Genomic DNA, 64964 nt, shown 5'->3' with positions numbered 1-64964 from the left:
CTGGGAGATGAGTGGCTGGAAAGCTGCCTGGCCGAGAAGGACCTGGGAGTATTGGTTGATAGTCGGCTGAATATGAGCCAGCAGTGTGCTCAGGTGGCCAAGAAGGCCAACAGCATCCTGGCCTGTATAAGAAGCAGTGTGGCCAGCAGGTCTAGGGAGGTGATTGTCCCCCTGTACTCGGCTCTGGTGAGGCCACACCTCGAGTACTGTGTTCAGTTTTGGGCCCCTCGCTACAGGAAGGACATGGACGTGCTCGAGCGAGTCCAGAGAAGGGCGACCAAGCTGGTGAGGGGTCTGGAGAACAAGTCTTACGAGGAGCGGCTGAGGGAGCTGGGCTTGTTCAGCCTGGAAAAGAGGAGGCTCAGGGGCGACCTTATCGCTCTCTACAGTTACCTTAAAGGAAGCTGTAGTGAGGTGGGGGTTGGTCTGTTCTCCCACGTGCCTGGTGACAGGACGAGGGGGAATGGGCGAAAGTTGCGACAGGGGAGTTTTAGGTTGGATGTTAGGAAGTACTTCTTTACCGAAAGGGTTATTAAGCATTGGAACGGGCTGCCCAGGGAGGTGGTGGAGTCGCCATCCCTGGAGGTCTTTAAAAGACGTTTAGATGTAGAGCTTAGTGATATGGTTTAGTGGAGTACTTAGTGTTAGGTCGGAGGTTGGACTCGATGATCTTGAGGTCTCTTCCAACCTAGAAATCTGTGTCTGTGTCTGTGTCTGTGTCAGACCCTAACTGATGGACACAGTGAGGTGCGATCTTGATTCCCGCCACGAAATCTTGCAGGACTCAACAGAAACTACACGGCTAAAAAGCCTGACTGAAAACATTAACTCTACCCCTCAAGTTTGTACACACAATACAGAGAAATGGAGGCAAAGCGACTCATGCATGAAAAAATTCTCAGCAGGAGCACAAGATCAAAACTTTGTGTTCCAATGCCTTCAGCTTTTTCCACATCTCAGCCCCAACCCTGTAAACAGCTGGACAATGTCAAAATTTAGTGACAACTCATTTGACAGTATCTTTATTATACAATGTCTTATTACATACAGCACTCAAAGGACAGCTTGCAGGGAGGAATGGCAACATTTACAGCCTGGGAGGTCCTGTCAGCCTCCAGCCCTCCTGTTTACCTATCTTCATTAAAGCAGCGGCAGCTCCAAAACCCAAACACGCAATGGTACCCGTCATGTAACTGCGAGCTGGAAAAAAAAAAAAGAAAAAAAGAAAAAACAACCGATTAAACCAAAAAAGATCTATCAGGACACAAGTACTACGCAGTAGATCTTGACATATCTGCAATTTTTCATCAGCAGTTCGTGGTCCCTTGACCATGAGTATGGTCAATAGAAATCAGAAAAATGTATTTTTTCAATTAAGTTTTCTCATGCTTTTTGCCTACAGTTTCAACTATAAATATCTATAATCCACTGCCCCGTCTCCTTACACAAGGAATCTTAAATTGCTTATTTCAATGACTAAAACAACAATTGTTACTTCAAATTCTCATCAGTTTAGCAACCAGGAAAAGTAAACAGAAATACTACTTCACCAGAATAGCAACTTAAGAAAAAAAAAAAATCACTCAGATCTTTAATACTGAGTCTGCAAATGCCTGCAGAACACAGTACTGCGTAAAAATCTGCAGGAATTAATCTAGCCTGACAACATCATGTCAGCAAGAGCCGAAAGATAAAGCTCATCCCTCAGACTGCATGATGAATTCACAAAGCGGATGATAGACTGCATTTTCAACGTAAAATAAATTACATTTGCTGTTAAGAAAACAGATTTCCACAACTATGTTTTTCATATCCTGCAATTTCAAGTTACAACTTGTAGTTATAATCGTCAGAGCTGGGTCAGCTCTGTTTTCAAGCTGTAAATCATCTTGCTATCATCTCCGGTCTCCTTCTGTATTTGTAGTATTTGTTTTAGGAGACCTATGCCATGAAGCATCACTGGAACTGGCATAAAAGGGAATACACATACAGAGATGAGTCTTTACCAAATAAGCCTGACATCAAGATTATTTAACTATTTTCCATAACACAAAGGTTTCTGAAAACAGAGAGGGCTCATTTCATTGCAGGCATTACCTCTTGCACCTAAGACAACTCCTGTTGCACAGCCTCCTATGAAATAGTTCAATGGATCCTCTGGCTTCTCTCGGATTTGGGCACTGAGGCAGGTAGTCAAGCCAAACACAGCTCCTAGCGTAGCTGTAAACAAAAGGCAAAGAAACTAAATAAACCCCCTTGAGGAACTGAGAATAAAATACAAAGCATATTTTGGAGAAGCATGGTGCCATTCAGCAGTTCCTCTGGGAGGAAAGAGGATAATGAAGCATTAACATCTGCTTATGATTACCTGGGGCCATCATAACCCAGACACATGATTAGACTCAAGCACTGTGCAAGTCCCATGGGATTCCTTCTGGTACCTCCTCTGGTTCAGAAGCAGCGCAGCCACCCCTGTGCGGCGCAGATCCTGCACGAGGAGGTCCAGCTCGGTCGTGGCTGGAAGGGGCTGTGTGCCACAAGGCCGGCACGTCCGCATGGCTACAGACAAAGGCCACCACGTCCAGCTTGCTTACTAGCTTGGAATTCATAAGAACTCTCGCAGACGAGGCAATGGGGCAGCCCCCAGGCAGTCAGAGGGTAAGAGAAGTGAGGAGCAGGTTTCTCTGGAGCACTTTCCCTCAGGATGCAGGAGACAGCAGAGCAGTGTTTGTGCTCTTTGCTGAAACTTAGCTCCTGAGCGCCTCCATACCCAGCCTCACAGGGAATAAGGCAGAGAAACGCAGGTGGCTCTGCTCTCTTTAAAGGTTGGTTTGCCCTTGCACTTTACACCCCCTTTTGCCTGCCTGGGGCTTGTAATGATTTTTAGAAAATAGAAAAATTGACTGAATTTGTAAGTTACTGATTTTTTAAAAATTGATTTTGATATTGTAAATTGATTCCATAAACTGAATTAAGACAATGCAACGTAGCATTTTCTTGTCTACCGAATTACATATCCCGTTCCATCTGTGTAACTGAAAACTTTGGCAAATAGCTGTGTCAAACAAACATATAAAAAGCTTCTTTGGTTTATAATATAGGTTCTTGATCAGAAACGTAAGACTGGCTACCAGGCACTGTCTCCAGATTCTAATTCATCCTTCTGGGAACAACACACTGACTCAAAAATGCCCAAGATGAAGTTTCCAGCCTGTATGGTAACTAACAAACTGGAAGCTCATGTTATAAAGCTCATCACTTTTTCTGCAGAAAATGCAATTACGCTGATCCTAAAGTCAACTTAAAAGAGCACTAAAGAAACAAAACCATAGACCAAGCACTGTACTTCAGTTCCCCCCACTTTCATTGCTTTGGACCAAGGACTCTGCAGGCAAAACACAGGGCTCCAGCCCATCAGGCTTGGCCTCCTTAGCAGTGGACATGATAAAATTCTTCCTCAGGTGTGCAAAGTAGCAAGAGGATTCTGTGCTAGTTTAGGATTACGAGATTTATCCAAGTAATAACTAGTGACATTATCTGGTCCATTACAATAACCTGTTATGGCTCAGGTCATTACGTGAGATTGTAGGTCCTGTTTTAGAGCTGAACAACTCAAAACTGCAGATGTGGATCACTTCTGAATCAGTTTCTAGTTCAGAACACCAGTGCTGGTGAAGAGATAGAGGTGGCACAGGCCATTAAATTACACTGAAAAACAAGGTGAGCTTAGTGAAAAGAAACTGCATTTGCCAAGGGTTTGGGGGGAGGGGGGGGGGGCCCTTGTGGATATGTACCTGCATCTGGAACAGACCCTCAGTTCCCTGCTTACTTCTTCAGCATCCACTCCCTCTTGCAGACCACAGACAATTCAAGACAACTAAATGGTTTCTTCTTGGCTATACGGCATGATTGGAAAAAAACCACTGATTTTCCTTTTAGCTTTTCAGAAACAGAAAGTCATTTATTAAGGGTAGCGCCTAACTTATATGAAGTAGAGAAGTAAAATCATTTTGCTTTTAAGTTTGCTTAAAAATAACTTTTGCTTCCCTTATACTTTTGTCTTAGAACTGAATACACACACACACATATATATAAATATATTAAGTATTAAAAACATGTATCTTTTACTCTAGATTGTAAGAAATGCATATTTTAAGCTTTAAATAAATAATATTGTTCTTATCCAGTTTTTGGGGCATTCACCACAGGATGCACCTTCAGCCTGAGCTGCGGTGGCAGTTCTTGCATATCAAGCATTTAACCAGGACTTTCTTCTGCCATCCCCCATGCAATTAGTGGCATTCCATTATCCAGCAGAAAAAGTTACCCACACGCAAGTAACACTTGCACGTATAAATAAGTAGCAAGTTGGAATAAAGCAAACGGAAGACACCAGCTGCAGCGCTTTGCACTTACGTGCTTTGAGTCACTTTAGCATTTTGGCTCTCGGCTTCTGTCCTTAAACTACTCTACGCCTTTGAGGTAGGTGAGCGGTGGAAGCACAGAGCCAAAGGGCCCCAGGGGACCGAGCACGACAGGAGCCGCATCCCCTCGGCACCGCTACCGCTGCCTCGGGGGGACGCGGCGCTGCTGGAGGGCACAGCCCCTTACCCATCGTGACGCTGTCGGCGGCTGCCATCTGCAAGGCGGCGAGGGCAGAGCTGGGCCGGAGCAGGATGATGCGGTACGCCGACCCGACCAGGCCTGCAAGACGGAACGGGCCGGTGAGCCGCGGGACGAGGCCTGCCGAGAGCCCCCTGCAGCGGCGCGGTAGGACCGGAGCCCGGCGCTGCCAACCCTCGAGCACCGGGACCCGCCCCGCAGCCGGCGGCAGCTCCCCGGCGGCGTACCGAGGCCGCGACCGGTCCGGGGCCGCCCTGCCCCGCTCCGCCGCCCACCCCCGCCGGAGCTCTCCCCCCTCCCCGGCCTCACAGACGCGGCCGCCCCGCTCCTCACCGGCGGCGGCGCCGACGCGGGTGGTGAGCCAGGTGCGGCGCGGGCACTCCTCGCCCTCGGGGCCGTCCCAGTAGCCCGCCATGGCGCCGCAAGGGCACAGCCGCGCTCTCGCGAGATGGCGGGGCGGGGGCCTCGCCTCGCTCCGCCCCGGGTCGGCGACTGAGGGCGGCCGCGGGGACCTGGAGGAGCCGGGGGTGGTAGAAGCGGCCCCGGCGGAGCCCCGAAGGGGGTTTCTCGGTGGCTGTGAGGGGATTCACGGCTGGGGAAGGGAGGGGGGAACTCCAGTGCTTGAAGTACTTGCAGTACTTGAAGGGAGCGTATAAAGAGGAGGGGGAACGCCTGTGTACATGTGTTGGTAGTGATAGGACAAGGGGGAATGGTTTTAAACCAAGACAGGGGAGATTTAGGTTGGAAATTAGGAGAAAGTTTTTCACTCAGAGGGTGGTGAGGCACTGGAACGGGTTGCCCAGGGAGGTTGTGGATGCCCCATCCCTGGAGGCATTAAAGGCCAGGCTGAACGCAGCTCTGGGCAGCCCCCTCTAGTGGGTGGCAACCCTGCCCAGAGTAAGGGGTTGGAACTGGATGATCCTTAAGGTCCTTTTTAACCCAGGCCATTCTATGATTCTACGAGGAGAAGCATTCGTCCCCGAAATCCCCTCACGAGGTTGGATTCTGTCGTGGTTTTAAGCCACGGGGCACGGGGTGAGGCAGGTGGGTGCTGTGCAGCTCGCAGGCCCCTCATGAAGAAACTGCAGGATTGGTCCTTCTGCTGCTTTTCAGGGTTCTAATTAAAATCACGCTCCTTCTGACTCCCCAGCGGTGGTTGGATGGTGCTGCTGCACCAAGCTCTGCCTCTGTCTGCTTTGTGACCCTCAGGATTTACCAAATTCCTGACATTTTTCTAAGTTCATCTTTAGGTAAAGCAGAATCCCAAAAATCTGGCTGATGGTCACTGTACCTGCAGTTTGATGGAGCTGGTGACGTGTTGCCCATCACAAATACCTTTCATATGGGATGCGCTGTGTTAATTCCTCTGTTACAAATGAGCAACGAGAATAGATAAAATGCTTCCAGTAGAAAATTAATTTTGAGAAACTGTTTTGAACAAATGTATGTTTATACAACTAGTTTTGAGGTGCGTGCTCTGCACCACTAACCTGCTAAAACTCTTAACGTCCTGAGAAGCGATTGCTTTTTGCTCACAGCAGCAGAGGCATGTGGGAGAAACACCTTCTGTTGGCATTTGGTTACCTGATGGAGTGCTTTCTGAGATGATTGCAGAGTTTGAAGAAACAGCTGGGAAGTTCCCTAATTCACCTTTTTTTCTGTTGTTGGTCAGCTGTGGGCCAACACACAGGTTCTCTTTCTAAGGCTTTTTCTGTGTAGCTGGCACAAGGAGTTTCACTGTCCCAACCTGACCTGAAGTGGAGACGCAGCTAGGTTCGGGACAGACCTGTCTGTAGGTACAAGTACTGGTCTGACTCCTTCTTCATCCCACTCCCCAGAACTGATTTCCACAGGTCCAGCCTGGATGTATGTTTAGGCCAGTGGTACCTTTGATGCAGAACTAGCTAATTTTCATCCAATGCAGGGTGCTCTAGCAGAAAGCAGATGTTACCCTGAGCTTGTGATCTTGTCTGTGAAACCTCCAAGACCTGTTGAATTCATTGCATGGCCTCTGTATGCCCAAATGTTTTCTAAAGCGAATGGCTTCCTGAATGTGCTCCTGTTTCCTGAAGTTCTTTAGTAGGACAAACCTCTGGAAGATTTGTAGCTGCTTCACCTCCTCCTGCTGTGAAAAGGCTCATCGTCCACATGCTATGAAGTTACCCTAAACTAAGCTGGTGTTGGAAAACATCATCACATCAGCCTTATATTCTAAGGTTTCCTGCTGTCTTTGCATTGGCTTTCACTGATGGATCAGATATAATGCCTACACAAGGACTTGATTATACCTGAAATTCTTTAGAAAAGTAATTATATTTCACATTTTCAACACATAGTCAATTCTTGGCTCTTAAAATATGACTTGATTTCAGATAGTACAGCTCTGTACCAACAACATACCCTTCTGATAGCTCCAATCCTTTAATTTTTCAGCAGAGGACAGTTTTGTGGTTGTGCTTTTATTTTTGGTTTTGTTCATTTGTGTGTGTGGTTAAGGGCTACAGATATAACTAGTTAGGACTTGAGCTATTTCCTTTGGATTTTCAAGGGCTCTATTCTAATTCTCTGTCCTCTGTATACTGTTTTATCTTTTTCTTCTGAAATAATAAAGATGCATCGACACATTTACACCACACTAGTGTAGGCTACACTGTATGTATTTTTCAGTGGTTGTCAGTTTGCTAATAAAAACGTTTAACAACTCACTATCAAACTTTCTCAGTGGTATGCCTTCAAATCAGGCTCTTCCATTTGTATTTTGCCACTGTTAAAATGACTTCAGTAGCTGACTGGATGAAGTCCATAACTGGCTGGAATCTTGGTTCAAGCTTTATCTCCTCTTTAAGCATCTTTAAGGTACGCTAAAGCATGTAGCATAAATATAAAGCATGTAGCTTTAGCGTACCTTAAAGATTAAATTGGAGCTGCTGGGTGGCATGCAAGTTGGGGATGGCAGGGTCATCTCCATTCCAGAGCTGTCCCAACTGTCAGTTTTAGGGTTGGTATTTGGGTATATTAATGAGTCTCAGCCTAGTCTTAAAGCGTCTGCTTATGGTGACTGTTGTATCCAGCAATAGCAGCAGGGCCACTGTTCTACTTCCCCTGCGCTCCAAAAATTCGCCTGTTCTTAAAAATAGAAACCAAACCCAACAATCAAGTACTCGCGACTTATTAAAGGCAGCAGTTCATAGGGCAGTTTTATTCCTCCTGCTTAGCACATCTAATGAAGGGTAGAATCACTATTACAGACAGCAGGACTAGAAAACCCATGACAGCAGTCACAGTGTCATGATGCATTTGCCCCAGTGTAAACATATTGGGGCCAGTAAGCCTTGCACGGAGTAAGGTTCTATACCGGGTAACAAATGGTGCTCTAGTTTGAGCAGCTACTGAAAGCCCTTCTGTCCTGAGCGCATATTACATGTAGTTATTACCTGTAGTGGATTCATACTGCATCTCCTGCACTCTTTTCAGTTTTGTGCTCAAGACACCTCCTAGGCTATTAATGCTCATCACAGAACCGTTAGGAGACAGGAGCTTGCAACTTACTATCAACAAGTGAGTTCCAGGTAAAGCAACAAGCAAGTCAATCTAATTAATTAACATTACACTTAGACCATCTATCTTGAGTCAAAATAATTTGGTTGCAGAGGGTTTACCGTAAGCTGTGCCTACATGCCAGAGTTAGCTAATCCAGGGACAGGATTTGTGTTACCTCCCTGAACTGTTGAAGGTGGCGGGTAAAATGACTTGCCATTGTGCTACAAGCAACTCATTTCCCTTCTTCCTCTGAAACTGTTGTAGAAGTAAGGACAGAACCACTGCCCTGTAAATCATATCCAAAAGAATTCCCCATTCTCCCCTCTTTTGGGAGCTTTTTGCATGGACTTACTCCCCACATAGTTCAGCGGCCTAAGCTTGTAATCCTAACTTGTCAGAAAAGGAATTTTACCTCGTCTGCAAAATGGGCTAATCAAATCCAATGTCAACAATCAGTAAGCTGCTTTCCAGTGCTCAGTGTAAGAAGCAAGCTCCTCATCCCATGTGCACAATTGGTAGAGTCTAATGATTTTTTGGGACTATTCAGATAACTGCCATCAGCAGCTATGCCCTCAAATTGGTTTGATTGATACCTCCAGGTCTCTTCAAGAGTGAGAGGAGGACAAATACAACATCATTACTTTTTTTCCTAGGTTTCAACAGAAGCTGAGAGTAACCTACCAAAATTCAATCAGCGTCACCTTTAAAACGTACCCCCCACTCAACGCACAGATACATTCACTGCCCCCAGTAACAGAATTCCTGGGGTTCCTGCTGACAAATTCAGCTGTAGTACTTTAAACCCTTGAAAAAAGGTAGTCACTCAAAAGGGAACTTTGAATACTATCTTAAAAAAAAAATCTTTGAGCATTTCTTTATAAAAGAGCTGTAACCAAAACCTATGCATTAGGAATTAAGATTGACTTGAAGAGTCTCGTTTAGCAATTGTACCTTGGCACCTTTGTTGCTCTGTCCTTGTCTTTCCAAGGTGGAAAAAAATGGTTATCCCAGAAAATTAAAATACCATTTTGTAATGTTATTTCTGAATTATCTGCTATTCACAAGCTGTGAGCTCAAGTCCATTATAAGAAAGTCAGTGCACCAAAAGACCAAAGAACAAGGGGAGAAAAAGCGCACAGTGAAAAGTCAGTTTAATGAAATCTTGCATGACAAATTATGGCAATTATCATAACTGGAATTGCTAAGACTAGAGATTACGGAGAAACATGGTAACTTTTCAAATCTGTAACATGTTTCTAGAAAGGAAATAAACCATTTTCTATACTCACTGGGAGAACAAGAGGCCAGTCAAACTGCAGAAAATGGGATGCATTAGGAAGAGTCTATTTAACGGCAGCAATACCTAAGCAATGGAATTGATTGGTACCTTGATGACGAGACAAGGGGGAGAGCCATCAAAACGTTGTGGGTCTTTTATTATTTTATTTGGTTTTTACTCCTGTAGGCTTCTAACAATGTGGACACCTGCTCAGCCTGCTTTTAGTGGCAGACTGCCAAGGACTAGTTTGAGATCTTTCCCTGCCCCATCTTCTCTGAAGCAGTGCGTTGCACACTGGGAAACGGACTGTGGAAAGATGCCAAAATGACACATTTTCTTATCTCAATGTTTAAATTTCCTGCAGGTCTAATCTTATTTTATATATTTTTTTTGAAATAGGTTTATTTTTTGTTTTACTAACACCACCATACTTGTAGTATTTCCCCATCAAGTGTGTTCAATGTTATTAATCTTCAGTAACCTGTTTTCCTGGAAATTGTTAATAACTATGGTGACATCAGTCAGCAGCCAGAACAAGAATTGCAGTAATTGCTAACAACATCCATACATCAACAACAGACTTAGAAGCAAAGATGCAGGGGGAGGGTGGTGCAAGGGAAGATCGTTGCAACACAGCACAACTGGGCATCATCAGCCTCCTAAGAGCAGGAGGGTCAAGCACAGGAAACACAACACGGGGCTTGGGTTGTTTTGTTTGCTTGTTTTCTGTTAGAAGATTTAATGCAATCCCCAAATACACTTTCATATGACAGTCTTGCATAAGTCTTTCAAAACACATGGGCACTACCTGGTTTTACTTGTCAGTAATTTACTAAGGCTTAAAGCAGAGAATGAAATAGAATTTTTGCTTGGTCTAACTATACCTTGCTGGACAGGGCTTGAAGTAAATCTATAGCTAATTCTGTTAGTGATTCACACTACTATTTTTCTCTTCATTCTAAACATATGCAAGGCTTCTAGCTGAAATAAAATTTGTATCTGTAAGTAGCTGCCAGATTTTTATTTTTTTTTTTTGGAATGCAGTAAGTGCCTGTGTACCACCTCTAAATCCCATCAAAGCTGGCATGCTTATTCCATTATTATTAATCTTCATGCACCATCAATTTCATGTTTAGGTAAAGCACCTCAAAGTGAGACTCTGCATAGACCCCAAAATGAATGGATTTTGGGACCAGGAAATAACACCTGTTTCTCCACAATTAGGCTCTGCTGACAAAGACACCTTATTAATTTTCTTAGGCTGACAACAATAAACTTTACGCTGCAAGGTTGTTTAAAAAGAGTAGTTTAAAATCTGAGTATCAGTGTAAAAAGATCAAAGATCCAAAATGCAGATCACTCATTTGAAAATACAGAAGTTCCCCAGGACATGTGATGAAGAAACAATTGTGTGGGTGGGTAGTAAGAAACACGCTCGTTTTCTGTTAGCGAGTTGCAAGGGAAAGGGTGCATCACAGGTTTGTGCGTGGTTAAAAAAAAAAAAAGAAAACAGAACAAAAACCCACAACTGTAGGGAGAAAAAAAATGTAAAAGGAATGAGCAGACAGTCCAGGGAAATCATGAATGCAATGGCACAGCTAATCATTAGCCCCTTTTTTACTCCCAAGATGCTCCTTCAGAAGGCTATCACAGAAAAAACAACCTTTCTACCCCCCCGCCCCACCAAGTGAAGTCTCCAACAGTGGCTAAAATTGGCCAACAATTAAATTAAACGTTCTCAACCCCCAATGAAGAAAAGTGTGTTTTCATAAAATAAAGGCAATAAGGGCTGTTTTGATCTTTGAATAAGTTGAAAGTTGCTTTTGTGCTGCAACCTAGGTTTTCATTTTCAATTCATGCCACATTAAAATAAATTGGAAGGGGAAGAAGCATTAAAATGGTGCATTTAGACCTCCTTAATCTAAAGGAGAAAAGGCAAGCAAATGAGAAATTATCTAGTAGTAAACTACTTATAAAGAACATAGAACATTTTGGGGAATTTACAGAAAAATGATGCAGTCACTGTCTTAGGTGACTACCAAACTCCAAGTGTGCTCCATAACACCAGATGTTTTAATAACAAAATAAAACTCAACTTTCACACAAAAGGCCCAAATGATCAGAAAACGTCCAAAGTAAAAAAGTGAGTTACGGTTACAGCAGGAGTACTTCAGAATTACACACAGGAAAACACATTCTTGCTTTTATTTTGGTGGAACAGAATACAATATCCTTCAGCCCAAACTATTCAAAGCTGGCAATATTACCTTTTTTCTTCATGCTGCAAGACTTCAGGAAACAGAATAAGGACAGGAAGGGTTAAAAGTTAATTTTCTATTTAAGGCCGTTAATTCAGCAAGATATTTAAAAATGTACTCAACTTTAAGCATGAATAGTTGCATTGACTTCAGTAAGATTATTCACATGTAGTTAAGTCAGGCAAGTGCTTAAATGGCTTGTTGAATCAAGCCATTAAATGAGAGCTGCTTTATTATACAGATTTATTTTAATGGCTGACCAAGCTCATTACATGAGCCTATTTTATTCTTCCAAGGGCTAACAGCTGCTTCCTCATCAACTTTTCTGAAGGTGTAACCTGTATGCCTCCCTACACTTTACTGTAGCCACAGAAACATATAATTTTCTAATAAAAATTGTATGCAACATCTATTATATATAGTGGCTTAGCTCTCCCTTAAATAGTAACAGAAAAGAACAGTACAAAACAATAGTTTCACTTTTTCAACACACAAGAGCATCTTATTGAAAAACTAAAATAAAAAAGTATCACCACAATATAAATCCCCAAATAATAATAATGAAATGGGAAGAAAGAAAAGGAGTTAGCAAAATGTCCTGTGGACTTTAAAGTCTCTTATTAACGCATTAAAAAAGCTTCTCTGGTGAATCACAATGTTTTGTTTCTTTCTGTTTACAAACCCACTAGACAGGGAACAACGGTGTCCACAACCTACGTTGGGATTAAAAGGTAAAAATGCAAGCTGCCCCATCTGCAGTCCAAAAAGAGAATGAACCCAAAAGGGCAGTCAGTGAGCGTAGGAACTGGTGAGGACCCAGTTTCCCTGCAGGTGGCAGAAACTCATAAGGGGGAGTAGGGGGTTACCAAAGCAGAATTCATGTTGGAACCGTGTTGGAAAGTTCTATCTCGGAGGCCTGCAAGACATGAACTACTGAAGAAACAGTCAAAAGGTCCCAATGAAAAGCTGTGACAAGCTGTAATGTGCCATTTTAATTACAAGGAAGAGGGGAAATGTTTGGTTGTTTTTTTTTTTTTTTGGCTCATCAATATGATGAGCTTTCACGTCCCAAACCACATTCAGGTAGTTTCCAAGTCTGCTTTTTTTTTTTTTGTATGGAATCTACTGATCCAGACCAAAAAACCAAACAAACAGAACAGGGATGCACAGTTCTTAAGTCCTGGAGCCTTCAACACTGCCTGAAACAATAGCTGGCCTGGGGTATCCAGAGAGATGCCTGCAAGATGGTGTTCATAGCAGCCTTGCAAGCAGATCGGCTCACATCTGCTATGTGCTGCCAACATTCTGCCCGTCACCTTCGTCATTAGGACCTGAAACAGACAATAGTTTTGTTATATCTTTTTTCTTGCCTTACACTAAGGGACCTCACTTGAGAAGCCTACAGATGTCTCACATTTAGGATTTCAATGACAGATTAGAATGATAGTTGCTTCTCTCCCCCCTCCCTCCAACTGACATATTCCCTCTACAGATTAAGTTCTGTCCACTGCAAAATTTTATATTCTTGACTAGTCTGGTTTTGGGATCCCAGTAGCACCCCAGAGCTCAGTTTCCAGCCTAAGTCCACACACTGTGTTTTTTTGTTTTGTTTTAAGTATTAGTATTATTAGTATTTTTTCCCAGCAGTGAGTCAGGTTGGAGCACTGATCTCAGTAAAAGATGGGATGTATTAAGCTGTAGGAAGGCAAAGCGCAGACAGTTTGAGGTCAGAAGGAAACCTTCCTCACACTGATGATTGGTGTTTTTTTTTCAACTATGGCCTCTCTGCGTACGATGAAAGCAATTACACTCTTTCCACTTCTTTTTGTAAACCTTCTGCTTTCCAAATAGCATTCTACTCAAAGGTCAGCCTGGAAGACTGGTGGTCTTGTTGGTTTTGTTGTTGCTGTTGCTGCTGCTTTGTTTTTTTTAAAGTGCAAACCTTGGCCATGTGGAAGGCAAAACAAACTCAAAACCACCTTTAAAGGTCCTACAAACAAAGCTAGAACTAATTGAAGCATAGATCACTTCTGCTAATCCATGACATGTAACTCGGCAGACAGAAGCAGCAGCCGTTTTACCAGTCTGGAGAAGTAACTAGAATCACAGAATGGCTTGGGTTGGAAGGGACCTCACAGTTCCAACCCCCCTGCCACAGGCAGGGATGCCACCCACTAGATCAAGTTGCTCAGGGCCTCATCTAACCTGGTCTTGTACACCTCCAGGTCAGAAGCATATCTACAGCGTACAGAGAGGACAAACAGTCTGCCTTAAACAACAACAAAGGAAATGTATGGAGAGGAAGAAATCCCATGTCTTTCTTGCTTACCACTTCCAACTGATCCTGAAGGTGCAAGGACATCATCATCACTGTCTTCCTCGTTTGATTGTGTTACTTCTGGCTCAGGTGCTACACTCTTGACTTCTTGTTCTTGTTCCACTCTACTCCGCAAAGCCAAGATCCGGTGGTGTAATGCAGCATACAACTGCCCTGTATCTTTAGAGCTTGCCTACATTTTTTTTTTAAATATTCAGAAACAAGAAAAGGTGCAAGGAATTACAACAGAATAAAGCATTTACTTAATCTACAACAGTGAGGCCAAGTTTCACAAGCTACTTTTCAGTTTTCTCATATAGGCATTTTTCAACCTAAGTCACAATGGGTTGTGGTATACATAGTAAGATGTTAGATATACTCAATCCTGATGTTTAGAGTATATTCCCCTCTGCTCAGCACCAGCCTTCTCTGGATAACATAACTAGTACTCGCTGATTTTATATAAGCTTCTTCACCCAGGTGTCATACAGCTTTCCTGACACCCCCAAAAAACCTTGAGATAAAAAGATCTTTTCATTAAAAAGTTTGGTTTGCACAGATTTTCCAGGTTTGTCAATCATTCAGCTTCACATATTTGTTAATCATAATCAGGTCATTCAACTGTTTCATAATACATCTACATAAAATTTCAACGTACGATATACTGAGAAAACTGAATGGGCATGCAAGCGGGCAGGTGGTAGGTTGGTGGTTGCTTTTTTGTTTGTTTGTTAAAAACACACACACAAAAAAAAACAACTCTCATAAGAGAGCCATCAGTTCCATAGAACAGCATTTGTGACTATCTGTCCAGAGTATTTCTTCTCTTACTCTAAAAGCGGTTTATGTCCAATTTACAGCTTCAAAAAGAGCAATTTTTAGGCCTGTCAAACTAAGTATTCTGTGAACATTATAATCAATTTAAAAGAACTCTTTTATGAAGCTCTGTATGCACCATGTCAATGAATTCCTCACATTAACTACTATTACCTTTACCCAAAGTTAACTTTAAGGAAACAATTTCACTACTTAGATTACTTCATAAAAAAAATTGTTTCCACATCCAGCCCAACCTGTCACTTAAATCAGTCACCACTGTATTTGCAAAATTCCCCTGAAGAGAGCTGCAGTGCAATCAATTATTCCATACAAGGTATTTTTAGAATTGATTTTAAAAGTTAATACTGAATAACCTGATGACTTGTCAAGTCTAGAGGAAAGTGGTGAGAAAAGTTAACCACTCATTTCAGTGCTTTTTCTTCATCACTGGGTATTTGGTACCTAATACCAGACTCTGGGATTCCAGATACCCAGTCCTACAAACCTAATGTCACAAGAGAAGCTTTTTGTTGCTGTTCTCTTAATTTCTGGTCCACTTTAATTCTTTAGCAACCCCTTCTGTAAAACCAGTATAAGTCAAAATAATGTGTTCAGACCTCTCAAATCTGTAAGTGTTCTTGGCAGGCATTAGGGAATGACCCCTCTTTCTTGCTGACTGCATTATAATCTCTCAAGTGTTTTAGTAATTCTAATTGGCATTCCTGGTTACCCACTTAGCAAGCATCAAAATCACTTTAACTGTCCTGCTACTGCTTGGTATAGTCTGCATTAAAGGAAAATCAAAGCAAAACATGTTACCCTTAACTAGTAACATACTGTTCTTGACAGATATTCAGTGTTTCACTTTTAGTGAGTGTCTGTGCATCCACCCTCAATGTAGATTGACAACAATAACTTTCCTGTACTACAAATTGCGTAAGAATTTGAAACTTAGGTTTCATTACACAGAAAACTATGAAATTCCTATTTTCCTTTGATAATAGAAAATGATCAGCATTAATCTTATACTGCAATTATAGCCTGAATAGATGTGAAACAGATTCCACAACTCCATGGTAAATGCTTTGGAAAAATCAGGCTTCCTAGAGCAGCCTTTATGTGGCACTTCTTCAAAACTAGTAAAGATTTTCAGAGAAGAAAAGTCTGTTAAGCCCCGTGTCTTGGGAGGGGGGCAACAGGGTGTGGAGAAGAATGGAAACGTTAGCTCAACTGCAATTTAAGCAAGCACCAATTTCAGGAGAGAGATTGTAAGAAGTGTAAACCAAAACTACTCACTGATATAAGAAAAACTTTAACTCCCTGGTCCTCTGTATCCATGGCAGTGATCCGGATACTCTTCTCACTGGCTTTATCGATCTGCATCTGAGCCCAGAGCTTGGTATTTAAGATTAACCTGAGACTCCCCTGAGTCCTCATCACTAAAGCAAACATACAAGATCCATCAGGTGGAAAAAGGCACAACAGGAACACAAGAATAGCCAAAATGGCTTTTTGTGTGTGTATGCTGTGAGGCTGGAGCAAGGGGAGGAGAGAGGAATTCTTAAGTCTCCTCTACAATGAATAAATATCAAGGGAAAGCCTTTGAAAGAGAAGTCTTGTCATGAGTGTTCAGAAGAAAGTAGGCTATTAAAGATTATAAAACACGTCTAAAGATATTTAGCCCAATGGCTCACATGTTTAATACATCAAAGTTCAGTGGTCAGATCTGAGCTGATAATCTCAGGTTAATGCACCTTCCTGAAGGTCTGAAAAATTGTGCAGTATCCAAAGAGACTTAACCCCACCCCCAAGTGCCCAGTCCTTAAGAGCAGAGAGCCCAGATCTGAAGAAGGTTGCCATACATTTCTAGTCAAATATTCTAGTTGGCAAATACAGCTTGCTTTTAGGGGGAATTAAAAAAAAATGGAACATTTGCTACAATAGGAGAATATAGGCAAATATCCCATCCCGTCTTTGGAGGAAATGGTCATAAAATAAAGCAAGAGAAAAGGGCCAAACTTCCTTCTGAGTTGCTGTAGCTAACATGACCTAAAGCAGATGCTATTGTGTGTCATGGAAACATCCTATGCAATTACACAGACTATCATACAGTAACTCTTTTCCCGAGTTCCTCTTACCCAGCCGAGACTGTAATGTTCCATCGTCCGCTGAAGCCATATCATTGAGTCTAAGAAGTCCTCGACCTCTTTCTACCCAAGATTGAGAGTTTTTATCAAATACAAACAGCTTGCACTGAATCTGTAACAGAAAATATCTCTATAGCATAATGGTTGATTTTCAAATTCTGTATTTGAATTTTAAACTGTTTTAGCTGTGTCATCATCCCTTTTGCAATAAGTCTCTCAAAATATGCTAACTGGTATCAGAAGGTTTTATTAATGGAAATTAGATAATCTTAGAGAATATCTATGTTCAAGATCAAACAACAAGAATGATTTTCAGAGTTACTCTTCAAACCTTCACATCCCATGTTCCTCACATGTGTGCATGCACCAGGTGGTATATATATTTGCTTTCCCTCTGTTTCTCTGTCTTCCTCTGACACAGAACACCCAGCTCTGTATACTTAATTTGTGCCATATTAATGTTGTTCTGTCTGTACAAGTCCCATTCAGTATTCCAGTGTATTAAGTATCACAGGGAAAAAGAAGAAAAGTTGGGTGAGAGGACTATTAAGCTACAACATAACAGAGGACTGATTTGCATGAGTAAGTATATTACTGCTAAAATTTTCAAGTTGTGGTTTTCCTAAGCAAAACAGGACACTCCCATCTTGCTATTATTATAGATTATATCTTGCTTGGTCTGAGAAAACAAACATTATGATTATTTTGTACAATAATACAACTTCAACTGATATGCATTAGTTACTGAAAAAGTACATCTGTTTGGTATCAGAAGAGACCAAAAAGTCATGGCAAAAAACTATCCAATAATAATACCCCACAGTCTAATTCGGGTGCCAAGAAACATAAAAGATCAAGAAAAAAAACCAAACAGAGTTACAAAGGGAGGAGGAAAAGAGGTATATACCTTTCAGATTCACAGCAAAACCTTGCTGGTTTCTCTTAAAGACACACTGAAGTTAATAAGTAAATTTAAGGTAATGAGTAACTACAAAGTTAAATAAATCACTGAAATCAGAAGTCTGAGTCATAACAACATCTTTTTAAAATGTCACTAATTCAAGCAAATACCCTCAAAATAAATTCTTGAGTACTGTTTTTTATTGTTTCTGCCAGGCATAATGGCCCATTCTGAGTTTTAAAAAAATATTCAGCAATACAGTAAGTATAATTGTTTTGCGATTAATTCAAGGAAGTATGCTTAAGATTTGTCTGGGTTGTCCAAATGCTGAAATTTATCCGGAAAGAGGAAATTAAGAAACAACAGAGTAAGGATCTGATAATAAATATCCAAAGTCTGCATTCTAACACATGAAAGCACATCAGAGATAAAGAAGATGGCTCAGCTGAAGGAACAGGTGGTACCCTGGACACCCATATTAATCCCCACAAGCTCAAAGCTCCCCTACATTATCAGTTTCTTACCTGTAAAACATTACTTTCGGCTTCCTCCCCAGTAATCACTTCTACCTTCGCTAATAAACACTTCCTTGCTGTTGCTTTAGTATAGGCTGCTGCAGACTCTGCCAGTGACTCTGAAATATTATTCGCTGAACAAAATTTTGAAAGTTTATTTTGAGAACGATTAGCTTATAATTATATAGGATTTCTAAAGTTCTCACAAGTAAACCAGAATTTAGAGAAAAAGTACAGAAGAGGGACAGGTACAGAACATTAGAAACAGGCTTTAAGTTTAAAGCAGAAGTTAAAGCCTGCCCTTTCAAGCCTCGTTTTATACACACAAGAAGATGCAAAGCACAGAAGAAAGAAGTTATTGAAAATTTTGTTCCCACATAAAATGTTTTTTTACATACAACTACGCAAAACCTTTACTAACTCATATACACCCACATATCTGTAGGTGTTCCAGCAGTACTAATACTGCTACCAGCTAGCTACACTGTTGTGCCTACATATGTATGGCATGATTCATTTTCCAATTTTACATTGGCCCACAAGCAGTTTGCTGGAGAAAACCCACTGCTCCCAAAATTTCCAGAAAATCTTGCACATCTGAAGAGTCACAGAGGTCTAGAATCCAGCAAACAATTTTTGGTTGAAACAACACATTTGGTACACCCACTCAACACAACATACAATCATTGGAAGTGTAACAGAATTGTTAAGAAATGGTTTGCAACATTTCTTCTACACTCTAGAGGTCCAAGTATCTTCTCTGTTAAAACCTGCTTTCATTGCTGAAGACAATCCTAATATTGCAGGAAAAAAACACATGAAAAAGACAGCATAACCTGTATGTGTTTAATAGTAAAGACAGAAGCACAAGAGTATCTACAGCATGCAACACGTAACCCCCCCAAGCCCCAAAAGGCTCTGTCTTTGGTTAGAAGAGACAATAAAGGCAACATTAGATGTTTTTATAAAGTAACAGAATATTGAAAACTTCAGTCATTTAAACAAGGCTTAACTACCATTCCTAAAAAAAATGTTTTCTTTTTCACCTTTCTCTGGTGTGGCTTCCTGAGAAGATGATTCGGACCCAGACTCTGTAGCAGCATTCTCCTTATTACTCTCTGTGCTACCTTCATTTGATTTTGGTGGACTCTATCACAAATAGAAGATGAGGTAAACAGAAGAGAAAGCATACGCTAATTTTAGTTTTGCAGAAGACTAGTCATCAATCACTGAGGGAGGCCCTTAGTGTTTATAAACCATGTGGCAAGAGAAGAATCCCACAGATGACATCCTTTCACAGTAAAAGCTGTTTTACTGCCCCAGCCAAGGAATTAAATGGATCCTGACCTAAAAAAAAACACTTCAAATTATTTTGTCCTCAACTGAAACCAAATTTCAACCCTTAATTTGAGGTTATGTCCAAACAAAGCTAACTAATTTCAGCTACAGTTCAACTTGAGACATACTTGCCTGACTACCCTGCTCAATGGTTAGATAATTATGAATGCACGGTATTAAGTGCTTCCCTTTTGCACCATCATAACAATAAAACAGAAGTAGGAAACACTAAGGCACTAGAAATTATACCTGGGGGTTGGTAAACAGTTAAGCACAGGATTTCCTGAGTTGTACCTCAGTACTGAGGTAGTTGTCTTACTGCTGGACTTGAAATCCCATCATTCGGAGCACCATGTAATTGAATTTCTGTCAATGTAGTTATAGTGAAGAAGCCATCGAAAGGAAGCAAGCTGTGCCATATTTAAACTGCTTGGATTTGAGAACCACGTGCACCACAGAGAAGGCATTCTATCTCCTTCCACTGGCAATGCTTGGCAGGGAAATCCTGGAGGGCACTGCAGCAGCACCCAATAGTTCATACAATGAAACCCCCAGATTTCACTCAGTTACCTACATGGGAAACCACTGAAAGGAATCTGTGCTCCAGTGACAAGTATGTTTAAATACTTGTAATACTTGTATATTGCACATTTCCTGAGTGAGAATCCGTAACACAAACTTCACAGAAAATCAGAACACTTCATAAAAAGTGGATACTCACTAGGACACGCTCACTCATGTTCTGTCCAAAAACAAACTTGTTGCTAGATGCATCTGCACTGTTTGTAGAGTTCTCTATACTAGAGGGGAAAAAATGTTTCTGTAAGTCAAGAAAATACCTGTTTATCCTCTACAGATCAAATTCCTCAAAAAGCGAGCAACTATTACTGACTTTAAAAAACTAACTATTGGTTTCCATAGAAACAAAATAAAAAATTAATTTAACTTGGTAACATGAGAGCATGTATCATTTTTACAGAATGAGAATTATCTCAGAATAATGGCAAATGATTTTGTCACTGTAAATATTTTCCCTCTGTATATCTAATTACTTATTAAGCAATGCTGAATGCTAAGCAAGGGCTTACTATTTAATCACATAGCATACTTTTTTAAAAACAGTATTCTACATGCACAGCAAACTCAAACCACTACACATTCTTAGGTCAATTTTCTCAAAAAGTCAGGGAAAGAACTGAAACAATAACAGCTGCAATATCAAAACTGAAGCAACAGTAGCAGGGATGAGCCATGCCTTTTCTTGGACCAGCTGCAGCGTTACAGACTTCCCAAGAAGTCTCACAATCAAGACTCATCCCTCTCATTTTCCTTATAGAAGAGCAACCTCCCACACGTGACATTTTTATTAGAAGATTTTAAACCCCTATTTATGAAGGGCAACAGCTTTACTACCATTTTACAGACTCAAAAATTGAACAAGTCATTGTTCATCCATCTTCCCTGCATGCATACCTCTCTAAAAGTTAAGTTCCGCTCTAATGTTCAGGTCCAAGAAGGAATATTCAATGACTGATAATGGAACTGATACACTTCCAGAACAGATACTACATGCCTACCAACAGGCAGGGAACTTCATGCAACTGATCAGCAAATCTGAAGGTTAGAAGTGTTTCAAATGAGCAAGGCAATAAACTAGAGGCTCTATAACTGCCATTACACTGTAAGATCACCAGGAAAGATGGCCCAAAAACCAAAACTGTTTTGGGACAGCCAATTCCTTAGACCTTCCACAGGTAGGCATGAACAGGAAGACAACGTCCTGGAGACTCTCATGAAATAAAGACATCCAAAGTGCACAGCTGAACTCACGTTACGAATACACCTGTTTTGCAGAAGGAGCTGTTCTGTGTAACCATGATCAGACAGAAATTAAAGACAAAAATAGTTCAGAAAAAAATCTGAAGCTTGCTACCTCCTTTCTTCGGAAGCCTGGGTTCCCACTGACCCAGTTATAATCCCAGCATCCGAAAAAGAGCAGAATCACAAATAAAGGATATAGGATTCTCTGTAGTCTCACCTGGAACTGATGTACTGTAGGAAATAATTTGTTGCAGAAGGCGTGTCTGATGTCGGAATGCCAGCATTCTGCACATCGGCAGTTTCATCGCTTTCATCTCCTAACTACAAAAACAGTATTTATTAAGGCAGCTTTAACTATGAATCACAAAAATTTCAGCTCTTTTCTCCCTCAAGTAAAAGTTGTATCCACAAGCACTTTCTAAAATAAAATAAGATAACCCCATATCTCCGTACTGCACTTTTTCTTTTGTTACGCTAGAAAACCTGTACAAACTTGTATTATGAGGGGGTACAAACAATCTAACCCAAATACTTCATGCACAGATTTGAACCTGTGCTGCCCTGTTTTTCTTATTTTTTCTGTGAAACCCTGGTTGCATAGGAGCATCTTAGGAACACATTTCAACTTAATTCTAACCCAAAAAGTGAGAGAAAATATTGTGCTGCACTGATCTGTTAGAGTAGGTCTAGAGGAGGGCCTAGAAGATCATCAGAGGGCTGGAGCACCTCTCCTATGAAAAAAGGCTGAGAGAGCTGGGGATGTTGAGCCTGAAGAAGAAAAGGCTCGGGTGTGACCTTATTGCAGCTTTTCAGTACTTAAATGGGGACTTAGAAAAAAGATGGAGAGCAACTTTTTGCTAGGGCAGACAGTGACTGGACAAGGGGGAATGACTATAAACTAAAAGAGGGGAGATTTACAGTAGAGGTTAGGAGGAAATTCTTCACTCAGAGGGTGGTGAGGCACTGGAACAAGTTGCCCAGAGAGGTTGTGGATGCCAAATCCCTGGAGGTGTTCAAGACCAGGTTGGATGCGGCTCTGGGCAGCCGGCTCTAGTGGTTGGCAACCCTGCCCAGGGCACAGGGGGTGAAACTGGATGGTCTTTAAGGTCCCTTCCAACCCAAGCTGCTCTATGATTCTGTGATTTGTAACAGTAACAGGAGTTTACTAAATAACTGGAAGACCAGTTTTTACTAAGCAGCCAGCTGAACTGTGTACACAGTTTTGGATTTGGCAAGCATGCAAGGAAGTTTTAACCCCATTATATAATGGTTTTGAATAACTTTATAAACAGTGTGCAACACTCATGCCAACAAATAGTCAAGTCCAGTGTTTCTTATCCTCACTTAAATAAATCAACTCCTAGTCAAGATAACAAGCATGTGTTTACCTTAACTCTATCTCTTAAGTTTTGCCCAAATACAAATGCTTGCTGTGCATTTAACTCTGCCTTCTCGCAGCTGTCATCATCTGAACTGTTGTTGGGCTCTTTTTTCTGACATTCTCCCGCCTAAAGAAAGAAATTGAAAATCTTAGTCTAGATAATTAAAATCATTTTCTTTAAGCAAAAAATGAAGGTTATGATATGGTGAGTCACAGTCATTTACAATGCCAAGCCAAAAAAATCTTCAGAGCTACAAGGCAAATTTTACATTTAAAAAACTGTTGTTGTTCAGAGAATCTTTCTAAAAGAAACACAGAATAGTTAAGGGATCTTTAAACACCATTTCGTTCAAACTGTGCTCAAAGCAGTATCAACTTCAAAGTTATGCTAGGCTGGCTGCCTAGGACATTGTACAGTCAAGTTTAAATACAAGTCTAAGGATGGCAGCTCTAAATTGTGTGGCCTGTTTCAATGTCTGAACGGACTAAATTCAATAATTTTGCCCTACTATCCAACTGGAGTCCCCTTTTCCCATGCTTGCCTTTTTTTTTTTTTTTTTGATAGGCACTTCCAGGTTTCATTCCATCTCGCTCACACTAGATGCAAGCCCCCAGCTACACACGATATACGTGATGCAGCCCACCAAGTGGCAAGTAAAAGGGGAATGGTCACTTTTCTTAACCTGTTGGCTACAGTCTTAGGGAAACAGCCCAGCATGTTATTTGTTTTAAAGTATGCACCCCTCATTCACATTCAACGCTGTCTCATAGGACATTAAGGCTCTTGAACTTTTGTAGTGCTAAAGGCCTTCTATCTGTACCTCTGCATTGAACTTTCCACCTGCAGCCGCCAAGACAGGGGCATAGCTGGGCAGGTGCCCTGCTACGGCTATGCTCAGTGTGGCATCAAAAAGCAATCTACTCTCTAATGAATCCACAAAAACGAATCCCCAGACAAAAAAACAGTACAAAAATCACCGAACATCTCCTTATGCCCTCAGTCACTGTATCATAAGATACCAGTAGTTAGCTCCACACCTACTGGAAAGAATGGACTAGACACTTTGCACAGAACACAAAAGGATCTATTCCACTGCTTTCCCTTCAAAATACCACATAACTTTTTATGCACTTACATGCCTTTTCCCCTAGCTCAAATTTTTCAGCCCCTCATTACCTCTGCTCTCCTTCCATCATTTCCCGTATGGAATTTACTTGCTGCCTCTGGGGTTTTACTAATTATCACCTCCAATTCTATCAGCTCTAAACTTTTAAGTGTCACTCATTCACTTCAGTTTCTTGTATGCTTTCTATCTTCACATTTCCCAACACCATTCTACATTCAATTGTTAGAAATCAAGGTAGTACCAGTAAAGCTGTCCATGGGTAGGTGACGGCTTTTTGCTAGGCAGTCTGAGAAGGAAGACTGAACACACAGTGTAAACTGCTCAGTGCCCCTTGCTCAAAACCAAAGCTTCTTCAGACTGGAATAGGAGTTCTGTAAATACTTCCTAGACTCTGGCCTGACAGAAGCAGCAGACCTGGCAATGGCTACTGGATGTTAAGACAGCTTTTCTCCCCTCAAAGAAGAAAGTTCCCTGAAATTCTCCCCACGCACAGATTAAGAGATGAACCTGCAGGAGGAAGATGTGTTTCTTCATGCAATCTGATCAGCGGAAAAAGCAGTATTCTATCAGTCCACAGAACCAAGATACCTGAACTACAGGAATTCAATGCCTATGATGGGAACAGCATCACCCATGCAGCAGTAAGATTTTACCATAGGACTAGAAACAAAGTTAGAGGGACAAAAGGAAACAATGAGTAGAAGCAGAATTGAGCAATTTTTTTTTTCCATACTTTGTAAGGAAAAAAATACAGACTAAAGCCATCCTAAATTCTCTGTGATATTTCAACTCAGCAAGTCTTTGCTGCTTGATTTAGTAAATATAAACACAGTGTACTATTAGAACAGTATAAAACCTATTTACTATTACTCCTCAAGTGGCTAGCATAGTATGGACAGATAAAGGAGTCATCAGCTTATGAAACTGTGCTCACATTGATGAGCAAACGGACTCCATTCTGAGATACTTGTTTTAAATTTTCTCAGATTGAGTGCCCTTTAAATCCTTCTCCAACTCACCTTGTCTTCAGAGTCAGAACTTTTCAATGTTGCATTACTTAGTGATTCTGATGTGGCTGCAGAATCTGGTGGGATATTTACGCCATTGGTCCCACTGCTCAGAACTGCAACAAGAAATAACAAGCTGGCATTGATTCTCTGGCTATTTAGAGCATCCTAAAAGAAGCAACAGTTTTCTATAGTAAATGACATGCTGTTCTCTCTCTCTCTTTTTTTTTTTTTTTTTTTAAATATATGAAACATGGCAATGTAAACTACAGGATTCCCACAGTATTTTGCAGGACAATTTTGTGATGTAGAGGCATGAGGACAGCGATTCAGCAACTCTCTGCAGAATGAAAATTCCAAATGCAGAAAACCCAGTAAGGGAAATGTCACATAGTCTGTATAAATATTGCATGGGCTTCAACACACACAACTTCAAGCAACTCCCCTCCAATTTAATACTTTACGGCTCCTCTTTGGGCTGGTCTAGGAACCTACATAATGAACTCCAACAGGAAATTTGTACCCCAATATTTAAGTCTTCTGTAGAATTCAATCTGTGCCAACAGGCACGCCAAGAAGTCAAGCTAGAAACGTTTGGAACAATGTCAAATTCAGCAGTAGCTGAAGTTACTTCTGTTTCATATCAATTAAACTTCCAAATAACAGAAGACAGAAAGGCCAGGAAAGCATAAAAGTTTAGGAGATGTGGAAACCTTGAACAACTTTTTGCTTTAACTTTCATTTTCCAATAATGCCTGTTTCTAACTGCTATATTAGATTCCATAATAATACATAAAACAATCAACATGACTAAATTAACAATGAAAAACCTTACTCAAAGTCTCTGCTTCAGAAAGTTCCCTGGCTTGGAAACACCTGCTAGTGGTTCAGACATTTTACGTCACTCTGCAGGTAGCTGAAGTCTACCACACAGACAGTAGCTTATTATGCCATGGTCAATGTTGTTATCTGAGACTGCCAATTCACACACTTTGAAGTTTTTTTATTCCAAAAATCAAGCATGGATTACAACAAAGTTCAGGGCCTGGCAATATCAGATAGTCATCCACTCAAAAACTGAAGGCTTGATTGTGTCACTTTTTATGTAACACAGATACACTTAACATGTAAGATGTTTCCTTTCAGAAAGGAGAAACCTAGAAAAACAAAGGCAGCTGCTGAGTAAAATCAGACTGCTGCATGAAACAGATTTAGTATTTTTGTTCTTCCTCTGTGGTATTCCAGAAAGCAAAAGCATTATTTACCCATCTGTGAGAAAGCTTTTGGCTGTGGTGCCTGTAATACTGCAGGACGTAGCACACTTCGCTGCTGTTCCTTCGGTTTCTGGCTTGGGAGACCTGCAAGTGGGAAATTTTTTCAAGAGCTATAAAGCTTTGAAGTTGAAAAATTCAGCTTCATCTAATCTTCTCCAGAAGTGCTTCCAATAGAACACATAATGGAACACTAGTCATTTTAAAAGCTTCCACCCCCCTTTTTTCCCATCCCTCATTCCACACTGAAAAAATAAATTAGTCCCACATAGAGAAGACAATCATTTGCTTTCTAGCCATAAAAGACACCTTTGAATATATTCTCTACCTTATCCAGGAAAGCACCCAAGGAGAGGTTATGACATTAACTCAGAAACAAAAGTCAGAAATGTAGGAAGTGAACAGTACATAAGCAATCCTATTTATTCACTGAAGTATTACTCGACTACACATTCCATGTATTTTTTTCTCCTTCTAATGATGTCACTTTTGGACACTGATAAATTATTTTTTTCATTATTCCTATGATCAAATATATTGGCAGCACAATAAATTTACATGTTGTTTTATTTAACAACCTTTTGGGTTTGAGTTAACTTGGCCTCTCTGGTTCGCTGTAGAAAGATACAAGGCACTACAATTCTTTGTTTCAGCTCTGATTCAAAAAAGCCAACTGACATAAAACAACCCACTCAAAAAAAATCTTAACATCAACTCTAGATGGCTATGGCAATTCCAAAGGATTCAGACGTCTTCACTTAAAAAAAAAAGAAAAAACACCACTAAAGTTGAATTCTTGATCCATTAAGATATTGCGAAGGAAGCTACCCATACCGACTCACTTCAATATTTTGTATACCTAATATCTTAAGTCCAAACACTCATAGGTCAGCTTCTCATAAGAACATAATTTGATTATTGTTTTTTTATTTTGCTATGCCTCCTGAAAATGAAACCATTTCTATACACACTACATATAATTTCTTCCATTATCAAAACATGTTCTTTCCTTAAACTCCTATAAACTGTAATAATAATGTCCTTCCCGTACTGGCTAAGTCTACATTAGCAAATATGAAGCTCAAAACAAAACTATACAGCAGAACAGGTGTCATCAAGGACACCACACTTGTACTCTATTCAAAGGCGAGAGACAGGGAAAGTGAAGGTTAAGAGTCTGAGTGCACATTAACAGCTAGTACCTTTCTCAGCACACTCCTGGTGCATGCCTTTTGTCTCAGTTTGATACTAAAGGAACCGAGTTCATGAAGCCCAGGACTACTTTAAGTGAGCCAAAGCATGCTAAGCAGAGGCAACTGGGAATCCCACTTCAGAAATACATGGCTGATCCAAGCCAAAATTGTAATGTGTCTAAGCAAAGGTTTTGCCACCTGGTTTTGCCAACAACAGGAGTGTGAGAAAACTCCTAAATCGATAAAAATGCTTGAACTACCCTGGTTTCATTCTACTGCTGCAGAAAACATTTGAACTTACCTGCACTAGGTGCTTGACCATGAATAAGTATTGGTGGCTTCAGCCGGAATCCACTGCTCTTTTCCTCTAAAAGCAAAACAAAATTACAAGGACATAGATGTAAAATACTATAGATGTAACCTACTTTCAGACAGTCATAACGCTGCTCATAATTTCCCCGCTGTAACAACCCACAAGCTTTATCCAATGCAAAGTCCTAATAAGATTTCCAAAGAATGAGATCCCTTCTACCAGAAGTTTAAATAAATTCCCAGTGATCATCACAGCGCACATATACAATCTGTTGCAAGTATTCAAAGATATTTTTCAGGAGAAAGATGAAACAGCGTTTTCACAAGAGAAATGGAGTTCTTTCTGTGTGAGTACTTAACAGAGGCTTTAAGCGAGAATCAAGAAAAAAAACGGCAATCATCAATAACTGAGCATGGCAAATGCTAACAAGCACCAACTGCCAATTATCGTTAGCTAAGTCAAAGATTAATTGCTTAATATTAATTTATTGTAATTCCATTAGCTATTACCTTATGCTTTCATAGTATGAAGGCAAAAAAATTCCATGGTTGTACTTACTAAAGTTAAGGCTTTTAGATATAATACCTAAATTTCAAAAAAATAATATTCATAAATCCACAACTATTACAAAATCAGTTCCCCCAAAACTTACAGGATATACAATTATGAAGTGTTTTTTTTAAGGGCTGTAGCAGCTGTGCTCAGAATAAGATGACTGGCTCAGCACCCTATCATCTTACTCTACTTCATTAGTCTCATGCCAGTTAAGCATAACAACATGCTGTACAGTGGCACCAATACAACAACCTTGCAGAACAAGCGTGTTCAACAAAATCAGCACTACTGTGAACATAGGGTTTGCAGGTCATGGTTCAACAAGATCATGACCATAGGTTATGGATGATTTGATTGTGATAACACAGAAAACAGTATCTTGGGTAGACAAATGACATTTCCCTTAAGTTTTATCTTGAGGTTAACAGGTGGGAATAGTCTTGTTGCACGCCACCACTCCCAAAGCATTTATAAATTTTCGTATTTGTTATTTTAATTACCTCCAGCAAGCATGAGAACAAGTAAGTAAGAACAAGAGAACAAGAAGTAAGCAAGTGAAAACAACAGTAAGTGAGAACAAGAAATAAGCAATATAAAAGCTGTAAGACTAGAACCACCATTTCCATTCTCCCAGTAAGGGTCTAACTTCCGAAGTGTCAGAATATTTTGGATTGTAATAGACTGTCAACAGTTTGCTGAGACAAAGGAGAAAAAAATAAGAAATCTCACCTTGTTCTGAGTCAGAATTGCCTGTAGAAGGTTCACAGAAGCTTGATGGCATAAAGACATTGTTCTTTGTTACTGCAGTCAAGGGGAAAAAGAAAAAGAGAAGTTGGGTATGTTGTTCTTAACGATAAACTCCCTTCCAGGCATATCGTGGCTGCAAACTGAACACAGTTTTTCTGGTCATTTGTTTTATTTTAGGTTTTTCTGTCTTTGTTAACTAAAACAGTATTGCAAACACAGAAATAAACAGTTCGTTGACAAAAAAACAACAACATAATATTCATTAAAAAAACCAACACTTTAGTTTCTCCTTAAACAGTGAAAAAGTAAACTTCAGTTGTAAAGGGAAGACAAACACAGTATTCCTGGTCTGAATTCTATTTGAACTAGGAATTAATAAAGATAATAGAATATGAAATACAATTACAAACCACATACAACATTTCAAAAGTTTGAAATTTTTAAGTCCATGGGGCCTGATGGGATTCATCCCAGGGTACTCAGAGAGCTGGCTGATATCATCATAGGACCCCTCTCAAATATTTTTCAATAGTCTTGGGAATCCGGAGAGGTCCCAGTTGACTGGAAGCTGGCAAATATGGTCCCAATTTTCAAGAAGGGCAGGAAAGAAAAATTATAGACCTGTCAGTCTCACTTCAACGCCTGGTAAAATTATGGAGAAGATTATTTGGGGAGTTACTGAAAGACACCTGAAGGACAACACAGTCATTGGTAAAATCCAACATGGTTTCACAACATGTTTAACAAACTTAATTTACTTTTATGACAAGATCACCCATCTAGTTGACCAAAGGAAGCCAGCTGATGTAATCTTTCTGGATTTCTGTATAGCTTTCGATACTGTCTCTCACAGTATCCTTCTGGACAAATTGACCAGAATACAGCTAGATATATATAATACATAACTTCTAAACTAACTTCTACTTTTTAACAATCCTTGTCATTTCTCCAACCAGTTTGAGTCCTTACTTAGTGGGCAGTTCAAAGGATCCTGAGAAGAATTTCATGTCAGGTCAGAAATGCACTCAAACATACCAGCTGCAAATAACTGCTCAGACATGTCCATTCAAAGTCATCCACTTCCAATGGTACTTTCTGAGATAATTTGAGATCTTGAAGAAGTAATATCAAAACATTGTAGAAGTGGAGCTCAAAGATCTGTTATCACTGCAGAAACTGTCCTATAAAGGAACACATAACCCTAGAAACAGATTCCAAGCTGGTAACCCAAGAGCTGCCTTCCAAAGCTCAACTGTCCCCTTTGCTGGGCCCTCTGCTGAAGGAAACGGGAGACCTAGTTACCCGGGATATGGAGAAAGCTGAGGTACTCCACAACTTTTTTTGCCTCAGTCTTCACTGGCAAGTGTTCGAGCCAAACCACGCAAGTCACGGAATCCAGAGGCAGGGATTCTCTAAGCCAAGATAGTAGAAATTTCAATAAAGCTGCAGGAACTGCACTTTAGACATAAGGTGAGAAGTATGCAAGCTCTTAACGAGCCACTATGTACCAGATGCAGAAATGCCCATCTACAGATAATGTTTTCTGACAAAGGAGTAACCTTGTCTCATCAACGGAACCAGAAGTCACCAAACTCGCACCTACTGTGAGATTTGCCCCTAAGCAGAGCTACAAAACAGCAGTTCCAAAGGCTGGGCGGATTGCATTTATAGAAAGAAGTCCCTGGCTATTTAAGGACATGCCTTCACAAGGCAGTGTACCACAAATTTCCATGCTTATGTTTATAGCGGCATATTATTTTTAAACTTGGGACACTTTCCACCATTTCTTAAACTATTTGTAAGGCTGTAAGTCCTTAAAGCACAGGCTTTAAGAACTTCCAATTGCTTATTTGCTAGATCTTCCAATTTTTGGTCTTTTTAAAGAGAATCTGAACACTTTACATAAGCTGGTCAATCAGTGCTCCCAGGTAAATCAGTACAAAATTAACACGGCTGAATTTGTGATTGTATTAGGTTTACGTGACAAGATTTTGGTAGTGGGGGGCTGCAGGGGTGGCCTCTGTGTGAAGAGTCCAGAGGCAGCCCCATGTCAGATAAGGGCCAGTTTCAGCTGGCTCCAGAAGGGACCCACTGCTGGCCAGAGCTGAGCCAGTAAGTGATAATTGGTCTGTGAGAGCAGATTTAAGAAAGGGAAAAAAAAAAACCTGCTGCGTAAGAGCAGCTGGGAGAGTGAGGAGTGAGAAATAACCCTGCAGGCACCAAGGTCAGTGAAGGAGGGCAGGAGGTGCTCCATGCATGGAGCAGAAGTTCCCCTGCAGCCTTGTATTTTCAAAAGAGAAATGCAAGAGGCAAATTATCACCTGACTAGTCAACACAAGCCAAGAAAGACTCTTCAGTTGACAATACAGGAGAAACCAATATTAGCAGATTACAAAAATGAAGCTGATGGAAATGATAATTCTAAAATTCATTAATATCTTTAGAGATAGAGAGAAAGAGAAATGAGCTTTTAAGCAGTATTCTGAGTAGACATAGGGAAATTATGTTGTTTTCATAGCAAGAGAAGAGTCTGGGGCAGAAAACATACACAGCAAATTCTTGAAGCCAGGCAGAAGAAAATAAAACCTTTGAAGATTTCTACAGTTAGAACAGAAACATCAGCTAAGCTGTGTTATACAAAGCAACTCACAAAAGAGTAGAAAAACAGAGGGAATGAAGAGTCTTAAGTGATTTGGGAAATAGCCCTTAGATGAGAAAGGAGGGAGAATTCCTCCCAAGTGGCATAAGCAAGTGTTGCGAAAATGAAGACAAAAAGAGTTCATCATTAAAAGCTGGTGTAAAACACAATGCTCAGAAGGAAACTGCAGATAGGATCAAATGCCACAGAGATCTGTTGGATTAAAAGCTTGGATCTGTTCAAGGAGGCAGCAAGAGCTGTTTGAACAGACCTGAAAGGACAAACACACTACAGGAATAGAGGTGAGGCTAGCCAAGTGAGAAGTGTTTATCAGAAAACTAGAAATATAAGGTCCAATAAATAAAGAAGCTCCTAAGGGGCTATACATATTCTGTGTTCCTCTAAGAAAATCTGAAGGCAAAAAAAAAAAAACCATTATTTTTGTGCAAAGTGTTCTTCTACTAAGAGTGACAAGAAAGCAGAGAGCAGCAACACTCGCCCCCTGAAACTTACTCAATTAACAGGACTGCACCTTGAAACTGGATAAGCTGTGCACCAGAAAATCTAGATCTTGAGAAGGAATTCTCACCCTGACTAGTGCTGGTGATACGAAATATTCTGTCCATAAAATAACAGCAACTGCATTTAAAATTCCGGTCACCTATTCCTTTAAAAGGCAGCAAAATAATTAGTTCTATACCTTTTAATCACACTTCCTGAATGTGCTGTATGGTAGTGGAATTTTTTTTTTTATTGTTTAACTGTTTTCCCAACCTACTTTCCCAACTAAGACAGAAATGAAGGATCAAAGTCTCCAAGCACTGAAGTCTCTTAATTAAAACAATCCTTAAACAAAACCAAAAACTTTGTATTGTTTATGAAGAGAGAAGGCACAAATTTTAGAGACAGTTCCTGTACGTGAACACAGGTCTCAAACATGACCATTCCAATGTATATGAACCGCAAAAATTTATCCAGGTCCTTTCCAGTGATTTTGTTGTACTAACTACATATACAGTCAGACGGTGGTCAGTATCGCTCGCATACGCCAGGTGTGAATGTTGTTGAAATGCACTGAATTCTCTCAGTTTCAGAAGGAATGGGAGAAAAGGAACAGACTAAAGGATTTCAATTCTTCCATTGAACAGCATAAGATTAAAAGATAAAACTAGAAAGGGTGTGTGTGTATAAATACATGCACATAAGCTTGTCTATCCCAATTCCTCCGGGCTTGATTCAATTTACTATCACGGACCACAGAAGAAAATCAGAAATCAGAGTACATGGTTGCTGCAGTCTTTCAAACCAAAGCCCAGCAAGCAATAGTAAGACTGACAGCATGATTGTGAAAAAAAACAAAAAAAACTCACCTCTCTCACATACTAATATGGTAAAAATTAATATTTACCTGACTGAGAAGGAGGGAACTGAGTTAATGATGAAGTTCTCTCACGCTTTACAGGCGGACAGTAGTTCCCATCCTCTCGATCAGATTCTGTAGAAAAAAACAATTAGAGAAAATACATAAAATCCTGGAAAGACGTTTACTAGCGTTTCTTAATCTTATGATCAAATTTCTTACCATCTCCATCTTCTGGACTTGATCCATCTGCTGATCTCTGAAATCAGATGACAGTGATAAAACAAAATCACATACTGAACATTTCAGTCTTTTGGGTACACAGAAATGCTTTAATCCTCAGTTCAGAGGCTTTTTCTTTACTGCCAATGATATACACTTAAGGAAAAACATCTTTATTAATTACATGTATGCATATCAAATTTCCTCCGGACACTATACATAACATTATTTCAAAACATTTCATTTACAAGTAAGATAACTGAAAATTCAAATCCAAGCACTAACATCCTTAACAGAGACCATGCAATGATTATTAGTTTTCTCTACACTGAAAATGGTAATTCTCAAATTCCGTTTGATTTAAAAAAACAAAATCATACAAGTTCTAAGCTCATCATGAAGACATCTGTTGTTTGGGAGTTCATTCTGAAGCACTTTTTCTAATTAATGTCACCGACATCAGTTCCTTCAACAAAACACCAGTGTTGGAGGGATGTCTTTCAAAGCACTATTGACCAGCACTATGCGGTTTTCATAGGAATTAGCAACGGATAGTTTCATAGCATCGTCCACAGTACCGGGAAAAAAAAAAAGGGGCATCACAGGCTACTGTCTACCACAATATTACGAAGTCTTTGAACAAAGTTTTCACGTCTTCTCTGAGGATTTCTAAGTCACACCTCTCCTACTCGCCCTGTCAGTTCCCCAGCTAACATCATTTCCCTTGTTCCTGCAAAATGTAACCCCACGAGGGATTCCTTCCACTACAAAAGACACCTGGAGGAGCCTTAGCCCCTCCTCACAAGACCTCTTGACATACTGCACTTCACCCTAGCCCAGCACTGCTCCTTCGTCCTGTTCCTGCTGCAGCACAAACCCTCGGTGGCTCACAGCTGCTGTCCACCAGCACGGGGAGCAAACGGGCAGACACAGGGATCGGGCAGCACAAACCGGGACTGGTTAGAGCTGCATGGGACTACCAGCTAAACGACAGAGACTGGATATATGAACAGCAGAAATCACAAAATGTTCTGTCTGGTACTATACGTGTTTAGAATCTAGATACGAATGTACTATTGGTGTTTTATCCAATGTTAATAAGTATTTTATCCAATGCTAATAAAAAGCACGTTTACTTCAAGGTAAGCAATTCTGTCTATGCAATAAAGTCTAAGGGTTTATGGAAGAATGTCGATATTTCACTAGCACCCCAGTCAAGTACCTTTGAAACCTTCACCATAAAGAATGAAAAGTTACTTACAGTTTTGAAATGCAATTTCCCCACCCCAACACATCTGTCAGCCCAACCTCAATAAAACTGTTTGATAATCCATGCTATTCCTACACAATTTGCCAAGTAATCCACATTACTGTGGATCACTGAAATATGATCTTATTAGGCATCTCTGTTGCCAATATACACCAGTGTCCTGAAAGATAAGGCTAAGTGGGAACCCATGGTATCACCTATTTCAGCGATCACTATCTGAAGAAAGAAAAAATTCTGTTTTGTAGAAAGAGCACTGTCACGTATTCCAGCAATTTGTTTCAATTGTTAGCAAAAATCCTAAAAGCAAGAGGAAACTATTTGGCAACAGAAAGTTGCACTAAATTGCAGATCTATATGTGCAAAAATTCTTTAAAATCAACAAGTCCAGAACTTAAAAAACTTCTAGAACTGCTAAATAGTACTCTGGCATTGAGAACACCGCAATGATGTATGCAACACTGACCAAAAAACAGTCAAACCTGTACAGAACAAGCTTCAACTTATCACATCGTTGTCGTTTATTAACTGATGCATGACTGTCACTGTATTTAGTATGCAAGGAGCATCAATAGCCAAAACCAAGTCTGTAACCTATGGAGGGCAAAGCAGAGCTGGTATCTACTCTCTCTGAATTATTTCCCTGTTTTTGAGCCCAAGAGTTTCAGGAGATTAAAAGCTGGACAAGAGCCACATGACAAGTGTTACAGTGGTTACTGACATAGCCAGCCCTAGCCAAAGCAGCTGCTGCACAGAACAGAAAAGGCATTCCTTTGTCTCAAATATATTTTTCCTACCTAGACATCTAAATATGTAGATCATTTGGTATGCTACCTCCTATCCTTACCCATTCACACACTGTTAAAACTGTCTATTACCGCTTGGAGAAGTAGGGGCAGAGTTTGCTAATAACTCCTACCAGAAAAACAAGCAAACATATAGCAAACAACAGAGTTAAGTCTTTCATAGGCTCAGGAATTTAAAGGCCGTTGAAGAAAAAATGTCTTAATCTCTTAGGCTGGCCTCCATGCACAGACAGGCTGAAGACCCTCATTTGTGTCTGCCTCACTCCTGAAAGTCCCGCCTTTAAATATCCAGGTTTGATTTTCTGCTTTTAAATGAACAAGGATATGCGAATTATTCCACTGCAGAGTTACCAATGCTGTTGAGAACTGCTTTTAATTTTGTTATATTTAGCTTCCAGCAAAAGACACACCCCATACCTTTTCCTTGCTTTTATTAAAAAAACCTGCAGTAAATATTTACTCCCCGTTAGTTTGGCATTCACCAGTCAAGACTCCTCAACCTTGGATAAATCTCCAGTTTTCTCACTATAATGCCTTCACCAGTGACCAATTCACTTACAGTGAAGGACATTCATTGTCCTTCATTGCTGGAAAAAGGCTTTACAGAAAATAAAGCTGGTCTAAAGAAACCTGATTTCCCATAGATCCTACAGAGATGACAATGTGGAATAACCTACAGTGAGAAGTCAAATGCCAGTGGCAGACAGATATTTCCTCTCCTATCCAGCTTTCATGTACCCATAAACTGTATAGAAACTGTATAAAATAAATAAACAACAGGTCATCAAACAAACCCAGACAGTCTGGGTGCCAGAAGGTGCATAACCTACAGATGTTCATACCTTGTCATGACAATCCATTCTGCCCTGGGTTGAAAAGGCCCGTTCTTGGAAATAAGAGTAGCGCAAGGAAAAGCGTGCACATAAAGCGCAGGGCATCCTTAACAGACAAAAATCAGACAGTCCATGCCTGTGAGCGGTAGAATGTGTGGTCACAATGAGGAATGAGACTCACTTGCACCCAGAAACCATGCTTCACCAAATAGAAAGGTTAGGACCAATTTTAAAATTTCTCTGAAAGACTGCATGGTGGCGGTCATTTAGTCATCTAATCTTTCCAGAAGTATTTGCCTGCACCATCAGTAGAAAAATCTTAAGCTGGCATTGCTGATAGCTTTCTATACCTCAAGATACTGAAATTGTGCTTTTTCAAGTACCTAAATTCAAAAATCTGCTTAAGCATCTTTCTTGCTGCTTTTAATCGGTTAAGTACGTTACTGATTGGCATGACAAGCTCCAGGTCACATCCAGTGGGAACGGAGAATTAGCTGCTCGCTTTGTCAGGCTGCAGCATTATTGCTCAGAAGGAACAAAGAATCCTCCTGTAACCTGCTTTGAGGCAAATCCTTCTCATACAGCCACCTTCTCACTCACTTTTCTTTCATCCCATTGGCAGCAGAAGCACTTCGTAGTTTCACGTTTACCCGTGCCAGTTCCTGTTGAATAGGAGCAAGGAGGGCTTCAGAAGCGGGGCTCAGGGTAGCACTGACTGAAGCAACAACGGGAGCAGGAAGCTCAGAGCTGTGTCCACCGGCTGGGGCTTTGCGACCCAGACAATGGTGGGGGGGCTCAACCTCTCCCTGGGGGTCCTCACCTGAATCCAGCAAATCTTTTTGTCTTTTTTACTCCCGGTCCCCTGCAGGGCAAAGTCCCTTCAATGCAAGGTTGCAACATGATGGAGGAATCACCCTAGTGAGAGGATCTGTTTTAGCATTTAAAGCTCTATCCCCTTCCAATCGTGAGCAGAATCAGCAAGCTTTCAAGGTTATGGGGAGCTCATCAGAAGAGCACAGGTAGCACAGCCTCATCAGCCTGGCTTCCTGCTTCAGAAGCAGGCTCCCCAGACCCACCCAGACAGCCACCGAAGAGATGACACCAGTACGACCCAACAGATCACAGACCTGGTCCAATAGCTGTACTGGTGGAGGAGATGACCCTGCCATTATTCACAAAGCCTTTGAAGAACTGGGGGAAACCCTAACATCCACAGTGGGGAAAACGCTGAAAAATATAACCAGAATGTTACAAGGAAATGGGGATGGAGGAGACCATCCTTGTCAATGGACCTCGTGAATCTCAGGATGAGCTTACTATCGCCGAGGACCGGGAGGCAACAGGGAATGACTGCAAAGCTGTGGACAGACACTGGGACTGATGACGACTTGGAAGATTCAGTGCCTGTAAGAAGCAAAATAACGCATAGGAAAGGGTACAGAAGTGTTTACATATGAAAAATATATAAATAGCTTGGGATTCTTCAGCCATAATGCACAGAATTTGGGTGGAGAAGGAGGAGAAATACAAATCAGGAGTTGTATACAGAATGACAAGGTAGTGACTCAGTACAAGAGCTAGAACTAACCAATTAAACTAGGCTATAAGAGGTTCCAAACTCCAACCCCAAAAACCCAAACAAGATGAAAAGCTTAGCATACTGAGCCCCTTGTTGAGGATCATGCAGATGTCTGTAGCTCATATGCTTGGGTTCAGCAAGCAATTGGAAAAATTAAAGGAAAAAAAAAAGTGGAGTCCTACTACCAGTTCACATTCACCTCCAGCCATAGATCATAAAATTGTCAACAATGCAGGAAGAGGCAAGAACATTCAAGACACACTTCTGCTATATTGTTAACAGGGGAAATGACAAATTATTTTGCAAACCATTCATATCAGGACAGTTTAGAACATTTCAAAGTTAAACATGCAACAGATTTAAGTAACTTAAGTAATTCTTGTAATATTTGGCAAGGGTCAGTAATTGAAAAAGTGAAGCAAGGCAGCCTTCTGGTATAAATCTGATTTCTTTTCTAAGCAAAACTGTAACACGTGCTCCAGGACTCAAAAAAAGAGAGAGAAATTAAGCAAAACTAGCCATTAATGCCAATTACCACTTACACAGAAAAATCAGATGTTGAGGTGAGAGTTTCTTGGCCAGGTCAATTCATAAAATGTATTTTTTTAAATTAATATATTAAATGGAACAAAAACTGCTGCAAGTGTCAGAATTTTGCAATTGGATTGTCCAACCGAAACTGTGAGACAGACATTTGTACAGCTGTTCTCAAAAAAGCACATCCAAAGGGAACTGCAAACTCCCCCAAAATTCATTTTAGACTTCAGTCACGCTTGCTATTTAAAGTACTTCCTAATCTCTTCAGAAATTCTGATCTGAGTTCTTGCTCTAAGTTCCTTGGCACTCATAAGGAACAGTTCCTTCTCTTCCTTCTTGCCATAATGTTTTATATCAGTGACAACTTGTGTCTCCTTGAGCCTTCTCTTCTCCAGAGATTCCTTACAAGCACAGCTCTAGCGAGACCTTGGCAGAAACCGGTTCCTGTTTATTAAATACTAAGACCATCTTTGGACTATCAACTAGACTAACGATGCTAGGAAGCCACTTAGACCAACTCACCTTGCTCAGCCAGATGAAACAAAATCTATTTTATTAAAATAAACAAAAATAACATATCTAGGCCAAATATGTAGAAGTCTACTTGGAGGTTTGGCCTCCTCTGTATTACAAGAAATAAATGAGACACAAAGAAATAGACAGACTAACATGATGCTGGAATATCAAATATAGGCAAGGAAGTAATACCACTAATAAAGACTGGCACAAACCCTCTTAGCCTGTTTTTACTCACAGTTATGTTCATGTGCTATTTATGGTTCCTTTACTCTTTTTCCCCAGCCTAGCATCCATATTCAGTGGCCCAATGGTACAGCTTCCAGTTTCACAATCTTTACCTGCTTAGAGCCCAGGAGTTGCACAACTCTTGCTGGTATCCTCAAAAGCCTTTGGCATTATCAGCCTCTCAATATCCCTCTAAGCTCTGCCACGTACAACTGTCCTAACATATTTGCAATTATTCTTTTAAGTGCAGCAGTGTAGCAATATATTCACAATGAGCCTTTAATTTTAAATATGCTGTTGACTTACAGCATGGTTCAACTAACTCTCTGCAACAAAACCTCTAAGTAGCTATCCTGACACTGCCAAGACTGTAAAACGGTATTGTTGCCTCTCCCTAATAAAAGTTATTTCCTCCACATTTCTTTCTCTGTCACCATCCAAATCATACCAATCATATCCACAGCACGCAAACATTTTCTAATCACCCAGTTCCTCAAACCACCAAAACCCAGACATTTCCAAGTCACACTAAAACAAACCAGGACTTCAACCAATCCGTTACTACTTTGTGCACTACCACAACCCTCTCTTTTTTAAACTCAGACACATGACCTTGCTCTTCAGACTACATGGGAATGCCGCCAGCCTAAGTCACCTTTTCGACACCACATCTTCTAATGTTCCACAGCTAAGACCTTGATTTAACAACTTAGGGATGAAAATCCTTATTCACTGCACAACTAACCCTCTACCTTTATGACCCAGGTGTCATTTACACCTTAAACACTGCATCATTTTGCAGTACCATTCAGGTATGGTACATGATCCGAGCAAACATCATGCAACTTACCTTCCTTCAGAGCCATCCTTAAAAGCTCGCCACTACCATTTCACCCACAGAATACACTGACCAACACCAGGCACATAACAAGCTAGAAGCAGTGTTCTTTTCTATCTTCTACCACTTTACCCAACCCAGACTGGTGGGGGGAAAAGAACAAGCTAGAGGCTGTATAAAATACACCAGTATTGCAAAGTGCAAAAATATTTTGAAAATCTGAAGAGTATCTGCCTTTTGTAGCATTCACAACCAATGTCTTTGACATGTTTGTAGCACATACTTGCAGAACAAGGGACAATACTTTAAAAGCATTTTTGGACAAACTGTTTCTTGGAAACTGTTTCTTAGCATGGAAATGAGGAGACATTTCTTCTCAGAAAGAGCAGTCAGGCATTGGGACGGGTTGCCCAGGGAGGTGGTGGAGTCACCGTCCCTGGGGGTGTTCAAGGAAAGGTTGGACGTGGTGCTTAGGGACGTGGCTTAGTGGGTGACATTGGTACTAGGGGGATGGTTGGACCAGATGATCTTGGAGGTCTTTTCCAACCTCAATGATTCTAGGATTCTATAAGTTATTGGTACAGATAATGGAGAACAGTAATATTCTATGATCAGCATAATGAGGTTAGGACTTTATGGTGCTTTCTGGTCTTAGTAAGTCCAGAGTCTTTTAAGTCTTCATAAGCTGAGGCAATTTTCCAACTAGTGCCAGCACTAGCAGCTCTGTTTCTCAGAAATGACTGGCAGTGTAAAAAGAAACAAGCAATGTATATGGTCACCATCGTTCAGATATGAAGCTGAGGGAACACTGTAAAAAAAAATTATAAGGAGATAAAGAGATAAGAATAATTAAAATGCAGATTCACTCAACAAATACGGAAACTGAGGAAAGAGCAGTGTGTGAAAAAAACTCAAACTCTGAAAGGAACTGAAAATGTGGATCTGAAAATGCAGCTCAGCAGTGACAGCACTTTAACAAGAGGGGGCGGGGGGGGGAATAGCATGCCTGAACAAGACAATTAAGAAAAACAACAAGGTGGGAATTCAGAACATGACACCAGAGGAGTAGTAAGATGCAAGGCCTCGTATCAGTAAGTAGATATACCACCACTACACTCAAATATATTTTCAAACAAACATATATGGAGGTGTTCCAAGACCAGGTTAGATGAGGCCCTGGGAAACGTGATCTAGTGGGTGGTATCCCTGCCTATGGCAGGGGGTTGGGACTAGATGGTCTTTAATGTCCCTTCCAACCCAAGCCATTCTATGATTCTATATCTGGTCTGTCATTTGTTCCAGCTCCCTGGAGCATCCAGAATAATTGTAAAAAGCCATTACTGCCCTGCTTCGAAAGAGCAAGTAACTGCCTTATGAAGCAAGAAGACTTAGAAATAATTATGGACATCCAGCTTTACATCCACCATTAGCTGAGTATTATAATAAAAATCAGAACAAATACACAAATCCTCTATTTTTAACTTTGAAACAACCAGAATCTCCTTATTGAAAGTTAGAGACATTACTCTGAACCACCGCTTTGTATCCCCTCTAAATAAACACGACAAACTGCACATCCTGATGTTTCACTAAACTGTATACACATTTATTTGGAAAAACAATTCCAAAATTACTTCACAGACTAGCATGCATTTTGTTCTGCAGCATGCTGAATCTTTTGCAACTGCTAACAAAGAAAGAGACGTCTGACACCTTCAAAAAACAAACTTAGGTAGAGAAAAAAATATTCCTTAACTTAATAGTAGACAGCGTTAGCTCCGGAAAACCACTGAACAATATCAACCCAGCCTGTAGACACTGCAACAAAAAAAAATCTGCTCAGGCTGTCCTGTTTGATGGAGGAGAGCACTAGACAAACACCTCAACATTCATCATGGACAGCAAAAATTCAACTTGAATATACAACGCAGTGCCTCCTCCTCGCTCTCGGCTTACCGTCAGATTGCTGTATTGGCACTGAAAAGCCTCCATGAAGACTTTGTTTACAGCTCTGGATGAAAGCCAACTTGACCACACAGATATCTTGCTAAATGAAAATTATGATTTATATAGCTGACAAACAACACACTTGTAAAATATGTTGTTTCACTATCTTATTCTTTTCTAAATGTTATCCTAGGAAAAACTCCTCTTAACAGATTTTCTTGTTAGCTTTACTAACAATCAGCTCTTGTGGAAGGCAATTCACTTACCCAAACACCTCACATGGAAACAGTAAGGTAGTCTGCTGTTAACTGTAACACTTACAGGGCTATTAATCCTTTCAAAAATACAGTGAAAGGTCTCAACCAGCATGTAGGCCGAACACCACTTCTTGATTAACTTAGAGACACTCAGCTGGACTGAATGTTGGGTTCTGATAAATTCAGCACGTATTATGCGGCTGTTGCTTTTGGCTGACAGCACCACAGCCTGACTGTATTACTAACATACCAGCTCCACAAAGAACAGCTACTGGCACAAGCACCAAGCAGGCTTTTGCCCTTCACTTACAAAAGCGGCACGCAGCACAGCACCGATGCTTCTGTTGCTCTTCTCCAGTCTCGGTTATACATAGTGTAAGCTACTAAAATGACCGTTAACTCTCCTCAAGAAATTTGTACATCTCCACACATTTACACAGTTTAACATAAACGCTTATATTTGTTACTAGATACATTTACACTTTGGAAATCAGCCACCACATGACAGATGCCGCTGGTGGGGTCTGAATGATCTCCTTCAAGGAATGAGCCCAGTTCCCCAGCAGGCCAGGGCTACTCCACAACCACGTGGACCATGGCTTGCCCCTTCTCAAGAGGTCCGATTATATCAACACCACACAGTGTTTAGATCAGTTCTTAACTAATTGCTCTCCAGCGTGCGGTCAAGTTGCTCGGCTCCACCGCAGGTCTCCACGCAGTCCCTCCGCTCAGCCCCCCAGGCAGGCTTTCTGGCCAAGCCCTAGCAGAGGCAGTCCTGCAGGCAGCCACCTACCCAGCACCGCGACCGTCTGCAGCATCCATGTAGGCAGCTAGGGAGAAGAAATCACAGATCTCCCCCCCTGCAATCCACCAGCCCAAAGAGACATTAAGCTGTTAGTTCTTTCAGATTCTTCACGAGTATTTTCTTGAAACACACCAAGTGCAACAGATCCATCCCACAGCCCGACACGAGCTCGCACAGCGTGGCACCGAAGGGATGCGCTGCGTGCAGGTCTGCACCCTGTGCAGATGGCACACACAGAAACACGAGCCTGCAAGACCTGGTAGCTTACAGCTGAGGAAGGCCAGTGAAGAAAGGACACAGCCCCACATCGCCCTGCTTGGGTTGCACGCTCTGCTCACCATTTCCAATCCGGCTGTGGAAGCACTGCCAGCTTAAAAAGCATCCAGGGAGAAAAATCACCAGCGCAGAAGGGACTTCAGGAACTGTCCAAGCAACAGTGGGTGACTGAGAGCTGTCTCCTAGATAGTGCTAACTCTACCACTCCCTGTGTTCCAAACTGCATGTAAATTGTCACTGTAAAGACTCATTGGAAAGAGTATCTCAAAACTAGTATTTACAGTAAGATACATTTAACTGGATGAGCTAATATTAGAAAAAACAGCAGATTTAATCCTTTCTAATCTGACAAAAGATTTCAAGCACCTGCTGATGAATATGCCTACAAAACCCATGAGAAAAGTCAGGTCTTGTTCCAAATAAAAGCTACAAACCACAAAACAGTTTGATATTTCTATTGAAACACTGGAGAAGATTTTCTGATTGTGCAGATAAACGTAACAATCCAGTGATCCCAAAAAGGTCTCTCTCAAAGTAGCATTTGTAGTTTTGAGAAAGTTTATTGTGAAAGACTGGCTACAATGGGGGAATATCCACATCTAACTACCACTGGAGCAGTTAGACAACTACACCAACTATCCTTCAGGACAAGAGAACATGACCAGAGATCTATTGGTCCCTACCAGTTTCAGCTTAAACAAAGGTAACCTTGATATTATTTTTTTTTTCAGTGTTAACAGCTTTTACCCATATTGAGGCATAAGTCAAATAAAGCAATTTTTATATATTTTTTTCTCCATTTTTTATTTTTTTTCACAATATAAGAAACTAGAAGGCTTAACATTTGAACAAAAAGATGCAAGGAAAACTACACCCTAGGGCTCATCTATAACATTTCGTGTGTCAAGGAGAAAAGACATGCAAACTACACTGTACTCAGCTTGCATGGGCATTGTTTTCTATTACATCTATTTCAATTTAATAGCAATTTCCACTAAATGGCAGGTCCTGCTCCTTCCTTCAATGTTGCCGTTATTCTCCCAAGGCCTGCTCCTCCTACAGCCACAAGATGAGCTGTACCAGCCTCTTCACAACATTATAAAATGCCTGGGGTTGGGAGGGAGACCTGGAGCTCAGCTGGTCCGAGCCCTGCTCCAGCAGGGCCACCCAGAGCAGGGGGCCCAGGACCACGTCCAGGTGGCTTCTGAAGATCTCAAAGGAGACCCTACAGCCTCTCTGGGTAACCTGTGCCAGTGCTCTGTCACTACACAGTACAGAAATGATTCCTGGTGTTCAGATGGAACATCTCCGTCCTCCTCCTGTGTTTCAGTTTGTGCACAATGCCCTTTGGCCTGGCACTGGGCACCACTGACAAGAGCCTGGCTCCATTCTCCTTGAACCCTCCAGTCAGGTAGTGTACATATATTATATGCTACACACACACACAAGATATAATTATATGCTATCTATATTGATATAAGATTCCCTGAGCCTCCTCTTCTCCAGGCTGAGCAGTCCCAGGTCTTTCAGCCTCTCCTCACAGCACAGGGGCTCCTGTCCCTTCACCAGCTTCAGGGCCTTCGCTGGACTTTCTCCAGCACGTCCAGGTCTCTCTTCTACTGGGGTCCCAGAGCTGGAGCACCCTCCAGGTGTGGCCCCACCAGAGCTGAACAGAGGGGGATACGGCTCCTCACAAGCTCACCCCCAGAACACTTTACGGCAGGTTGTGGCGTGGCTCCAACTTACCTCAACGCTGTGCAACTGCCACCTCTGATCCAAAGGCAGGGGACAGGAACACAGGGCAGGGGGCAGAGGGAAAGGTGAAGCAACAGGATGGCCATTTTCAAAAGTAGTTAAACACTTCATAGTGTACTAACCAAAGATATGAGATACAAAAATAGACTGCGGTAAAAAGTAATAACCTAGACCACTAGTCCTCTGTCTTTTCTTTGTTTTGACTCCATTATGAGAAAAAGAAATTATATATTTTTTTTCACGCAACTTCAACTGTCAGCACTCTTTTGCCGCCTGTTCCTTTCAAGGTACAGCTTGGAAGACAGTCTTTCTCCCAAATTCAGTCTGTCTTCTGTCTGAAGAGCTGCCTGCTTCATGACACAATACCTCTTCCCACTTCTGCCTAGTACTTCTTCACCCTATGCCCAGTAATAGTGTTAATGCTCTATTGTCCATCTTCACCTTCAGAAAAATATACACAAGTGGCTGCTCACCACAGAATATGAGTTATATGAGTTAGGGCTACAGAACAAAAAAGTTAATATACATTATCAACATCTCCTTACCTTCTGTGCTTTATCCTTCTGAAATACAAAGACAGGTGGAGCAATGGCAGGTTTTTCTGCAAAAAGAAAAATTGTTGTGTTTTTTTTTTTTTTCCCCAACCACATTAATTATTAACTAAGATGTTATGCTTTATGATGCTTTGACAGACAATGAATCTCTAGACCAGTTAAATCTCGGTTACACGAATTGTTTGACTGGTTCCTGGTAACGTGTAGTTATTATTAAGCATTTGATCTTCAATAGGAAGAAGTGTTTTAAGAACAGCAATACAACTGATAGAACTGATACCTGAAAGCTCCATCAGTTTCCTCGTCTCTGCAGATCTCTCTATGTTAAAGCAGTACTTTCATCATCCTTGGGTACATCAGCAGGAAAAGGCCCTTTACTATGACAGTTTACTTTTTGAGCACATCAGTCTTGTCAGCGAAGGCTTTTCCTTTCCCATAGTAATGCACCAGTGCAAAGGGAGCTCTGCTGCACACACCAACATACTGCTTTCGTACAGGAAACTAACTGTTTACAGATACACAATTTAAACCAAACATCCCATTTGTATTATCACAGAGGCACCAGCCTCATGTATGTAACTGAAAAGCAAGTCCGCTATGTACTTGAAGTTCAGATTCAAGCATTAGCAGGACATTTTTCTAAACATACCAACTTTTGGTCAAGACCAGACTGAATTTCTGGAATGAGTGCACGTTTTCCTTTGTCCTTAATGACCTCAAAACAAGGGGTGGGTGGTGTGAAATACACAGGAAGCGAGCTTTCCTCAGAGTTCAACAAAATTATACCGTGGGCATGTGTTGTATTTGAAGACAAACTGCACATTCAGTATGCAGTCAGCAACCCTCCTCTATGCTTGCAGGGCTAGAGGTGAGTACAACATTTAAATCTGTCTTCTGGGGGAGACTGCTGTGAAACAAGAGAATTCAGGGAGGGCTGTATTTTGACTAATTTCTTTGCAGACGTTCCATCTTTGCAATTATTTAGTTCTATGAACAAGACTAGGCACTTAATAAAAACTGACACTGTAAATCTTTTTGAACTTGAAAAGATACCACAAAAGAGAAATATAAAGCCAACAAGAATTACCTCGCTTCGAAAAAAGGACAGGATCACAAAATTCTTCATACATCAGTTGCAGAATGATCAGTAAAGCATTTGGGTCAGCGTAGGAATACACAGAATAGAAGAAAAATGGGATGAGATTGTCCATTTGGGAACTGCTAGCTATTACATCGGTTTAGGTTACAAAAATGAAACTTTACCTGGCAAGCATAAAAAAAATAATCTAAGAACTCTGTGCACTTATTTGTGAGGATGGACTTTCCACCCTCCTATGAGTCTTACCCAGAGGGACAACCAAGCAAAAACACTGCAAGACTGACTTTGCAAGATTAGTATAATATTTTTGACAAAAGGTAAAAACAGCCAAGAAATAAAAACCATTACAGCATTTGTCCTGCTCTTTTTCCTTTGTTTTCTAAGTTCTTCTCTGGCAGTTCTACCCACAACACAATGCTGAATCTTAAAAATGCTTATTAATGAGGGCAATGCAGACAAGCTATTTCAAAAATCAAAAGTTATCTACAGTCAGACAAACTTAACTGCTATTCCTGTCCGAAAACCAGAGTCTGCTGAAAGGGAACGGGTTCTTCAGTTTACTCTGAAGGAACACCTGCATCCCTAGAAGCCAGGGCTCCTCTTTGATTCCCCTGGCCTCCCTATAACCTGCCTGGGGGAGGTTCCTCGTGCAGGGGGCCGAGCTTTTAACACTTTACTTCAAAGTGATTTTCCTTGTATTTTTTCTACCACACTTGGTCTATAATATTAATTAATGAGGGAGTTACAGCAGTGACTAGCACGCACTCTACCCAACTAGTTTTATCCAAGACTACCCATCCAGTCAATAAGATTCCGTATTAGTGTTCTTCCCTTTCGGAGAGCTGCCTGAAATCAAGACTTGATTGTGTAGTGCAAGACATACCCAAGACTCTTGTACCGAGTTCCAGAGATACCACAGAGGATCAAACAGAAAACAGCTACTTGTCTATTTAGTACTTAATACAGGATCAAAGCCCTGAGGCAGAAGAAAGCAAACAGTAAAAACAAAATGAAACAAACAAACAAAAACAGACCCAGAGATGCAAAGGCCACAGGAAACACTGGCTGCCTGGCAAAAGGCTACAGCAGGGAGCCAAAGAAGTTGATGCAAAGGAACAGGACAAAACAGGAGACAGGGTCTGGTGACAGAACACAGGCCTCAAAGAAAGGCACAGGGATGCCAAGAGCAGAAAACTCACAGGAACAAAAATGACCGGCTGGAGGAACCAAAGAAAAAAAAGAAAATCAAGCATTGCAGGTTGTGCCCAGCTACAGCAAATAAGGCTGGGGAAAGGAGCTAGTGAAAAACTGCAGTGAGATCTGTTAGTGAAGGCGAAAGGAGAGATAAGACTTGCGCAAGATAAGGGAGTTTCTAGGTACTGAAGGAACACCATCCTCCAAACTCAAGGTTTAGAAAGCTCCCTGTTCCTCGCTGCTTGTGAGACACTGGACAAGCTGGCAGCCGGCAGGACCAAGGGCACTACAGCAGGTAGTCGTTGCTACCAACCATGCCATTGCTTAACCAGGCACATTCCTTACTGTGAATCCTAAACTTACAGCACTGCTGAGGATGTGTGCACGTACTGCTGTACCGTTACACAATGGATACACTGTTTAGCAGAGAATACTTTCAGAAAATTACTTCCACTAAATCAGCATTAATTTTTTAGAGGTTGACTGGCACTGCACACTTCAATGACAACCGCACAATCTTAAGTCAGTTTCTGGTGCATATATACGAAGCCTTTAAAGAAATGATCGTTATTTCTCTTACAGACTTACTCCTTTGAGAAGCACAAGAGATCTGTTCTTTATATAGGGAGAAAAAAAAAGTATGGGGAGCTGTACAAAGATCATCTTTTCACTTGTTCATCATGTCCTTTCTGAAGTCTGGAAAGCAACCACAAGGCTGGCAAAGCATTTGCCTAATTCTAGCCCACAGCAAGCAAGGATTGCTACGTTGTCTAATCTGACCTCCATACCAAGCCATTGCATATTTTTCTGAGCCTTACAGTTTTGAGGAAACATTTTCAGCAGAGGCATTCATTCTTGAAGACATTACAAGAAAAGCTTTGTTACCGTTGATCATTTGTTACCTCATTTGTTAAAAAGGAAAAAAAAAACCTCCAGTGTCTAATTTCCCATTCAAATGTCTGGCTTTAACTTTCTGCTCTGATTCCTAAGCATGTTTTTGGAATGCATTTCTGTACGGTATTAATGAGCTCTAGTATTTAATGCTTTCCCTGTACCCAGGTCACCTTCCATATTGTTTTTCAATAAAGAGGACAAAACCAATCCTCAGTAGGACATGATCCACTATTTCAATATCACCCTCAAAGCAAACCCATGCTGCAAGAACGATCTTATTCTGACACATTAGCTTCAAGACCCATTTTACTCCTCCTCCTTTATAGCTGTAGCAAAGTCTACAATTGTCAACCAAGTTTCCTACAACTAGACAAAACATGGCCTCATTTTACCTCACCAAAAGTTCACACCGATGCAACCATTAAAGCTGGTGGCAACTCTAGGGGACACAAGAGTATTTTTGAAATACTGCCCACAGGAATTGTGGATGCCCCATCCCTGGAGGTGTTCAAGGCCAGGTTGGATGGGGCTTTGGGCAACCTGATCTAGTGGGTGGCATCGCTGCCTGTGGCAATGGGGTTGGAACTGGATGGTCTTTAACATCCCTTCCAACCCCAGCCATTCTAAGATTCTGTGAAATGCAAAGTTTTAAGCCTTCACTGCAGCATGAAGTGACCCATTACTAAAAACCCAGTGGATATTTCAAGTGTACGGACATAAAAACATGTCCCTTTTGAATCCATTTTTAAAGGTCCCATAAGCAAAAAGCCAGGCTAAAACTGCACACAAAAAGAAAATCGAATACTGCAGATGTCCATTTCTCCATATTGTTATCAGGCTCACGTAGTAAATCCCTGAGCAAAGCAGTGACAGAGGCAACAAAAGCATTCTTCTCCTTTGCTACAGGTTATTTAATCAGGTTATCCAGGATGGTCTTAACTTCCAAAGATGGAGGCTGTTCAGCCTCCCAGGGTGATCTCTTCTATTGCTTTACTGTTTTAGGGTTAAAAATATATATATATCCAGTCTGAACACCTCTTTCAGTTGATGACTTACATCTTGTCCTTTCAACATACGCCACTGAGAAAAGCCTGCCTCTTTTTGATAACCTCCATGTAGGCCGTGGAAAGCTCTAAATGTCGCTCTCTGAAGCTTTCCCTTCTCTAGGATGGAAAATCCCAGTTCCTTCAGCCTTGCCACAAAGCATCATGCAACCCAAGCCCCTTCCCATCTCAGTCACCCAAACGAAACTTTGAAATGTTAGAAGCCCAGACCCTATGTCACGGCAACAACTCTGAATTCCTCAGCAGCACCGCTGTAGCAAGTTCATGACAAGGCGATTTTATTTTTTAAAGCTAAGAACCACGGCATTGCAAACCTTTTCTTTTTTTTTAAATTTACCATTTAAAAGTGCAACAGCACCTGAATACACAGAAACTTGTAACACAGGCAAAAAAAAACACATACGAGTTGAGAACAACTGCCTTGACTTTAACTCATAATATATCACCTGAGACAAAAAGTAGATAATAGCTATGAACAATGAATAAGTGTTAAACGGATAAGGACAATTAGGTTGTCAATTCATGAAACAGATTCAGTGTGGTGAACTGTTATCTATTAAAGGCTTATGGGTAGACCAACAAATGAACTGCAATGCACTATAAAAATTTTATTTGTTGTACCTGCAATTCTTAATATTTAAGGCAATTTCTGAATTTTAGCTCCCAGACAAACTCCAGAGGATATTTCCTAGGAGGCAATGTCCTGAGAGCTGTCTTAAAGAGCCCCTCACCAGGATCTAGGTGTCCGTCCTTACCAGCTGCCCAGTAAGAGTTCACTTCCACACCCAGCTCTCCAGAGGCTTCTGGGGTACATTACAGTCTGGGCAGTACACCTATGAAAAACTAGAAATTTTGGATATTTCTGTCGAAGTGAGGGTTTGCTGGACTGTTTGAAATTGCTGCCCATTCCTGAAGCACAGGCTAGCTCCACTCAAGAAAACATTGGTACATCTTCTTCTAATGTTACTGAGACTGATGGCGGTACAAAGGGGAAGGGTTCCTTGGGAGGTGTCTTTCTGCATCATCTTTTTTTCTGTATATGTTCTACTTGCTTAATGTTTTGACATTGCAGTTGCAGACCCCAGGAACCAATCAACAGATACACACAATCAACAGAAGGAAGAAAACTGAGTTATCAAAAAACATAACGTACTTCCCTTGAAGTCTAAAACGTTCAGCATGCACTGGGTGGTGAAAGAGCATTTCCCTGGAAATATCCGCTCCACTTCTGATCTCCTAAAACCTGTTCCTTGAGGGAAAGACGTAACTCACTTATTATAAAGCCCAGCAGTACCATTCCAAAAGTCCAGGGAACATGGACACTGATTTTCAAGGACACGTTACAACTCACTTCCATTTCTCCAGTTTCCACCTCAAGGCACTCCAAGTTGTAAAGAAGAGTTAAATTAAATCTTCTGGGCAGCAGTGCATAGCCTTACCAATTCCTCTCTTACTTATGCTTTCTTCTAGACTCAGAATTACCAACTGCCTTTTCTCCAGGATGGTTTAACTGATTAACACAACCAAGTTAATCACTGACCCACTTGGTTCTCAAATTATGTAGTTTCAAGACAGATCTTTAGTTCAGATCTGAAGATAAGCATGTATGTCCCAAAACTGGTCTGCTTTTTCCAAGGCAGACCAACTGTCCTACTGAGATATTTTCTTTCCCACAAACTATTCCTCACTTACATCCTTACACCACTGCAAAACATAGTAGCAATCACCAAGAACACTACTAGTACATAATCTTTTCATCTTTTAAGGAAAATATAAGGGACTTCAACACTCATACGACTGGTAGCACCTCTTCCAAAAACTTCCATTCACAGCAGCTGCCACAGTGCCTGGCCACGCAAAGCTACTTAGCTCTTCCCAAGCAGAACCTATCCTTTCCAGCTCAGCTTGGTCGGAGCATACCAGAACGAGGTAAAACCAAGACAGAAATGAACAGTAAAGCTGGGTGACAAATATTCATCAAAAAAAGAATGACATAAAAGAAGGGAGAATGAAAAAAAATACCTAGGGAGGGGAGAAGCCCCAACATTTTGACACACTGATAGGATTTGAAGGAAAACTCAGCTTGTTCCTTCACACTAACTGCAGTGCTACAATATTGCTAAGGATAAAAGGAAAAGATGTTACAGAAGGTTTTCTTTACCATTCTGTAAGATTTTGGTAAAATAAGTACCAATAAAAATATTCAAAAAATAAAAACAATGGGCAATAAAAAAAGCCTATTAGTTACAAACAGAATTAAGCGTTGGATATATGGATTATAAGCATTTTCTCAGCATATTTTGCTTCCTTACCACACAAGCTGTTCTTCCTGTTTGCTTTGGTACCAGTCAAAACACAGCTATGAAATAGGGGCTGAATCCTACGTGTATACAAGCCTGCATGGTATCAATCCTGGAAAAGAACTGCATGTGTTTTCTTTATACTACATTCTGGGAGAAAAAAAGAAGTGGTAGTGACAAAATCTGTGCCAGTCAAAGAATATTAGATGGCAATAGCTTATTAAGAAGAAGGAAAAAAAATGTTATGGAAAGAAGCATGCAGGCAAAGAGAAAATATTTGATTTGAGAACACAACCGCACACTCAGACTGTTTCAATTCCGTTAAGGAATAAACTTGTATGCGGAATCAGATACACCACAGCCAATCAATTTTACAAAGACAAATGTCCTTCCAACATTCCCTGATATAATACGGTTTCATAAAACAAATATATATTTAAAAAACAGTACTCACTAAAACCATTTGTTCCTTGCTTAAAAAAGGTTATGCTGAATGGAATCAAATGTCGAATCACCGAGGCTACTAAATTTGTTTCAAGTTTAGGGACTTTCTGTCTTAAAGAAAAAAGAAATTGCACGTTAAGAAAAAAAATGCTTTTCCGTAGGTGCTGATTTACAGCCTTCACGCAGGAAGTTCCAACCACTGTGAACTCAGAAGTAACCTTCTGACTGTGATGGGTGCCAACTCAAAGTAGAAAGACAAGTTCCTTTGACTAAAGGTTGAATGAAAGGAAGATAAAAAAAAATTAAGCTCAAGGTTAAATTTAATTATGCTTATTTGAGCAGCTCAGACAGCAAAAAATGTTCTTTCACCTTAATACTACTTAAGTTACGAAAAGCAGAGCAATCACATCAGAAAGATAATATACAAATTAAAAAAGAGACAAACAGGCATTTGTAGCTTTATAAAAGGGGCTGATAACAAAACAAGACTCCTGTCTCTCCCAATAGCTATGAATAGACTGAAAGCAATGAGCAAGCTACCAAGCCGGCAGCTGATCACTGAAAATGACCCCAGAAGAAAAGTCCAATCATACCTAATGTCATTAGATCACTTACATCCAGACTTCACAAATGATGTCATAGCGAATATAACTGACAACAGGAGGGAGGGGGAAAAAAAAAAAAAAAAAAGATGCTTCTGCCTCACTTTCAAAACTCTAATAAATTGCTTTTTATGAATTAAAACATCTGATTATTTGGTTCATCTCCAAACCATTTATTTTGTCTTCTATAACATGAAGAAGGCTACTTCTACGTAGTGCTTCCACAGCTGACATGGGAATGTAGAATGCTTTTTACGTATTTAAGATGAGAAGAAATTTTGCATCATATTTGAAGCACAAACCTTTTGTGTTTTTAGAGCATGTGTTGTTTTGTTTCCTGAGCCCTTGTCGCATTAATAAATTACCCTCTGCATTAGGTCATTTTACTATTTCAGCACATACACTTCACATAAAGCAAATGCTACAAGTCAGAACTGGAAAAAAAAAGTCCCATCAATAAACAAATCACTCAGTCTCACTTTGTATCCGTTAGTGAAGAAAATTACCAAGGAGGGGAAGATATTGCTCAAAGGGTCTGTAAGTTGTAGAGACAGTAGTAAATGCCAGGTTTTGCCCTCAAAGTAGCAGAAGACCTTCCTTTCTCCAAATGTACAGCTGGAGGGAAAAACTGACACAGAAGCACCTACTGAACGGGAAACGTAAAGGAAGTCATCAAGTGTTAGCCATGAGAAAAACCTGTACCTCTTCAACAACTGAAAGGAAATAAAATAATTCATGCTCAACATGAAGAGATCATATCACCTAAAGAGCAGCTTCAGAAACAAGTTATATACCAATTACTAGTTGTATATTAACAGCAAGTTAACGAGAAGAGCATTCAGGTTTATGTGAATATAAGCCTGACAGTTTTCTAGTTCTCCATCATACAACACTGACAGATTCATGGATGCGAAGTGCCAATTTTAAGATGCGATCTGGCTAGAATACTGATGTAGAAAGAAGATCATACCAAAGACTTCAGAGGAAATTTCTAATACCATTCGATAACTATTTTACACAATAGTGACAATAACAATTGTGAATACTATTTCAAAATCCTGGTTTTCAGTGACGGTACAAATCAAATCAACCGTCAAGCTCCTCACGATGCCAATCCCCAAAGCCTGCATCACAATCTCACTAAGTCTTTGTGATAAAGTCAATCAAACTTTAAACAGCTGGAGAGCTCTTCCCCCTTCCTCCTCATTAGCTCCATGCTCACCAGCTTCACCAACAGCTTCACCAGGTGCAGTTTCACCAACACACCCGAGAAAAAGAAGGAAAGACAAGTGAATGGAAAAAAACACTGAACAATTAGATTGAGAACAATTAAGTAGTTCTGGGAACACTGGAGCTATGAAGAAATGCATCACAGAAAGACTGTCCATGAGAATAGTTTGAAGACTTAGAGGACATGGAATGGTTACTTGGAGACTACTGACATCTCAGTGCTGGTTTAAGAAAGACAATGGAGTAAGAAAAGAGCAGTCAGCACCTAGAAGGTAAAAGTAACCTGTTGGAAAAGAATGAATGAATTGAAACAACGGAATGCCATGATAAAAGTGACAGGTTAAAAATGCTACGTATTAGTGAGCTGCAAGGACATAAGCAGAACAAAATGGCACTTCTCAAGGCCAGAAGGTTTGTTGCAGTAACCAGACAGATAAGATCCCAAGTGAGCTTCACTTGCATGAACCAACAAGAAGAGCTATTGCTTAAGCATGCTAAGCAAAAACATTCCGCAAAAATGACAGAAACCACCTTCTACGTACTTGTGCCTATTATGCGTCAAGGAATAATTAGCTTCGCACTTCATAATGAAGTATGATTGAGACAGCACTGCTGTACAAACCAATCAAGATTAAGGAATATTAAGAGCTTTGTTTTAATCAAGCTTGGTTTGTGAACATGAACGTTTAGCTTTCAAACACTTAAAACAAAAGAAGATTAATACAAAGTAGATCAAAGAATTATCAGTATTGAAACAGTCATTATTTATATTCAATGAAAATACGCAGTATGGGGAAAGAAAACATTCACCTACAGTCCTGGAAAAGTCGAACACTGATACGTGTAAGAATGAGGAGGAAATGGTCAAAGTCACCTGAGAGTATCACTGCAGTATCAGAGACAGCAAATAATGCAAGTAGAAAGATCACAGAATCCACTGACTTCCAGCAGACACCAGTTCCAGAAAGTACATTTGTCTGCTCCGGTATACCAATAATGGATATGTCAAAAGTGGAACTGAAGGAAAGAAAACTAACACCGTACAATGACATCAGAATGAGCTGAACAGCCAATAGTTCAGAAGAGATCTGATCTTGCTTAACTTTAAGGCAGTTTAAATCCCATTCTTATTGAGAGAAGAAACACAACAGGGAAGGATGAAGATAGCAACTCTGGAAGGAGATGCGAGCACAAACTAAAGAGATTAGCAGGTGAGGGAAATCACTGAAGTCAGGAAAGGGTCTGAAGGGGAAGAAGAGAGAGAAAGATGAAAAAGTACAGATGATACCACATTAGGATTTTTTTTCCACCACAGGAAGTCTACAAGATTCTGCAGAAATACAGAGATAGGAATATAAACACAAGGTAAGTCAGCATCAAATGATGTAATGAACACTGGTAATTTAGAATTCACTTTTCAGCTTAGTATTTCCCACTAGAACAGGGAGGTAAAGTGAGGGACTCACACAAATTAAGACAGCCACTCCCAAACTTTGGGTGCTAAAAAATACAACATGCCATCAAAATTTATTACAAGGTTTTACATACTGTCAGCAAATTTCTCACCAATAATCAGTACATATTTGACTATTTACTACAGCCCTCAAAACTATTTATCATGCCTCTCTGTGCACTGACAGCACATCTTCAGCTTGGGAGCCAACAGCTCAAGACATGCTGCATCAGAGGATTTGTCAAATAACTTCAGTGTAATTATGTGGTTAGCTGCTGGTAGGATTCCTCTTCAAAAGCTACACCTACAACAGATATTTGCTTCCTAGTGTTTAAATGTTAATATCAGAAGCGTAAATGCAACTGGAACAAGATCTCAGGTATCAGAAAAACTCTTCACAGAAGGGGCTACGCACATTTTCATTTGCCTCCTTCAGAGATTCACCCCCTCTATTAGCCCAAGACAAATAATGAGAAATAGACAGTTGAGAACAAACTTGGTTTTACTGAGACTTCAAGGGGAGTTATTCTCAAACGCAAGCTGCTGGTGCCCACTGTCAGTTAAGCAAGTCTGCACACCTTGGAGCAGAACCCTCAAAACCTACACTAGCACAGCCCAGGTTACCCTAGGCTTTAGAGAGAAAAAAAAAATAAAGATGAGTTCTTTATTTCAGAAATTTTTAAGCTGAAGAAAAAACTATTACACTTCGCCTAGTGCTACCCAGCAGCCTCCGTCACCCCCTTCGCTGGGGCATGGATTAACGAGCACGGCAGCCAAGGGAGCGCTGTTAACACCCGCAGGCTGCGGACGGCGGCCCCGAGGAGCAGCGGGGAGCGGCGCGGGGGCCCCGGGGCACGGCCGCTGCCTGCGCGCAGGAAGTGCGGGAGCTGGGACCCGGCGGCCGCCGGTGCCACCGCCCGGCGGGAGGCGGCCGCCGGCGCCGCCTCACGGGGCGCAGCGGGACCGGCGGGCGGCCCGGCCGGGAGCTCCCTTTGTCCGGCCGCTCGCCCCGCCGGGGCCGGGGCACGGAGAGGCCGCGGGGAGGGGGCACTTCCGAGGGCAGGCCCGCCGCCGGGCGCACCCCCCCCGGGAGCGAGGCGCGGAGCCGGGGCCGGGCTCGGAGCCGGGAGCGCGGCGGCCCCGCGGCCGAGCCGGCGGCGGAGCGGTGACGGGCCCGCGGCCGGCATCGCTGCGCAGCGCCAGCGCCCGCCTACCTTCGTTCGCTAGGTCCGCCATTTTACTTCCTCAGTCACGCCCAAGATGCATCGCGCAGCCGGACGGCCTCCACTGCCAGCCGGCCCCGCCTGGCGGCGCGTGCGCCACCTCACGGCCGGCTCGAGGCGGCACCGCGCGTGCGCCAGCGGGCGGATGGGGAGGAGGGGGGGGGATGGCGGCGGGGTGGTTACCGGCTGCTGGGCGCTGCCGCGCGTGCGCAGCGGCGGGGCGGGGCGGGGCGGATGCTTCAAGACCAGCGGCCGCCTCAGAGCCGCCAGCCCAGGACTGGCGGCAGAGGTTGGGTGTGCTGCTCTCGAGTCCCGGCTGAGCCTGCGGGAGGTTGTGGTGTGCGGGGCTCCCACTGAGCTTGAGCGGCCACTTACCCTGCTGCCCTTGTCTTCCTCTGGCACCCGCGGTCCTTCGGGACTGGCTTGCAGTTAATCTTTATATTCTCCGGTCAGCCTCCGTGGCTTCCCATAGCTGTAGGGTTCTGAAGTTCAGTTCAGAGTTAAATGGCCCTTTAACTTCTATTACTGCTTTCATTAGTGCTCCACGGTTCTGGTCTTGTGGGATTTATTGGACATTAGTTCTGCATTCAGTTGTGACTGTATAAACCTTGCCTGAATCTGCCATAGCCCCTTCTCCAGACTGAGGAATTCTAATCATTAATTTCTTAAAAGACTGCTTCTCCATCCAAAAAAAATCATTTTTTATCAATCTCTGTGAACTCTAAACCTACTCTCATTAATGTGGCATTGACTAGGTTTCTACTCCAAAGAAAGGGACCCGGTAGCAACAACTAGCTCAGAGGGAGACATCTGGGGTTGCGCTACTTCACTCATACCCTTAATGGTTGTTCCAGTGTGGTGGCACAATGTGAAAACTGCATTCATAGATCCTGATTATTTTAAGGTATCACTCGCAAGCCATCGTACAAACATAAAGCAAAATCCAAATGGCTGGCTCCTGATCTCTGTTCCACGTACTCTGTATACAAGCCATCTAGTTTCACTGCTGGGAATTTTTTCAGTCAGGAATACGACAGCAGAACTGGCAAAAGTTGGTAAAAATAAATGAATGGTGCTAATTTAGAAAAGTTATAGGATATCTGTCTAAGTCAGTCAGTTGTTAGTAATCGTTGAAACTTTTCTGTAGATCAGAAATACTCAAGATTGGCTGTCACCAATCACCTCCTTATATTCCATGTCCCTTAGCAGTTTCCAGGAGGATCTGCCCCATGATCTTGCCAGGTACAGAGGTGAGACCGAGTGGCCTGTAGTTCCCCAGGTCTTCCTTTTAAAAATGGGTTCCCCAGGTCTTCCTTTTTAAAAATGGGGCTTATGTTTCCCCTCTTCCATTCAGTGGGAACTTCACTGGACTGCCACAGCTTCTCAAATACGATGGACAGCTTAGCAACTACATCTCCCAGTTCCCTTAGGACCCATGAGAGATATGATGATGTATCTCATCAAGTCCTATGGACTTGTGCACCTTTAAGTTCCTTAGATTGCCTCACACCTGATCTTCTACACTGGGCAGTTCATCATTCTCCCAGTCCATGCGTTTGCCTTCTGGGGCCCGGGCCATGTGGCTACAGATTTTGTCGGTGAAGACTGAGGCAAAAAAGTCGTTGAGTACCCCAGCTTTATCCATATTCCGGGTGACCAGGTCTCCCACTTCCTTCCAGAGAGGGTCCACAATGTCACCAGTCCTGCAACCATCCATTGATTTGCCAGATTCAACTGGCCCTTTCAGTCCCCTTCCCTTTGACTGGCAGAAAAAGCTACCTGTGCTCCCGAGTCTTTTCGTGCTGCTCCCAGGGCTCTGTAATCCCACATGACACTGCTCAGACTGCTCCTGCCTGTATCACTGGTGCCCACGTGAAACAGCAGCAACAGATAATAATAGTACTTAGGCTGTACAAGGCTTGGCAGTCTCTTGGTGACAGCCCTGATACGGGCCCCCAGTAAGCAGAAGACTTGCCTCAAGAGTGGATTGGGTCAGCAGAAGGACACCTCAGTACCTCTCAGAAGAGAGTCTCCTGCTGCTATTCTTAGTGGGTCTGGTTGTTATATGGGGAGCAGACCAGGCTGCCTTACTCAGTTCCAACCCCGTGCCATGGGTCTTTCCTTTTCCATCTGCAGAGGGGTGAAGCAGTTCTGTAAGGGCACCTTAGGCTTTGGGGGAAGACTCTTCCTCCTGCTCGTCCTCGTTGTTGTCAACTTCCACTCTCTGGTGTTATTGCCCCCTCACTCCTCCTGTGAGTGCTGGTGAGGAAGTCTAGGGGTGCTTGGCCGTGGGCTGTGGGTCCAGCTGTCTAACTCCTCCTCAGCTTCCCTGTTCCCGGGTTTTCAGTATCTCCATGCACCAGTTCTCTGAGTCTCTCTCATAGGTTTGGACACAGTTGGAATAGACACAGTACAAGCAATGTAAGCCTTTACCCTACCCATTTCTGATTACGTCTATTGGATACAGTTGGACTATTTCATGAATGAGTAGTCCCCATGACAACTTACTGTGTGGTTTCTGAAAAGAGCCCCAGAGCAGGGGCTGAAAAACCTGGAGGACACACAGCGAGGCTTCAGAAATGTTTGGGTTAGGCCTCTGCAGGAACATCTCCTTTCTGGAGCTAAGAACATGAAAGAGATTTGGAAAATTATTGTTTGTCTAGAAAAAGTCCCAGATCCTCAAAGTTGCTGAGCTCACTGACTTCCATGGGGATTAAGCATCTAAATTCTGGAGAGGATCCAAGACTTAAAATAAAATGGACTCAGCAGAGAAAATCATTCAACAAAATTAATAATAATTAATTAATTATTCTGTGTTTAGTGTAGAGTCTGATTACAATGTATTTGAATGCAAAGCACAGTGCCTATAAGGAGGCTCAAAAGGGAGGCTGGACAGTTACCTCTTCAGTAAGGACAGTCACATCTGCTCCTAAACAGGAAAAAAGTTTGAAAGGACAGAGCTGCCATGACTGTCTATCAAACATCCTGTTCACAAGGCAACTGTGAAAAGCTGAACAACCTTAATGGCCACTCGATGTAAAATTTTGAGCAGTAGTCTTATACACAGGAACGGGATTTTCCTCAAGAGGGGTAAAGCTACAGCTGCACTCAGACTAAATCCAGCTTTTCAGAGACTAAGTGCAACTTTTGACTTTCTTCTTCACAGAGAATAAAACCTGCTCCTCCTCAGTCGGATGGAAGAACCCTGGCTTCACATGCATTATACTTCAGGCTTTTTCCAGCACTTATGAAAGTGACAAATGTACTTGTTTTTATAGAAGATAATGTTTTAAGCACTACACGTGGACTAAATCCAAGAGCGAAGGGAGCTTCAGCTTTTGTGAAGGAGAAAGTAAAATGATCCAGTGAAACTGCGAATGCAGCCAGTCAGTGCAGTTTTCTGAAATTCCCGTGGTAATTGTAAGTCCTTCCCAAATGTTACATTCTGGTTCTTCACTTCTTTTTTCCAGTTAATGGGGGTATTGCAAAATAGAGACTAGGATTCCTTTTCAAATGAAAATGTTTATTTTCTATCTGAATTGTCATAATGAAATGCACTGCAGGCCATTTATTAGGATGTGTTATCTGGGTTAGGAACACAATTCACTGCAGTACCTTAAGAGCTCTCTCAACTTGGAAAGTGACAGGACCAACTTTATCACCCAGAGAAATGAACAGATGCCTTTATCTGAAAGTGTAGGTTTTCTGTTAAAAGCATCTGAATGAAATAAGTAGCTGATATGGCTCAAAGAAACCACCACAAAGACAAGAAAATATCCAGCAAGCAGCTGGATATTGAACAGCTTTATAAGATTTTATCATTCTGTGCATGTCCACTGTCAGTTTACAGGGCTAGGCATTACTGCTGGCAGCTGTGTGATGTCCAAACCTAGATGATGTCTAGCCCTTGGCTGTGCCTCTTCACTGGATAATTGGATCGTGCTTGGTGCACGCAATTTGCAGAAAATTTAGCTGAAAATATTAGCATGTCTAATCTCATGAGAACCGTAGTTTTCACGCATATACAATGTGGCTGACTTAGCTCCAGTTTACATGGAACTAAGTCCCTGTCCCAAAGCAGACATGCCCTACAAACTGAGGAAATCACTCATATTGAATTGGTGTGAGAGTTAATTGCCCATTATTTAAGTATCTAAAACCCAGAAATTATATTTTGAACTTAAGCACTTAGTCTGATACACTTATCCATCACAGAAATTTTCACTTCAGAGCATCAAAGCCTGTTAAACCTATAGGAAACTGCGAACATGCTTTTATCATGGAAATGTTGGGCAACTTTAATTATAGGCACTATTGTACTGTGCTTCTCTAATGAATACATGGTACTAGCATAGTGGGTGGTGTGACCTAGTTAAAGGAAGTGATTTAGCAAGAATTTACCTCTGAAAGTTACACTCACTAGACCTTAAGAGCCAGCAGGTCACAGTGTGTTCTCTATTCATGTTCTAATTAGAGCCCATACTTCGCCGGCATCATTAACACAAGAGAAGAAAATTAACAGTTTTACCTTATCACAGTTTGGAGGCCAGATTCTGATTTAATTTACCTCCAAGTAAGTCTATAATAATACCAGGGTAAATGTGATTCTGGCACTTTATTATTTCAATAAAAAGTAAACTCCACCCACACCAACTTTACAGTTCCTGTGACTTTTAGAAATTAATTACAAGAGGTATCTGTACCCTGTGAGCTTGTCAACTTGCTGATATAACTAGAATCTATTTTGGGTGCATGCCATTAAGATACTATAAATGCCGTGCTTTCTGATTAGTACTATTGTTAGGTCAGCATTTCTAAAGGGACATGGCCTAAAAGTCACTATGACTTTGACAAATTAAATATTTTTCCATGGCAGAGTGCTCTCTCTCTCTCTCTCTCAAAAACAACAACAACGAAAAAAACCACAACCACCCTGTTTGGACGCTTTTTTCTTCGGAGACTTTGTAATTTGAATGAGCTAGGACCCTTGAAAGATTTACACAGTGTTGTGCTTTGTAGCATGATACTAATAATATCACTTGGCATTTTGATCCATAGATGTAAGCACGCAGCAGCAGTATAGGAAACATAGGCTCCAGAGTGAAGACAGCACCACGGGTGATCATGATCTCATTTCCAGTTCTTACCTCTCTACCACTGCCCTGGACCAGAAGACAGTCACGCTGGATGTGCACACCATGTAGGTCAGTGGATGCACCACCTTTTCTGCTGCTGCTGGATCAAGCAGAAAGTTGTACAAGAGGTCTCCATAGGCGCCTTCTACCAGCACTTGTATGATTTGTAATGATACAGTGACCATTATAAATTGGGAGTTCTATCCAGGACACTAAGTCAGATTCTGCTCAAATTGATCCAGTCAAACACCTCTTTTTTTTGCTGGTCTCTGCTCTGTTGGACTGATTACTCATGGTACAAGACAGCTGGTGGGAACAAGCAACCTCTGGAAGGATAGGACTTCCCTTTTCATTTTTTCAGCAGCATGGTTTTATGTTAAACTCAGTTGACCTATGTCACAGCAAGTGGTAGCAGTTCACAGCCTTTCCCAGCTGGTAGAACCATTTCTGTGGATCTTCTGGACCCACTTCAGCACAATGTTTTGTTAGAATCCTGATCCCTCTCATGACTGCTGATACCTCCTGTGGCGTGATGACCCTTAGCCAGAAACCAGTGAGTTAAAGACATTGGGTTATTGAATAGCTGCTAAGCTACAGATTTGCAAACATTTCCTTGCTGGAAATTATAACAATTAAGAAAATGCGTCTGGTGGACTGACTTCAAGGCACCTGCAACTGTGAAGGCAGTAGTTCATCCCTGAAAACTAATAGCTGTGTATAAGTTAATGTGAGCATCCTTAACACCCTAACAGTGACATTAGTTACCACCATTAGTGTTTTCAGAAGTTCTGACTCAGCACATGATCTCTTATCAAATATTTACTTCCCACTTAGCGGAGACGGTGAGCCACAGAGCCTTCCCCAAGGAAGGAAAGTCTTCCATCTTTCTCCATCTGTAAGGAAAGTAGTCATCTGACAGTTTTGAGGAAGTCCATATGAGAAACCAACCACATAACTAGCCTACACCTACTCTTGTCTTTGGCATCTGGTACAGTTTCAGTAAACTTTCAGGCCATTATTAAATTCAATTGCTTCTAATATCCTCATCTGCAAGGATTCACAATGGTTTCAGTGGGACCATCTGCTTGCCACCGTGAAAGGATCAATAAGCCGTACTAATGGATTGGTTCAAATGGGCGAAGCTACTCACATGCTCAATGCACTGCAGAACTGAGCCTGGCTCATAAAAAAGAAGGGAAGAGCTTGGGACTTGCTCAGCATTTCCAGGAACTGCATGCGAGTTCAACTGCAGATCCTGTAACAAGATGGGACAATGCACCACTGACATGAAGGAGAATGTTTTTGTGTTACTTACTCCGCATGTAACAAACAGCCCAGCAACAGCTGGATGAAACTCTTGAGAGTTTAAACTACATCTGCACGTGCTCCACATCTGGAATACAGAGAGCTTCTAGCCAGCCACACTCATCAAATCCTCTAGGAACAAACAGGTGCTGCATGGATATCAGTGAGCTTCAGTCAAGGAGATTTAAAATGTGTTTGGCTGTACATTATGCATATGGCCAGTTACAGACCATTTGATGAGCAGATCCTGTAGGTAAGTCATTTCATCATTAATAATTATCTGCACATGACTGAAGTTAAAGGAAAATATGTGAGTGTGAGGGGGGGAGAAGAAGAAAGTAGAGGAGCAATTTTCTCTTCATATCTTCTTAAAAGAGGAAAAGAAATGTTGCAAACCTGTTTCCTTGTAGGCACAGTTATTTCAAGATCAGGATTACTTTTTTTAAACTTCTTTGATTAGTTTTAACTGAGACCTACGGACAGGTACCTTGAGAAACTGTAAAGTCAGAAGAGACCCTTGCATATCCAAAGTCCATTAAAATTCATATGTTTAAGTCCTTCTTTTATATTCAGTAACTAAAGCACTAAAGCACTATATTCAGTAACTAAAGCAATTAATGGTACCCTAAAGCACTCCTTCTGGAGAGAAACCATGCCTCTCACCATCAGATCCTTACATCACCAAAGCTGCAATATCTGCTTCAAAACACCAATACCCCAACATAACACTGTTATACCCATTTCACCACCCCACTCCATCCACGACCCATCACTACAGTGTCTTCTTCACTACCGCTTACACACCTGCCCCACACCAATCACCATCATTTTTGCTTCACCCCTTACTGCATCCATCACAAGATCATGTACCTCTGTCTTAGGAAAAAAAGCTTAATGCAGACAAAGGTGCATTGAGATGTTTTTGAAGCAGGTATACTGGGTTGCTGCCTTCCAGTTTTATCCACTGGGCCTTTGCTGCTCAACTAAGCCTGTGGCCTTTTTTTGAGACATCAGAGTATCAGAGTCTCCTGGCAGTAGCTACATATGCACCAAGGCCTGGAGGTCTCCAGTCCCCATTCCCAGCCAGAGCAAGGCCAACTTCAAAGCAAGATCATGCAGCTCAGGGCCTTTCCATTGAGTTTTGAATACCTCCAAGGATGGCGAGCCCCACCACTCCTTTTCATAGAATCAGAGAATCACAGAATGGCTTGGGTTGGAAGAGGCCTTAAAACCCATCTATTTCCAACCCCCCTACCATGGGCAGGGATGCCTCCCACTAGATCATTTGTTGTTGTTGCTGTTGTTTTAAAACAAACAAACAACAACAACAAAAAACCTCTTAACTTTTAGTTCCATATTCCTGGGGTCTCTGCGAAGTCTAAAGACACCAGCACCCACTAGATGGTAGTCTAGGATAACAAGAAGGAGGCTTCATAGCCCCTAAGAGCAGC

The 64964-nt window shown here is 41.5% G+C and overlaps 2 protein-coding genes across 2 annotated transcripts; both read right to left on the bottom strand.

Annotated features, from left to right (window-relative positions):
- Positions 1-994: 994 nt before the first annotated feature.
- On the bottom strand, positions 995-5096 carry NDUFA11 (NADH:ubiquinone oxidoreductase subunit A11). The gene is made up of 4 exons (XM_035568205.2): positions 4957-5096; positions 4612-4704; positions 2098-2220; positions 995-1200 (listed from the first exon to the last, which is right to left on the bottom strand). The coding sequence occupies exons 1-4, from the start codon at positions 5036-5038 to the stop codon at positions 1088-1090; spliced, it is 411 nt and encodes a 136-aa protein (XP_035424098.1). The 5' UTR covers positions 5039-5096; the 3' UTR covers positions 995-1087.
- A 6398-nt stretch (positions 5097-11494) lies between these two features.
- Positions 11495-57205, bottom strand: RANBP3 (RAN binding protein 3). Its single transcript, XM_035568203.2, has 17 exons — positions 57065-57205; positions 45562-45617; positions 33373-33409; positions 33199-33285; positions 29135-29206; positions 27839-27904; positions 26339-26431; positions 25086-25189; positions 22947-23066; positions 21776-21879; positions 20459-20537; positions 19446-19548; positions 18409-18533; positions 16975-17095; positions 16133-16275; positions 14030-14210; positions 11495-13031 (listed from the first exon to the last, which is right to left on the bottom strand). The coding sequence occupies exons 1-17, from the start codon at positions 57084-57086 to the stop codon at positions 12988-12990; spliced, it is 1557 nt and encodes a 518-aa protein (XP_035424096.1). The 5' UTR covers positions 57087-57205; the 3' UTR covers positions 11495-12987.
- Positions 57206-64964: the final 7759 nt, after the last annotated feature.

Source organism: Cygnus atratus, chromosome 26 (assembly GCF_013377495.2).
Source record: "Cygnus atratus isolate AKBS03 ecotype Queensland, Australia chromosome 26, CAtr_DNAZoo_HiC_assembly, whole genome shotgun sequence".
NCBI classification, from domain to species: Eukaryota; Metazoa; Chordata; class Aves; order Anseriformes; family Anatidae; genus Cygnus; species Cygnus atratus.
Note: the sequence above shows the minus strand (reverse complement) of the source record. Positions and strands in the feature narration are given on the sequence as shown.

Excerpts from the sequence above, each read along its gene's own strand:
- RANBP3 (XM_035568203.2), bottom strand. The coding sequence starts at position 57,086 with ATGGCGGACCTAGCGAACGAAG. Across the intron at positions 45,618-57,064 it reads GGCGGACCTAGCGAACGAAG|AAAAACCTGCCATTGCTCCA; the intron begins GTAGGCGGGCGC and ends TTCTTTTTGCAG. Across the intron at positions 29,207-33,198 it reads GTTCCCTCCTTCTCAGTCAG|TAACAAAGAACAATGTCTTT; the intron begins GTAAATATTAAT and ends CCTTGACTGCAG.
- NDUFA11 (XM_035568205.2), bottom strand. The coding sequence starts at position 5,038 with ATGGCGGGCTACTGGGACGGCCCCGAGGGCGAGGAGTGCCCGCGCCGC. Across the intron at positions 2,221-4,611 it reads CGCCGACAGCGTCACGATGG|CTACGCTAGGAGCTGTGTTT; the intron begins GTAAGGGGCTGT and ends TTTTGTTTACAG. Across the intron at positions 1,201-2,097 it reads AGTTGTCTTAGGTGCAAGAG|CTCGCAGTTACATGACGGGT; the intron begins GTAATGCCTGCA and ends TTTTTTTTCCAG.